Source organism: Littorina saxatilis, linkage group LG3 (genome assembly GCF_037325665.1).
Source record: "Littorina saxatilis isolate snail1 linkage group LG3, US_GU_Lsax_2.0, whole genome shotgun sequence".
NCBI lineage: Eukaryota > Metazoa > Mollusca > Gastropoda > Littorinimorpha > Littorinidae > Littorina > Littorina saxatilis.
Genome location: NC_090247.1, coordinates 53,187,148 through 53,242,819, shown reverse-complemented (window position 1 = coordinate 53,242,819; position 55,672 = coordinate 53,187,148). Strand labels below are relative to the sequence as shown.

Below are 55,672 nucleotides of genomic sequence, written 5' to 3'. Positions count from 1 at the left end.
AGAGAGAGAGAGAGAGAGAGAGAGAGAGAGACTAAGACAGAAACTAAGACAGAGATTAAGACAGAGATTGAATGAGAGAGACAGAAAGAAACAAACCCGAGAGACCAAAAAGAAAATAGAGGGTCAGGGCCAGATAAAGACACATAGATTTACGGAAGGCATGTTGCTTTGTAAACACTGAAAGTTGCACACATAATCCGGGCCAAGACTGATATGCCAATACTCAACTTGACTCAAACTTGAAATCGTAGGACGAATTCCATTTTAATGATAACATTGAAACCTTGATCCAAAGGTTGCAAGTAGCAATGCCAATGTTATATTAAAAAAGATTACAGTGACTGGTCTACTCTACAATGTACGGACGAACTTTGCAGCGAAATCGGCTGAACGCCCTCACTTCTATAGAACTTATAAATTATGTTATGAACGGAGGCGTTCCCATCCTGCAGCACTGGACAAGAACTTTAATTGGAAATACATGTGATGATAGTGGCTTTTTTTTTAATAACTAAACGGGTGCAAAATTCAGAAACCAGCAGCAAGCGCCTGTGGATTGAATTCGTAAAGAACCGTTGAGGAGTTGTGTCCCTTGTAGCGAACTGAAACTGACACTGTTCCTTATATTTTTTGTCAGGAAAACAAAACAAGCCCGATTCCGCGAACCGAAAGCACTGCGACAACTCCTTCTGTTCAGTTCTTAGATTACATCAACAGAAGTAATATTCCCTGCTTTATAGTGAAGACGACAGTTTACTGGAGACCTTTCGTGTGATATGTCAAAATCGATGCACATCATGAAGCTGAAACTCTAACCGACCGACACCACATTTTGTGTGAAGGGGTTGTGAAAACCAAACGCTGTTGTATATAATCAGCTTCAAGGGCAAAACTCTTGTAAAGCAAGTGACAACAAGCGCTTTGAACTTCGGATAAGGCGCTATATAAATAAAGAGAATAATCTTGAAAATCTTGTGTAAGCAACGTATTTTACAGTGGCAGTTTTGTACTGCTGATCGTAAGCGTCGAGATCGGGTTAGAACAGGGACTGACAAGCCAGAACGAAGACGGCCCCGCTAGACGTTGGACAGACTTACTCAACTTCCTTACTAAAGAGGTATGTGTCAGAGGGGGAAGGGGTGCATGTGATTGTTTGGATGGGGATGAGTGTGTGGGAGAATGGGAGGTAAGTGTGTGTGTGTGTGTGTGTTTGGTGAAGAGAGAGTGTGTGTGTGTGTGTGTGTGTGTGTGTGTGTGTGTGTGTGTGTGTGTGTGTGTAATTGTGTGTGCGTGTGTGTGTGTAAGAAAGAGAGAGAAGGAGAGAGAGTGTGTGTGTGTGTATGTGTGTGTGCATGAGTTTGTGTGTATGTTTGTGTGTGTATGAGTGTGTATGTGTGTTTGTTTGTAAAGGTGTGTGTGTCCGTCTGTCTATGAGCGTATGAGTGCAGTGTTTTCGGTGTGTATGAGATTTGTGTGAGTCACTCGGTGTGTGTGTGTGTGTGTGTGTGTGTGTGTGACGGTATGTGTGTGTGTGGTGTGTGAGCCTGCCTGTGTGTGTGTGCGTGCGTATGTAAATGTGTGTGTGTGTCTGTTTGTAAGAGAGAGAGAGAGGGAGAGAGAGAGTGTGTGTGTGTGTGTGTGCATGAGTTTGTGTGTATATTTGTGTGTGTATGAGTGTGTATGTGTGTTTGTTTGTAAAGGTGTGTATGTCCGTCTGTCTATGAGTGTGTGTTTTGTGTGTATGAGGTTTGTGTGAGTCTGTGTGTGTGTGTGTGTGGGTGTGTGTGCATGTGTGTGTGTGTGTGTGAGCCTGTGTGTGTGTGTGTGTGTGCGTGCATGCGTGCATGCGTGCGTATGTAAATGTGTGTGTGTGTGCGTGTGTGTATGTGTGTTTGTTTGTAAAGGTGTGTATGTCCGTCTGTCTATATGTGCGTATGGGTGTGTGTTTTGTGTGTATGAAGTTTGTGTGAGAGAGTGAGTGAGTGCGTGTGAGTGAGTGTGTGTGTGTTCGTGTGTGACTTGGGGTGTACCCCCGTTTCCACAGGTTTGGTTGCCTAAATCACCATAAGGCAACCATCCACACGTGGATGGCAACCTAAACTCTGGATGGCAACCTAATTGTGTGGATGGTCGCTTCATTTAACACCGTTAAATTGACTTTTTTGACGGAAAGAATGTCATAACAATGTTCAAAATGACATTCTTTCCGTCCTCTATAGGCGACGAAATAGGTCAAATTTTGTGCATTTTTTAGTGCAAAATTCTTCGATGCCTGAGCGAGTACTGCACCCAGTGCTGTTGTAGTGCAAGTGCACTAGAAAGGCACTACACCCAGTGCCGCCTCTTAGGTAACCATCCACACTTTAGGTATGTGTGTGTGTATGTGTGTGTGTGTGTGTGTGTGTTTGGTGAAGAGGGTGTGTGTGTGAATGAGTGTGTGTGTGTGTGTGATGTGTGTGTGATTGTGTGTGATTGTGTGTGTGTGTCTGTGTGTGTGTGTGCATGTGCATGTGTGTGTGTGTGTGTGTGTATATGTGTGTGTGTGTGTGTGTGTGTGTGTGTGTGTGTGTGTGTGTGTGTGTGTGTGTGTGTGTCACAATGCGTGTCACATCGTGTGTCACAGTGTGTGTGAAAGAAAGAGAGGCAGAGACACAGAGAGAGAGGGGGGGAGGGAGAGGCGTTGCCGCGTGATCAGACGCCAGATTCTTCGCACCATTTTGCGAGAAAAAATAATTGTCATGAATTATGTTGTTTTTTTCTCCAGAAATGGCGCCATACACATTCAAAGCGACCACTTGCCAACTGAAACTACGCGCCGGTATCGCCGTTCCGTTTACAACTGTTGTCGAGAACACCCTAGGAGCAGAGTACGACCCGAACATAGGCGTGCTGATCATCCCTAGGTCAGGCACATTCGCTCTGAGTGTCAAATTTAGTACCCTTTATGATTGCTATTACGGTGCATATTACAGCCCTGTCACGGATTGTGAGATCATGGTGGACGGCGTGGAGACCCCGCTTGTCCTGAACGAGAAGAAAACCTGCGCCCGTGTCGTTCTCAAGCTGAACGAAGGCAAACGCGTATGGGTGGAGTATAGTGCTGAAGAAACCCACAATCTCAACCTCTCAACTCCTGGGCCATTTTCTGTCTGTCTGCTGCACGAACCTTAAATCAGTGGGCATTGCCTGACGGACTGTGTTCAGGCCATAGACCATTTATCCTGGGCCGCCAACTAGTTCTCTCTCCGCTCTTTCTCTCTATTACGAGGTAGCGCCTCTCGCATTTAGGAACCTACGCTTACATGGCCTTTCAGAAATCAGGGGGACGTAATATCCGGTGTCGATTGTAAACATGGACGAAGTTGCCGAGGTAAGTTCTGAAAATGCCAAAATAAACTCAGCAAAAAGTGCATATCATGTTTTTCGATGAGTTTTGTTAAGGTTAGTTTGGAGTTTTGGAAAATCCAGTTCATTGTCACCTCCCATTGTCAGAAATAACTGGAGGGTGCTTTCTTTTCACTGTCTTCGAATCGCTGGCCTTTCAAACCGGACGCGACGCGGCCCTGAAAGTCGAGAGTCGTAACCTCGAAGGGTCACGTGACGAGTTGGCGGTCCAGGCTATTTGGTCTATGGTTCAGGCACAGTCCTTGCCACGAAAATAGTTTGAGCCAGTCACCATCATAGTCACATGTGGTCTGGCTTTAACATGGGACACGTACATCTTCACACTAAATGGACACATTCTAGAATTCATAACACCGATGGCATCTTGTACAGAGTGTGGATTCTTTACAAATTCGTTTCACAAAATGACACAAGTGTCGGTTGATATAGTTATTCATTAAAACTACCCGCTCTGCACAGAGAGGACTGAGGCTGTTGATTGCTTGGTCTGTTGGTCATATCAAAGTCTGGTCAGATCTGGGATGATGAGTCGACTTGTTTACACGGGAAGTAGGGGAAGGGCCCCTAATATGGACCACTTTTTGTTTATTGCTGATAACTAGCTTGTTTTCTTGCGAAGAAGTTTCATTTTGTGGTTGGTAGTCCTTCTCTCTTAGTTTAACAGTTAGGCCTAATTAGAGTGAAATAGCTTTGATAGACCTTCAGCAAAACTTAAATACAGAAAAAAATCACAAATGGTCCATATTAGGAGCCTGGGTGCCCAATATGGACCAGTGAAGCGGCCTTCACGAATCACTGTATAAAGCTCCCTATACTTCAATATATCATGATACAACTTCGTGTGCAAGTCAGACTAATTCAAATATGCTTTAGATTTAGCTTTTTCGGGTTGATGAGAGCATTATTTGAAGCACACCAGGAAACTGAAGAAGCTTATCAAAAACAGAGTGAAAATAAGTGAAATTATCAACTTCCAAAAAAAAGAGACTATTTGTTATATTTTTTTGAAATCTCGAGGGCTAGTTATAGGTTATTTTCAGCAAGCTTCTTAATGAATTATTTAAAATTGCCTTTAGTTTTTATTTTCTTCGATTTGTTGAAGGTGGACCATATGGGACTCACACATACTTTGAGGTTTTGCTATTATTTTTTGTTTGCAGTAGAAACTCGGGGTACGCACTGTTAAAATGTAACAAATACTGTCATAGCTGTCATATATAGCCATTTTTGTGTTATGAAAGCTTTGGCTGTGGACAGAAACGAGTCTGTTTTAGGCGGCAAATTTAGAGTGAACGCTGCCAAAAGTGAAAAAAAGCGAAAAAGCCCAACGGTTTTGAGGTTTGTGTTTCTGCAACTGTTTTGACATGTGCAACTTATCCAGAGAGGGTGAATAAAGCGAATGAAATTGTTTTGAGCGCTCTAGCGCCGTTAGTTTGTCAGAACAGGAGGTGGTCCATATTCGGAGGCGGTCCATATTAGGAGCCTTTCCCCCACTGTGCCTTGAAGTGAACGCTACCCATAAGGGGAAACAATTTCCATCACAAGAGAAGCTTGGAGTACATACCTTCGTTTGAACGTAACCTGCCTGATAAACCATCGTAGACTTATCTTGGAAATATTTGCACTTGCCTTTCTTTGTTTCTTTCTTTTGAGTCTTGTGTGCCTTCCACATGCAGTAAGAGTAGCCTATTCTTTAATAAAAACGTTTTGTCATGTATCCCAAGTTAAAAAATAAAATATGTTATCTCTGAATAAAGATGTCTTGTTTGTGTGTTTGTGTGTGTGTGTGTGTGTGTTTGTGTGTGTGTGTGTCAGTGTGTGTGTGCGTGTGTGTGTGTGTGTGTGTGTGTGTATTGTGTGTGCGTGTGTGAGTGTGTGTGAGTGCGTGTGTGTGTGTGTGTGTGTGTGTGTGTGTGTGAAAGAGAGAGCACGTGTGTATGTGTGTACAAGTTTGTGTGTGTGTGTGTGTGTGTGTGTGTGTTTGTGTGTGCGTCTGTGTGTGAGAGAGAGAGAGAGAGAGAGAGAGAGAGAGAGAGAGAGAGGGGGGGGGGGAAACTATACGCTTTTGTGTGAACATTGAGTATCAATACAAATAGTCCGGGCCAAATTTGATACATCAATACTCAACTAATCTTGAAATCGAAGCACGCCTTCTAGTTCTAATTCCAATTTCCAATGAAAACTTGATAACGTATAAGACAGTCTATTACAACACTTAAAGGCTCACTCTGCCTTTAAAACAGTTCTGCTCACTATCTCCGAGTTTTGACGCTTTGACACACCCAAACAATTATTGAGAGTTTGATTTTTTTGATGATTTTTTTTGTTATGACAATAATTAAGAAAATAATAAATTTTAGGTATGTATCCAAGTGATGAGATGGCTTTAAACCACGCGAAAGCCTCACTGAAGCCTGGTCAGATCTGGGGTTGGGATCGTGTCGAATCGTTTAGACAGGAAGGACTGGGCCTTTAAGTAATACACAATATTACATTACAGTCACACCCGGAAACCACAGGCACTCGTCACGAGCGGGTCGGGATCAAAGTGGGCGGGGCCTGTGCGCTCTCAAGACTACTAGTATTATAAACCATAAGAAAAGACCCCGAAAAGACGACCGTCCATCACAAGTGACAGCCAAGACATAGGCCCCGCCCACCTCGTGACGAGTGCCTGTGACAGAAACTAACACAGCGAAACTCAACACACTGAGCGAGTTTTAGCGTCAACTAAGGTGACTCGAGTCGAACCGGAGGTCGCAAAAACTCGGTCCGGTACGACTGGAGTGACGTCACCGGTTAACCAACTTTCAACCTTGCTTCCTGCGTAGGGTCTCTCCAGTTCCAAGATGGCTGCCAAGGCGAGGTGAGAAACTTCTGCAAATATTTTTTGACAAAGTTACGGATTGTGAGAAGACATTTGTTGTAAATCACTTAGCCTTTCAAAAATTAAGGATACTGGGTTGGATACTGTCTTGGTTTTAATGCATTTTATTTTAGCAGTGATGTTTATTTTGGGAAGAAATGAGGTCAACAGGAGTTTGGGTGCGATTTCGGCTCAAATGTACTTTAGCGCCCTGAACTTTTACCCGGCTGTTTTGCGCTCGATTTTCACGCTCACTTCTTCATTGACGTTCGAATCGATAGTTCGATGTTTTGGCATTACATTCACATCAACAATAAAACAGTACTGCTTGTTCATCATCGTCGTCCACCAACTCTCCACAACAGTAAATCCGTAACGCGCTTGTCGCCATCTTGTTGCAAGGGACGCGACTGGACACAACCCAACAGCGTTTCCGCGAAGAAAAAAACCAGACATGCGCAGTGACCCTACCGTAGCTCAACCCTGTTCCTCGCGAAAACTCGCTCAGTGTCACTTCTAAGAACAGTATGGAATTCTTCTCGTTCTACGGCACTCGGCAAGATAAAAGAATGTAAATGGTAAGCACTATAGGTAGAGACAAACAATAACAAACAAAATAGTAAGAAACAGCAGACATAGATGTATGTATGTCTCTGGGAACAGGCAAAATGCAGCAAGCGCCCAGCTATTGGTGTTATAGTTTAGTCCCTCTCTAGGGCGAGGGCCAGATGCAAAAAAGCATATCTATGCTTATTCTTGTCACCCTCGAAAAATAAAGATTTGTCATTGTCATTGCGAGTCATCCACAAAACTAGCGAAAGAGAGTTGTGTCCCTTGTCGTGAACTGAAAGTAGGCTGACACCCTTTATTTCTTGGGAAGTAAAAGTCGGCTCCCTTCCGTGAACCGGCCGCACTGCGACTTCGCTTTCGCTTCCACTAAAAGTTCACAATAACCAACGGAACGTTTGTTGCTCCTAATCAGCGAAGACGGTCATTAACTTCTTGTCACAGTGGTGGTATGTACATGTGCTCGATTTATCATGATTATAAGCTGATTCAATTATCACTAGACAAGCGACCTGCCTGCATCATAGGCCTGCAGTCGTATGGCCACAGGCGACAGACAGTGTACGCAACGGCGAAGTGTTAAAACGCTCAGGTTTTTTTACATTTACGGCGTAAGCTATATCTTGTTTTCTGTCTGCATGAACCGACAGCAGGTGTGATCGCGACAATCAACCGTTACAGGAGTAGACATACAGAGTAACCGACGCTTTCAAAATGGCGACGAGTAAAACAGCCGGGTCAGCCACGATGAGCGAGAAAGCAGACGACTTTCGTCACTCCTGTGGACTTTGCATGGAGCCGTACAACAAGGGGCGCATCCCGAAACTGTTGCCGTGCTTTCACTCTTTCTGCGTGTCTTGCTTGACTGCAGTGGTTGCAAACGCTGCTAAAACCCAAGATAGCATCCAAGAGGAAAAGACCAAAACTGCAGGACCTGAGCCTGTGGAAAATAGCTTGCAAGAAGGAGAGGCGAATAAAGATAATCTGGTCCCAGCAGAAAACGAAGATGCCACGAACAAGGACTCAGTGGAGAAAAAAGAAAAAGAAGACGTGGAGGGAGGTCTTGGTGGGAAACAGGATGTAGGTGATGGGGAAAACGGCGTCGTTGGTAACCATGCTGACGTGTTTCTGTGCCCTAGCTGTCGCGCACCTGTCACTGTACCTGCGGGAGGAGTCGCTGCTTTACAGGTGGGTCAAGTTGTGCTTATTTCTTTACTTTTGTTTTTGTTATTATTCCAAATTTGCAGATGAACACAGCAAAGTCAGTTTGTTTGCTTTTGTGTTTGATTTTTTACGATATCGCAGGCCTATCTCCCGATCTAGTTTGCCGTCACACTGATCGAATCAATCCAAACATATTGTTATTATCTCTTTCCTCTCAGTATGTACGTCACTCTCACGGAGCTATGTCGGAAGAAAGCCGAAAGTTATCCCAATGTTACTCAATGCTAAAGTTGTTGTGGTTGTGGTTGTTTATGACAACTCAGGTTAAACTAATATTTCGGACCAGAGGGGAAAGCAGACGACCTGCATGTTCTTCCTCAGTCTTCGCTTCAACGACCAACAAATAATATACAATCAGACATGATGGACGAAACTATTGATGTGTTCTTATCTGTTATCTGTGTTATCTGTTGAGAAAAAAATGTGGTAGGTAGTAAGGTAACTTAACTGAAGAGGCAAGGCAACAACTGGACAGAAGCGGAAAGAACAGCCCAGAGCAGAGTGTGATGGAGAAAATAATGTCGTCAATGACCTATGCTCCGCTGGGGGCAAAAGGCCTAAGTAAGTTACTAAGTAAGTAAGGTAACTTGGAACTTAAAGCCCCACTCAACCTCGTGAAAACTGGAAAAAAATCTGGTCAGGCGTTTACGTAGGATAAGACCATCCCTCCACTTGGTTACATAACATAAATGAACAGCTTGGGTGCTCTTTGTGCACAGTGGTATTTTTTAAGAATTAATTTCTTAAAAGGTACTTGATCATGCCTTTTTAGGAAATTAATTCATACAAAAATCCAACTCACAAAAGTAAGAACATACCGGACGTTGATTTTGGGTATGTGTCCAAGTGAAGGGATGGTCTTATGACATGTTAAAGCCTGACCAGATCTGAGACAGTAAGTATGACGGCTTACTGGTGCCAAAACCACATAATTGTAATTTTCACGTGAACATTACAATTGTGTTGTGAAAGTTACTAATTTTCACGGGATAATTACAATTACGTTGTGAAAATTACTCACTTTCTCGCCAGATAATGCTTAATTTGCAGTTTTGGCACAAGTAATCCGTCTGGAAGTGAGCCAGAACTGAAAATTTGTCATTTTCATTACACAATTACTAATCATCATGTGCCTCGTGAACTGTGGAGGTAAAATGCGCATGCGCGAATGTTACATTGGCCACAGTAAAACTCTCGATTCGAAACTTTTCTGGTCCATAGTTCTTTATCCGAAGGAAATTAACAATAAGAGCTGAGCGCATTTGTAGACAACATTGACAATACAGCCGTCTGTCCGATAACTTGCGAAGGTGTGAGAGTTTTGATCGAACAGAGCCGTCTGCTAACGTTGGACCTTTAGCACACGTCCGGCCGGCGCCATTTTTCCTTTCTCGATTCGAACATTTACTAAGACACTAAAGAGCAGATTTATGAGTGTGGTCGTGGAAACAGATATGAGGTACAGCTGTCTGCCCGATAACTTGTCGCATAAGGAATTCTATTGAAATATATATATATGTGAAAGTGTGAGACCACAGCCGATCAAAAGTCCGTCTCCTAAAAACATCTTCGATTCTAAAATTTTCGGGTCGATTATTCTTTTCTAAGATACCAAAAACAATGTATAGGAAAGCGCTATTGCAGAAAACTGTGATATGCATCTTCATGTCAGATAACTTGCTCGCTCCCATGGGGTCGCCTTCACGCGGCAGGAGCGTTTAAACAGAGCTACCCCACCCCTTTACTTCTCTTCTTTTGTCTTATTTCTGCCTTACCAGTCCTTTCACCTATATTTCCTTCCCAGAAAACTCTCCCTACTATTCCCTGCAGTTTTCCAATTCTTTTCTTGTTGTCTTATTTCTACCTGACTGGATCCATCACCTTTATTTCACTTACCAAAGTCTTCTTTTCCACATCCTTATTTCTCTGCACCCCGCATGTCGTAATTAGAGGCGACTAACGGATTCTGTTTCTCCTTTTACCCTTGTTAAGTGGTTCTTGTATAGAATATAGTCAATGTTTGTAAAGATTTTAGTCAAGCAGTATGTAAGAAATGTTTAGTCCTTTGTACTGGAAACTTGCATTCTCCCAGTAAGGTCATATATTGTACTACGTTGCAAGCCCCTGGAGCAATTTTTTGATTAGTGCTTTTGTGAACAAGAAACACTTAACAAGTGGCTCTATCCCATCTCCCCCCTTTCCCCTATCCCATCTCCCCCCTTTCCCTCGTCGCGATATAACCTTCGTGGTTGAAAACGACGTTAAACACCAAATAAAGAAAGATAACTTGCTCGATAAGACCTTCTATTAAAAGATATTTCAGAAATAATGTGAGAGCGATGTTTGTCTGACATTAAAGGCACAGTACGCCTCCCGTAAACCATCACAGATACTGTCAGGCTTTTACACACAGTACAAACACCCTTCCATTTGAACGCTCACCGAACTGGAACATCCTAGGTGCCATACGTAAAGAGAGAGCAATTTTCAAAGAATTATTTTTGCGGATTGTCTGCCAGACAATCAGACGGTGCTTTTTTGCGCTTCTGACCTAACTTTTAAAATCTAAATAATAAATTGACAGCTTGTTACACAAACATTCTTAAATCATAAAAGAATTCTTTTTTCATCAAGACAAGATTAGAACAATACGAAGTTTTGAAAGTTTAAAAAAAGATAGGCCGGAAGCAGGGTCACGCAAGGTCGTGGTTCTCGTAGCAGACGACGCTGCCTAGCGCCAGTTCCTCTGAACCGTTAACCGCTACCTGGCCACCGCTCTAGTTCGCAGCCGTTTCAATGTTGCATTTTAGATTCAACGGTACACAATAACGTGCTATTGCAGATATTAAGCATACAGCGATTCGCATTGAAATCACAAACTGGCGGCTAAATTGTGAAAAGCAGGAAACTGGATTACACGGGTTCACGATGGCTCAGGGGTAAGATAAACCACGCAAAAATAAATTCTTTGAAAATTGCTGCACCCAGGATGTTCTCAAGAGGTGAATGTTTAAATGAAAGGGTGTTTGTACTGTGTGTAAACGCCCCATGATCGGGAGGTCGTGGGTTCGAACCCCGGCCGGGTCATACCTAAGACTTTAAATTTGGCAATCTAGTGGCTGCTCCGCCTGGCGTCTGGCATTATGGGGTTAGTTCTAGGACTGGTTGGTCCGGTGTCAGAATAATGTGACTGGGTGAGACATGAAGCCTGTGCTGCGACTTCTGTCTTGTGTGTGGCGCACGTTATATGTCAAAGCAGCACCGCCCTGATATGGCCCTTCGTGGTCGGCTGGGCGTTAAGCAAACAAACAAACAAACAAACAAACTGTGTGTAAAAGCCTGACAGTATCTGTGATGGTTTACCGGAGGCTTACTGTGCCTTTAATTGTAGCCTGTCAGTGCGGATTCGTAGAGTCCGACAACAGTGGCTGAAAATGAGGTCAAAGTGAACATGGTAACTCTAGGTTTTGGCGCTAGTAAGCCGTCATAGGTAAGGCGAACTGTTTTCATGAGCATATTTTTTAGTATATAAAATTATAAAGTCTGTAGACAGTTCGTTCTTCCTCTGTATTAGTGTATGTGTCTGTGTTTGTTCTCGTGTTTTTGTTTTTGTTTTATTTACCTCTGTCACTCACGGTACATCAGCCCGTGTCACTTGTTTGTAAAATCTCGCCTGTTTTCAGACCAATTTCTACTTGGATCTTGACCTTAACCTGGCCGAGGACCTTGGTCCAGCATCAGTTACAGCCTGGTGCGAGATGTGCGAAGAGGGACAGCAGAGCGAGGCCACGCATTTCTGCAACAACTGCCAGCAGCGCATGTGTCGCTCTTGCCGACGTCTCCACGACCGTCTTTTACGAGAACATTGTGTCGAGCCAATTGTAGCCGGCCTTGCTACCAAATCAGCGAAGCCTGCAGAGGGAAAGAAATTCTGCCAGTACCATCCCGACCAGCTTCTCTGCTTCCACTGCCAGAAGTGTGACGTCAGCATCTGCCTACACTGCAAGCTGACGTCACACGAGGGTCACTCGACAGAGGACATGGCGACGGCGGCCATCCGAGCTAAAGAAGAACTGACCGGTGTGCTGACCAAGGCCAGAAAGCAGGTAAAAGTTGTCTAGCGATCTTGAAAGTAGTTGTTGTTGTTCTCTTCATTATTCTCCCTCAACTCCTCACTACTTGATGGTCTTCCTCTGTCTTCTTCGTTCTGTTCTTGTCCATTGGGTCGTTTGCTTATTTCTATCTTGGAATCGTAGGTGATGTTGTTTCATTGAAGGGAGAGGAAGGTTTATTCGTGTAGATACAATCAGTCTTGAGCAAAATTTCAGGTCCGCCTATTTTGTCTCCTTTCTTTTAAAGCTTCGTGTGGTTGACGCTTCCCTCAGTCGTCTGGAACGCGACACGCTTGACCTGACACACCAGAAGCAGGACGTGACGCGGCAACTCAAGGCAAACTATGACGTTATCATAGCCTGGGCCACGCGTGCGTCAGATGAGGCTCGGGAAACCCTAGAGGCGAAGGAGCAAACCGCTCTGACGGAAATCCACTCGGAGCAAGCGTCAGCGATCAACGTCAAGGAAACCATATCGGGACTGGTGTCACGTGCTATGGCTTCACGCAAGGCGAGTCTGGGACCAGACCTTGTGCTGCTGAAGAACGAGCTTCAGGCGGCGCTGCTCAGCGACGACGCGTTTGACCATTACGAGAAGCTGGGAAGCAGGAAGCTGCCCCGCACTTTCTTCGAATGCAGAGCTGACCCGTCTGCCCTTGACCTTGACCTGGTGCGAGTCTACCTGGGAGAGCTGCTGGAGGAGGGGGAGGCAGGGACACAGGACAGCGCTTTGTCTTTCCGAGACCTGGCTGCACTTGTTCCCAAGCTGGAAGCCAAGATAATGGCTCTGGAAGCCGAGATGAAGGCTCTGGAAGCCGAGATGAAGGCTCTGGAAGCCGAGATGAAGGCTCTAAATGGTAAGTACAATGTTTCAGCATATAGACCCTAAGGATGTATAATAGTATGTTATTTCGTAATTTGTATCAGGATCGATGTCTGTACCGATCTACTGACGGCGCAATCTCTCTTTCTCTCTCTCTCTCTCTCTCTCTCTCTCTCTCTCTCTCTCTCTCTCTCTCTCTCTCTCTCTCTCTCTCTCTCTCTCTCTCTCTCTCTCTCTCTCTCTCTCTCTCTCTCCCATACACACACACACACACACACACACACACACACACACACACACACACACACACACACACACACACACACACACACGAACACGAACACGCACATACGTGTGTACTCGTATAAAATAACTCGGTTTGCTATGAGGTTGTGTGTTTTATTTAATTTTATTATGGTATTATAATCTAAAGGCTATTTGTTTTTGAGTCACTTGAGAAAAAGTGACTCTATGTAATCGGTCAGTGTTAGTCTGTCCGGCCGGCCGTCCGTAGACACCACCTTAACGTTGGACTTTTCTCGGAAACTATCAAAGCGATCGGGCTCATATTTTGTTTAGTCGTGACCTCCAATGACCTCTACACTTTAACGATGGTTTCGTTGACCTTTGACCTTTTTCAAGGTCACAGGTCAGCGTCAAAGGAAAAATTAGACATTTTATATCTTTGACAAAGTTCATCGGATGTGATTGAAACTTTGTAGGATTATTCTTTACATCAAAGTGTTTACATCTGTAGCCTTTTACGAACGTTATCAGAAAAACAAGGGAGATAACTAGCCTTTTCTGTTCGGCAACACACAACTTAACGTTGGGCTTTTCTCGGAAACTATAAAAGTGACCGGGCTCAAATTTTATGTGAACGTGACTCATTGTGTTGTGAATAGCAATTTCTTCCTGTCCATCTGATGCCTCATATAATATTCAGAACTGCGAAAGTGACTCGATCGAGCGTTTGCTCTTCTTGTCTTATGTTCACCGAACACTTAAAGAATCAAGTGTCTTTTGAATAGCTCAATAGATTCATAAACATACACGGTAATAGAACAGGTATACTGTTAAATGCACATGTAGACTTTCTTTTGAGAAGCATGGAAATAAATGTACATCGAATTCTTTTGTCTGCAGACAAAGGCCAGGATCAAAACGTCCTTCCAAATCCATACTTCTATAACGGTCTCACTTACGAATAAGGCCCAATGTGATCATAAGATTGTTTTCAACCAAGTCAAGTTCAACCAAGGAAATGGCTACAACTCTGCGGACGGAGTCTTCACTGCACCAGTCCCGGGCATGCATACATGTTCATGACGACAGTTAGACCCAGCAACGGCGATGGCTATCCCGTGAATGCTCACATTTTTGTGAACTGCTATGCCTGTGCATACATTGTCAGTAGTTACTCGTACACTGCCCACTGTGTCGCTGAGCTGAAGAACGGAGAGCAGGTTTGGGTCAGTGCAGGCAGGATCTAATTTCGCGTGCCAAGCCACCTATACCATGTTTTCTGTTGCACTTGTGTCCAAATAACTCTTTTCTGTAAGCAGAGAATCAAACCCTCACAGAATGAATGCGTTGCTCAGGTAACTGTCACAACACACTTGTTCACACAGTTTTCCTCTGTCTTTTCTGTGTATTTTTGGTTTTACTGAACAGTTTGCATTCGGTTAAGTGTGCCTCCCCCTCAACAAATCCCCCCTCCCCCCCCCCCTCCCATCCTCGAACTCCAGCCCCAGCATCACCCCCCCCCCCCCCCACCCACCCATCCCCGCCCTTTTCCCCTTTTGGGGATATGTTTTCACAGCGTACAGAAAGTTTTTTAGCGGCAGAATTGTCATCAAAATACTGGTACAATGTTCGATTTGTCGTTTGCTACGGATCTGGTTCTGGAGCTTGACACGAACGGACTGAAGAGGGGTCACCATTCGAAACGTGCTCATCCCTCTTTCCTCGTCAAAACTCAGTCATTGCACATCAGGATTTGTTTCTTGCTTCAGGGTTTTATTGGAAAGCTTTGGGGGATTTGGTTAAAGCGTGGGTTGAATGAGTGAGTTGGGTGACTTGTTAATTATGGGATGTTTTCCGGCATATGCGTTGAGGTAATTTTGTGTCATGCCAATGGCAATGGTTGAGAAGTTCCATAATCATTCTTCGTAATCTGGACGGTTTAAGAAAACTTGTTGAGTGAGTGTGATACCTGATTGTCCGTACAATGATAATGTTGCTAATGTTCATATGTATGTGAGCATTTTGGGATAATGTGCTTAAAAGAGATATGTTGGACCTATACAACTAAACAAATGTTATCTTTGTATAATTTCTTTGAAGATAATGTTAGACCTGTATATAAACAAAAAAGTGCTATCTTTGTATACTTTTTTGTAAGATTGTCGATGGCATACTGTGCACACAAATTCGTGTGCAAACATAGGTACAGTATAGACTGGTTGTAAGAAACCCGTGGGGACCCAAACTTTAGGTTTCTTATATCCGGTGTTTTCTGTAACCGGTTTGACCGGATATAAGAAAATATTGCAAGGTCGACTTTCTTATAACCAGTCAATCGTTTTTTCTATGTAAAATTGATGTTTTCACACTATTTTCGCCTTTACTTGTTTTTGTATGTTTAAATTGTATTACACACAAACACAGAGAGAGAGAGACAGAGAGAGAGAGAGAGAGAGAGAGAACAACAAAACCCAAGGAAATTTTATCTTTAAAGCTTTTATTTCCAAAAGCAGTAAAACAAATAATGATGGTTATCCAGCTAACGGACGAATATACAGGCATTGATTCAAATAAAGAGAGAATGTCATATGTTTGACAATTTGCTACATCTCAGACGAAATAACGTGCAAATGTAATGATAATTCTTTCAGAGGGTTCGAAGTATAATCACCATTTGTGATGTACCTCGTCAGACTTTTGAAATTGTTGAAAGCTCAGAGGGTTTTTCTCCATATATGAGCCAGCGAAAATATTTTGATTGTCTTTCATAATTTGTGGTTTGGGTAGTCTCCTATAAGTAAGACTATCTCTGTCTATCTATCTGTCTGTCTGTCTGTCTCTCTCTCTCATCCCCGCCCCACTCACCCCTCCTCGTTCGACTCACATTGAGCTATGAAATGAATAGTCATCTGTTTGGAGTCAAAAGAAATCAGAACATTCTGTTCTAAGTACATGTATACTAGAAAATATATGAAAAATATATTCACCCATCTCGATATTCAATGGAGATTCAAGCAGAGTTGTCTTTTGGCCCACTAGGCCTACTGATTGGCATCTTTTGCCTCGCTTCTGTGCAAGCACTCACACTAAATTAGAAAGGCCACATACATACATGTAAGTTGTACGCTTGCATGACCTCATGCATGGCAGTGACTACCCAAAATAACTTCCGTTTACAGAGTTCAATACAAGGCATACTTAAGCAATTTGTCACCACTTCTACTTGACAATCGAAGACTATTCATCCAAATATATAACAACATTTATTTGTCCTGAAATAAAACTATTAGAAAATAATGAATATGTCAACGTAACCAAGCTTGTTTTAATCATACACTGTATCCCGACTCTTTACTGGACAACTCAAATGTAATTGCAGCAGACTTTTCCTTTCGGGGGAGGGGCGGGGGCAGGGCTAGGGGTGATATAAAACACAGTTTTAAACACAATAGCGCTAAGTCAAGATTGACGAACATATCAACGGATTCTTAATTGCTTCAGTTGACTTTTTTTTAATGAATTTTATGAAGTGGTTTTATGTAACTGATAGTATCAAACGCAACAGCATCATGCGTGCAGCAGTCGGCATCGGAAGACAGCTCAGCTATCTTCTTTCCTCCTATCTATCAATATTTGTGTCCGCTTATCCAAAAGTATAATTATTTTAGCGGTACAGCCAAATGTAAGAGACACTGGTAATTTCCAAATCGAGAAAGAGTACAACACATTCAGGTCAGTACTAAAAGAGTGCAAGGTCGAAGAGCAGCCCCTGTACTTGATCTCAGTGCTTCTTTCGTACTGCAGCTATTTCAGGGCGTCTTGAGTCACTCAGTCGAAAGCAGGGTAACCTTCTTCCAAACAAAATACACCATGTAGTTGTTGTCTTGTGTAATCAAATTCCACTTAGCTGAGACTTTTTTTTAGTCAAAATTGTGAAAATTTCTGATTGAAAAGGACACTTTTTATGGGAGTCTTTTGCAAGAATGCTAAGTGTTCTTGATTTTGGATAAGAAATTAAAGATGAATCAGTTTTAAATAAAGATAACTTTTTAATGCATTGTGTGTGTCGCTCATGGTTACCCGCTCGTGTGTGTGTGTGTGTGTGTGTGTGTGTGTATGTGTGTGCGTGTGTGTGTGTGTGTGTTTATCTCTCTCTCTCTCTCTCTCTCTCTCTCTCTCTCTCTCTCTCTCTCTCTCTCTCTCTTTCTTTCTCTCTCTCTCTTTCTGTAAGTGTGTGTGTGTGTGTGTGTCTCTCTCTCTCTCTCTCTCTCTCTCTCTCTCTCTCTCTCTCTCTCTCTCTCTCTCTCTCTCTCTGTGTGTGTGTGTGTGTGTGTGTGTGTGTGTGTGTTTGTGTGTGTGTGTCTCTCTCTCTGTGTGTGTGTGTGTGTGTGAGTCACGGCAAATTACTCAAAAGAGATTTCATCACAATGATTATATGTTAAAAGTAAACACGATGTTTCGATGACACATGCCGAAAGGTGACATTTCTTAGTATGTATTAGAACAGGATGTAACGAATAACAATGGAGCATTTCCTGCAGGACAGTTCAATCCACCAGAGCACACTGTCACTGTCAGGCATAGTATCTACAAGTTAATATCCCCCGTATCCTCCTTTTAACCGCTCGCTTCCCTTTATATAATGAATTCCCCATAGAGCAGAATTCTGGCCTGCTGACACACCAGTGAGTGAGGGACAGGCTTTACTATAACGGCGTACTAGTGCCAAAACCTAGGGTTACCATTTTCACGTGAAAAATGTCTCAAGCGGTGAGTGTTTAAATGAAAGGGTGTTTGTACTGTGTGTAAAAGCCTGACAGTATCTGTGATGGTTTACGGGAGGCTTACTGTGCCTTTAACAGTGTTAATTACTAATTTTCATTTTTGCCTCGTTTTCGGTCACAGTAGTCGGACTATAAGAGTCCGCACTGAGAGGCTTCAACGTCCGGCAAACATCACTCTCACACTATTTCTGAAATATCTTTTAATAGAAGGCCTTATCGAGCAAGTTATCCGACGAGAAGATGCATGTCACAGTTTTCTGCAATAGCGCTTTACTTAAACGTTGTTTTGGGTATCTTAGAAAAGAATAATCGACCCTGAAAACTTTCGAATTGAAGCTGTTCGTAGCAGACGGACTTTTGATCGGCTGTGGTCTCACACTTTCACAGATATCTTCAATATAATTCCTTATTCGACAAATTGTCGGGCAGACAGCCGTACCTCATATTTGTTTTCACTAACACACTCATAAATTTGCTTTGTAGTGAAGGACAATCGATACGAAAATGTTCGAACCGAGAGAGGAAAAATGGCGGCCGGCCGGACATGTGTTAAAGGTCCAACCACTAGCAGACGAATCTCTTCGGTCGAGACTCACACACTTTCACAAATATCTTTCGATCGAATTCGTTATTCAACAAGTTGTCGGACAGACAGTTGTATGTCACGGTTATCTACACATGCGCTCAGCTCTTATTGTTAATTTGCATCGGATTAAAGAACTATGGACCAGAAAAGTTTCGAATCGAAGGATGTTTCGCTCTGGCCGGTGTAACAGTCGCGCATGCGCATTGAGCCCCCACAGTCACGAGGCACATGAAAATTAGTAATTAACGCGTGAAAATGAGACATTAACACTTGAAAATTAGTTATTAACACGTGAAAATTAGTAATTAACACGTGAAAATTGTTCACGTCATAATTGTAATGTGTGTGTGTGTGTTTGTGTGTTTCTGTGTGTGTGTGTGTTTGTGTGTGTGTGTTTGTGTGTGTGTGTGTTCGTGTGTGGGTGTGTGCGTGCGTGTGTGTGGGCCCTGTGTGCGTGCGTGTGTGTGTGTATGTGTGTGTGTGCGTGTGTCTGTGTGTCGGTGTTTATGTAAGTTGGAGAGAGAGATATATAAAAGAACAGAGATAGCGAGAGAAGCAGAGAGAGAGAGAGAGAGAGAGAGAGAGAGAGAGAGAGAGAGAGAGAGAGACTAAGACAGATTAAGACAGAGATTGAATGAGAGAGTCAGAAAGAAACAAACCTGAGAGACCTAAAAGAAATAGATATTCAGGGCCAGATAAAGACACATAGATTTACGGAGGGCATGTTGCTTTGTAAACACGGAAAGTAGCACACATAATCCGGGCCAAGACTGATATGCCAATACTCAACTCAAACTTGAAATCGTAGGACGAATTCCATTTTAATGATAACATTGAAACCTTGATCCAAAGGTTGCACGTAGCAATGCCAATGTTATATTAAAAAAGATTACAGTGACTGGTCTACTCTACAATGTACGGACGAACTTTGCAGCGAAATCGGCTGAACGCACCTATGTTAGGAACGGAGGCGTTCGCGTCCTGCAGCACTGGGCAATAGACAAGAACTTTAATTGGAAATAGTGTGATGATAGTGGCTTTTTTTAATAACAAAACGGGTGCAACATTCAGAAACAAGCAGCAAGCGCCTGTGGATTAACTCCGTAAAACCGCACTGATATGGCCCTTCGTGGTCGGCTGGGCGTTAAGCAAACAAACAAACAAACAAACTCCGTAAAAGAAACCGTGGAGGCGTTGTACGTATCCCTAGTCGCGAACTGAAACTGACACTGTTCCTTTGTCAGGAAAACGAAACAAGATTGGTTCCATGAACCGACAGCACTGCGACAACTCCTTCTGTTTAGTTCATATTAGATCACAGCAACAAGAGTAATATTCCCTGCTTTAGTGAAGACGACAGTTTACCGACACCACATTTTGTGTGAAGGGGTTGTGAAAAGCAAACGCTGTTGTACATAAACAGGTTCAAGGGCAAAACTCTTTCAAAGCAAGTGACAACACTGGCGGTGTAAGCAACGTATTTTACAGTGGTTTTGTACTGCTGATCGTAAGCGTCAAGATCGGACAAGCCAGAACGAAGACGGCCCGGCTAGACTGACGTTGGACAGACTACTCAACTTCCTTACTAAAGAGGTATGTGTCGGAGGGGGAAGGGGTGCGTGTGATTGTTTGGATGGGGATGAGTGTGTGGGAGAATGGGAGGTTAGTGTGTGGAGAGAGAGAGAGAGAGAGAGTGTGTGTGTGTGTGTGTGTGTGTGTGTGTGTGTGTATGTGTGTGTGTGTGTTTGGTGAAGAGGGTGTATGTGTGTGTGTGTGTGTGTGTGTGTGTAGTGTTTGGTGAAGAGGGTGTATGTATGTGTGTGTGTGTGAGTGTGTGTGTGTGTATGTGTGTGTGTGTGGTTAAGAGGGTGTATATGTGTGTGTGTGTGTGTGTCACAATGCGTGTCACATCGTGTGTCACAGTGTGTGAAAGAGAGAGAGAGAGAGAGAGAGAGAGAGAGAGAGAGAGAGAGAGAAAAATACTTTTACACTTTGAGAGAGAGAGAGCCAGAGAGCGAAGGGGAGAGAGGCGATTGATAAACTTTGATGCTGTGTCAGTGATCTGCCGTCCAGATTATTCACTCCATTTTGCCAGAGAAAAAAAATGGTCATGACTAATGGTTTGTTTCAGAAATGCCACCATACACATTCAAAGCGACCATTGACCACCAGACGATGAATGCCGATAACCACGTTCAGTTTAAAAATGTTGTCGACAACACCCTAAGAGCACAGTACGACCCAGACACAGGCACGCTGGTCATCCCTTCGACAGGCACTTACGCTCTGAGTGTCAAATGTGATAAAGGTTACGAAATTGACAGCGGTGTCGCGGATTGTGAGATCGTGGTGGACGGCGTGGAGACCCCGCTTGTCTTGAACGAGAAGAAAACACGCGCCCGTGTCGTTCTGCAGCTGGACTGCGACAAACGCGTGTGGGTGGAGTATTTTGGTGAATACAATTCTCTCCAATCTCTTGGGGTATTTTCTGTCTGTCTGCTGCACGAATCTACCAACTGAATCAATGGGCCTTGCTTGGCGGACTGTATTTAAAGACACATGCAGTCGTTACCATGGAAACATTTTGACCCATGCATCTTTCCAAACTGACACATACCAGAATTCAACACACCAATGGCATCTTGTACAGAGTGTGCATTTTTTTACAAAATCGTTTCACAAAATAACACAGGTGTCGGTTAATATAGTTATTTATTAAAACTACCCGCTCTTAATAGAGAGGACTGAGGCTGTTGATTGCTTGGTTTGTTGGTCATATCAAAGCCTGGTCAGATCTGAGAGAATGATAATAATAATACGAGAATTTATAACGCGCACATATCTCACCACCAGGCGACTCAATTTGTTTACACTGGAAGTACCGTAAATTAAAATACCTAGCAAACGCCCATCTCCCACTTTTGGCCAAAAGTTGTGCAGAGGGGTCACTAATTTGCAAACGCCCACCCCGTTTTTTTGTTTTGTGTGTGTGTTGTTTTTAATAGAAAAAGGTACCTGATTCTATTGTAATAGTGGGGTTTTTTTTCATTTACAAAATATGTACAGTCCCAAAAGAAACCAACAGTGATTTGAAATGTGAGCCAGCCTCAACATCTGACATGGCTGTATACATTTTTTGTTTCTTGTGAAAATGTGATGAGACGTTATCTTGCAAAGGGGTGTATACCTAGCAAACGCCCACCCCCTTCTTTTACCCGAAATCTGTGCAGAGGGGGGCGGGGTGGGTGGGCGTTTGCTAGGGATTTTACGGTACTGTTCCTTTAATAAGAGAACGCTACCTTTTAGAGAAAACCATTTCCATCAAAATAGAAGCTTTGAGTATATACCTTCATTTGAACATAAATTATCGTAGACTTATCTTGGAAATATTTGCATTTATCTTTCTTTCTTTCTTTTGAGTCTTGTGTGCCTTCCACATGCAGTAAGAGTATTCTTCAACAAAAACGTTTTGTTATACATCCCAAGTTAAAAATTAAATATGTTATCTCTGAATAAAGATGTCTTGCTTGTGTGTGCGCACGCGTGTGAGTGTATGTGTGGGTGTGTGCGTTTGTGTGTGTGTGTGTGTGTGCGTTTGTGTCTGTGTGTGGGTGTGTGCGTTTGTGTGTGTGTGTGTGCGCGCGCGCGCGTGTGTGTGTGTTTGTGTGTGTGTGAAAGAGAGAAAAAGAGAGAGCGCGTGTGTATGTTTGTATACTTGTGTGTGTGCGTGTGTGTGTGTGTGTGTGTGTGTGTGTGTTAGTGTGTGTGAGTGTGTGCGTGTGTGAGAGAGAGACAGAGATAGAGAAACAGACATGCAGACAAATACAGAGAGTGACGCACAGACAGACACACAGACAGACACACAGACAGACACACAGACAGACACACAGACAGACACACAGACAGACACACAGACAGACACTGAAAGATCAGAGACAGAGAGAACGCCTTTGTGTGAACGTTGAGTATCAGAACTCATAATCCGGGCCAAAACTGATACATCAATACCCAACTAATCTTGAAATCGAAGCACGCATTCCAGTTCCAATTCCAATTTCCAATGAAAACTTGATAACGTATAAGACAATATATTACAACACTTAAAGACACACTCTGTCGCTAAAAGTAAAAACAGTTCTGCTCACTATCTCCGAGTTTTTACGCGGGATAAGACTTTTTGAGACCACCCAAAAACATATTGAGAATTTTTGGACGGACTTTTTTGTATAACAATAATTAAGAAAATAATAAATGTTAGGTATGTATCCAAGTGAAGAGATGGCCTTATACCACGTGAAATCCTGGTCAGATCTGGGGTTGTGATCGTGTCGAATCGTTTAGACAGGAAGGACTGGGCCTTTAAGTAATACACAATAATTATTACATTACAGTCACACACGGAAACTAACACAGCAAAACTAAACACATTGTCACTTGTAAGAACATTATAATGTTATGATTAGAATTCTTCTCGTTCTACGGCACTCGGCAAGATACAAGAACAATAATGGGAAGCATATTTATAGATACAGACACAGAAATACAAACAGAATAGTTAGGAACAGGCAAAATGCAGCAAGCACCTGTTGGTGTTATCAGTAAAACTAGCACGACGGAGTTGTGTCCCTTGTCACGAACTGAAAGTAGGCTAGCTTATGACGGCTTACCAGTGCCAAAACCTAGGGTTACCATTTTCACGTGAAAATTACTAATTAACAGTGTTAATTATCAATTTTCATGTTGGCCTCGTTTTCAGTCTAAGAGTCCGCACTGAGAGGCTACAACGTCCAGCAAACATCGCTCTCACACTAATTCTGAAACATCTTTCAATAGAAGGCCTTATCAAGCAAGTTATACGACATGAAGATGCATGTCACAGTTTTCTGCAATAGCGCTTTCCTTAACGTTGTTTTGGGTATCTTAAAAAAAACTTTCGAATCGAAACTGTTTATAGCAGACGGACTTTTGATCGGCTGTGGTCTCACACTTTCACATATATTATATCTTTCAATATAATTCCTTATTGGACAAGTTGTCGGGCAGGCAGCTGAACCTCATATTTGTTTCCACTACCACACTCATAAATCTGCTCTGTAGTGTATTAGTGAAGGAAAATCGATCCGAAAACGTTCGAATCGAAAGAGGAAAAATGGCGGCCGGTCGGACGTCTGCTAAAGGTCCGACCATTAGCAGACGTCTCTCTTCGGTCAAGACTCTCACACTTTCACAAATATCTTTCGATAGAATTCGTTATTCAAAAAGTTATCGGACAGACGACTGTATGTCACGGTTGTTTACACATGCGCTCAGGTCTTATTGTTAGTTTGCATCGGATTAAAGAACTATGGACCAGAAAAGGTTCGAATCGAGATATGTTTTGCTGTGGCCGGTGTAACAGTCGCGCATGCGCATTGAACCTCTACAGTCAGGAGGCACATGAAAATTAGTCATTAACACGTGAAAATTACTAATTTACAGTTTTGGCACTAGTAAGCGGTCAAGAAGCGAGCCAAAACTGAAAAATTAGTAATTATAACACGCTAAAATTAGTCATTTTCACATTATTTTAATTTTCTCGTGAAAATTAGTAATTTTTACCACATAATTGTAACTTTCACGTGTTAATTACTAATTTTCAGTGTTGGCACTAGTAAGCCGTCATACTAGCTGACAACGTTTCTCTCTCGGGAAGTCAAAGTCGACTCTCTTCCGCGTGAACCGGCCGCACTGCGACAACGCTTTCTTTTCCAATAAACGTTCACGGCACAATAACCGACGGAACGTTTGCTGCTCTTAATGATCAGTGAAGACGACTATTTTATGGAGAAACTTCTTGTGGTGGTATGCAAATGTACTCGATTTACCATAAGCTGATTCAATGATCACTAGACAAATACGCGTCTTAGCTTTATTTCACGGGGGATAACCGGTCAAAGGCCGAACAGAAGCCGAAGGCCGCTCATGACACGTGTGAAGGCAAGTTTTGTCTGTTTTCTAGGTATTGTTTGATTTATGTCGGGATTTAAGGTAAGCTACTGATTCAGCGATGACTAAATTTGTTTCTCGATGCATAAAAAGTCAGGGAGCGATTGATATTTGCCCGTAAATAGCCTTCAAAGCTGAAAATGTCCGCGATCGAGCACCGGAAATGGCTGTTCGATGGGTACACAAGTAGAAATGTGCTTTATTTCACCAAATCAGCTCGTATTTGGTGTGGATACGGGATTCTAGAGGACGAAGGAGTCATAAGAGGTGCAAAGAAGTGCTATTTGGGAGTAGAATAAATCTTCCGAGACAGTAGACAAGAGAAGGTCATATTTGAGAGAAGCGCGTAGGCCGATTGTCTTTCCGACAAGCGAATGATACAGCAGATTAATCATTCGTTTTGACCAGAAACCTAGTCTCTAGTTTTTATGAATGAGTTTTTTAATTAAAACAATCACGAGAACTCTCTCGCTTAGCCTAATGGCTGTTCGATGGGTTTCGCAAGTAGAAATGTGCTTTATTTCACCAAATCAGCTCGTATTTGACATCGGTTTGGTATATATATATATTTTCTAATCCTACCGCAAACTGGATAGCAGACGCGGCACGACTGTTGCACCACACTTTGAAGTAATCCCACACTTTGAAGTAAATTACTTCAAAGTGTGGGGATGAAGTAAACCCATTTTTTACTTCAAAGTGTGGGGGGATCTTCCCACACTTAGAAGTAAACTCAGTTTTTACTTCAAATTGTGGGGGGATCTTCCCACACTTTGAAGTAACTTACTTCAAAGCGTGGGACTTTTGCATCGCCTGTTTGAGCCTGATGATTTTGTCCAAAAAAATGGCAAAGTCTTTTGGATGAGTGAACAGAAAAAGTGAGCGAGCCAAGAAACATAATGATGTTTGTTATCAGGCTTTAAGCAATGTCCCATTGTTGAGTGTGACGAAAACTCGTGATGACGATTTTAAAACATGTTGGGTCACGCATGGTCCAATCTTACATGGTCCAACCTTACATGGTCCGACCTTACATGGTCCAATCTTACATGGTCCAACCTTACATGGTCCAATCTTACATGGTCCAACCTTACATGGTCCAACCTTACATTGTCCAATCTTACATGGTCCAATCTTACATGGTCCAACCTTGCATGGTCCAACCTTACATGGTCCAACCTTACATGGTCCAATCTTACATGGTCCAATATAACATGGTCCAACCTTACATGGTCCAACCTTACATGGTCCAACCTTACATGGTCCAATCTTACATGGTCCAACCTTACATGGTCCAACCTTACATGGTCCAATCTTACATGGTCCAATCTTACATGGTCCAACCTTACATGGTCCAGCCTTACATGGTCCAATCTTACATGGTCCAACCCTACATGGTCCAATCTTACATGGTCCAACCTTACATGGTTCAACCTTACATGGTCCAATCTTACATGGTCCAATCTTACATGGTCCAATCTTACATGGTCCAACCTTACATGGTCCAGCCTTACATGGTCCAATCTTACATGGTCCAACCCTACATGGTCCAATCTTACATGGTCCAATCTTACATGGTCCAATATTAGATGGTCCAACCTTACATGGTCCAACCTTACATGGTCCAACCTTACATGATCCAATCTTACATGGTCCAATCTTACATGGTCCAATCTTACATGGTCCAATAATATATATATGGACCATGTAAGATTGGACCATGTAAGGTTGGACCATGTAAGGTTGCACCATGTAAGGTTGGACCATGTAAGGTTGGACCATGTAAGGTTGGACCATGTAAGATTGGACCATGCGTGACCCAACATGTTTTAAAATCGTCACCACGAGTTTTCGTCACACTCAACAATGGGACATTGCTTAAAGCCTGATAACAAACATCACTATGTTTCTTGGCTCGCTCACTTTTTCTGTTCACTCATCCAAAAGACTTTGCCATTTTTTTTGACAAAATCATCAGGCTCAAACAGGCGATGCAAAAGTCCCACGCTTTGAAGTAAGTTACTTCAAAGTGTGGGAAGATCCCCCCACAATTTGAAGTAAAAACTGAGTTTACTTCTAAGTGTGGGAAGATCCCCCCACACTTTGAAGTAAAAAATGGGTTTACTTCAAAGTGTGGGGCACATCCCCACACTTTGAAGTAATTTACTTCAAAGTGTGGGATTACTTCAAAGTGTGGTGCAACAGTCGTGCCGCGTCTGCTATCCAGTTCGCGGTAGGATTAGAAAATATATATATATATACCAAACCGATGTCAAATACGAGCTGATTTGGTGAAATAAAGCACATTTCTACTTGCGAAACCCATCGAACAGCCATTAGGCTAAGCGAGAGAGTTCTCGTGATTGTTTTAATTAAAAAACTCATTCATAAAAACTAGAGACTAGGTTTCTGGTCAAAACGAATGATTAATCTGCTGTATCATTCGCTTGTCGGAAAGACAATCGGCCTACGTGCTTCCCTCAAATATGACCTTCTCTTGTCTACTGTCTCGGAAGATTTATTCTACTCCCAAATAGCACTTCTTTGCACCTCTTATGACTCCTTCGTCCTCTAGAATCCCGTATCCACACCAAATACGAGCTGATTTGGTGAAATAAAGCACATTTCTACTTGCAAAACCCATCGAACAGCCATTTCCGGTGCTCGATCGCGGACATTTTCAGCTTTGAAGGCTATTTACGGGCAAATATCAATCGCTCCCTGACTTTTTATGCATCGAGAAACAAATTTAGTCATCGCTGAATCAGTAGCTTACCTTAAATCCCGACATAAATCAAACATTACCTAGAAAACAGACAAAACTTGCCTTCACACGTGTCATGAGCGGCCTTCGGCTTCTGTTCGGCCTTTGACAGGTTATCCCCCGTGTATTTTGTTTTCTGTCAACATGAACCGACAACAGGCGTGATCACGACAGTCGACATTGTATTATAGTTTAACCGACGTTTTTAAAATGGCGACGAGTGAAACAGGGTCAGCCACGATGAGCGGGAAAGCAGACGACTTTCGTCACTCCTGTGGGCTGTGCATGGAGCCTTACAACAAGGGTCGCATCCCTAAACTGTTGCCGTGCTTTCACTCTTTCTGCGTGTCTTGTCTGACGGCCGTTGTAGCAAACGTTGCTAAACCTGACGATAGCGTCCAGGAAAAGACCAAAACTGCCGGAACAGAGCCTGTGGAAAGCAGCTTGCAAGGAGGAGAGGCAAATGAAGATAATCTGGTCCCAGCAGAAAATGAAGATGCCGCGAACAAGGACGTGCTGGAAAAAGAAAAAGAAGACGTGGAGGGGGATCGTGACGGGAAACAGGATGTTGCAGGTGATGGAGAAAACGGCGTCGTTGGTAACCATGGTGACGTGTTTCTGTGCCCTAGCTGTCGCGCACCTGTCACTGTACCTGCGGGAGGAGTCGCTGCTTTACAGGTAGGTCACGTTTTGTTTTGTCTGTTTCGTTTTTATTGGAAATTTGCAGAGGTACACAGTTAGTCATTACTCTTTTGTTTGATTCAGGCATGGGAATTCCGAGAAAAGGTACACATTTCAGAGAGAAAAAATCCTCTTCGAAGAAAAATAAATCAAGGAATAAAAATCGAAAAAGAAAATATGCCTAGTATGACCAATGTCCACCATAAAACCGTCCCTTCATTCAGTGAGATTCCGCCCGCGTGAGTAACTTTTGCAAACAGCTCGAAAGAGCCCACGCAGTGGCGAACGCAAAGCGGGCGAATGTAATGTTGAACGAAGTTCAGTAGGGTAGTGCTGCTCGCGCGTCTTACTATTGTTGCAATTTTATACGACCATTTCTGGGAATGAAGGTGTCATTTGTGATCGATTTGTTAGAACAGATGTACCTGTTTACATGTGGTTGAAAGAGTAAGTGTGTTCAAATATTAATTCAGTTAAAGGATTAAAATGATCGTTGGTTACTGGCAATACAAAACATGTGGTCAGGTTTTTTTTGCTGTGTAAAATTCATGAAACATACTCCCAGAATGCGCCAGAGATTTCAAAAACATTCCGGATCCCTCTAGTTTTCAGAGTTGTTTCTTTAATTCAATTCCCATGCCTGTTCATTGTTTACGATATCGCATATATGCATATGGCAGGTTTCACGGTAATCAGACTCTTTGATGTGTGTAAACTTTGCCTTGAAATTACTTGCTTACTGTGTTGATTTTCATCATTTTTTCTGCTTGGCATGAGTAAGTATGGTATTTGCAATACAAAAAAATAAATAAAAGCTAAAATGTTTGTGTTTGAGCAATTATTTGAGCGAGTTTTTCGAAGCGAACGTGTGAATCCTGACAGACACCATTTCCTTGTCACATGACCCCATCTCAAAGTGTGATTCAAGCAGACACGAAATATCACACAAAACATATGATAATGGGGTTATTAATTCAATTAATACACAAGGTTAGTCTCTGATTAGATAAAATAGGGAAAAAATATCAAATGGGAGCATAAAACCGTTTCTGGAAAAATTTTCAATCGCCACCGAAAGTGTCTGTCAGTAAAAAAACCACGTGCTTTGTTTGCAAAGCAAAGCCTAATTTTACACATCGCGTGCTTTTGTCTGTTATTCTTGCTTGTGAACATCATTTTATTGATGTTCTTCACTGGAAAGCAGGTGTATCATCAACAGTATCACAAAATCGCAAAGAATGAACATTTTTGTTGTGATCCGACCGGTGTCTGTAGACGGAATCACACGTTCGGCAAACTTCGTTTTTAACGGAAATAACCGAGCCTTTCATCGGAAACGACGTTTCAACCGCTTCATATCGTCTGCAGGAAGAAAAAGAGGAATGCGATACCCAGTAAGTAAAACATTTAATCGTTTTTAGTGCCTTTTGATCAAGTTTTGTTGCGTCTGTCAGCAACGTTCGGCAACCCAACGTTCGGCACAGCGACGCGCGCATACGGATTTGCAGCATTTGCATTCGGAAAGTGAGGGATTTGTGAGTTCGTTTGCATAATTTCAATCGCTAGTAGGTTTTCCCTTCGTCTCCCATTGTTGTGTTTGCATGTTATTGGCATTTCATTGTGTAAATTGAAAGTTTGTGAGTAACAGTAGTACAATCTGTCGAACGTTGGCGACGCTGACAGACGCAAATATCGAACGTTGCCTTCAATGACAGAAGGGCTTGGCGATCATACTTTCGATTCGTGGGAACACAATATGGAGACAGCAATGTGCGCTCGTTACCACAACGGTCATGAACCGGTGTAACACGAAATTTTTACTCCACGAAAAATTGACTCCGGAGTAAACTTCCAGTAAAAATCTTGTACGAAAAAAGAACTCCACAAGGAACTAAATTTTTACTCCCCAAATATTTACTCCCAGTAAACATCTCGTACGAGAAACTTAGGGTCTACTCCTTCGTTTATAATTCGCGCAATATCCCATTTACGTGCAATCCCGTTTTGCCGCCGTCCCATTTTGGCGCAATTTCACAAGCCAAGCGTCATCTTACTATCGCATCCCATTTTGGCGCAATCCCGTTTCGCCGCTATCCCATTTTTTTATTTTTTATTTTTTATTTTTACATTTAGTCAAGTTTTGACTAAAATAATGTTTTAACGTAGAAGGGGAATCGAGACGAGGGTCGTGGTGTATGTGTGTGTGTCTGTCTGTGCGTGTGTATGTGTGTGTGTGTAGAGCGATTCAGACCAAACTACTGGACCGATCTTTATGACATTTGACATGAGAGTTCCTGGGAATGATATCCCCGGATATTTTTTTTATTTTTTTCGATAAATACCTTTGATGACGTCATATCCGGCTTTTTGTAAAAGTTGAGGCGGCAGTGTCAAACCCTCATTTTTCAATCAAATTGATTGAAATTTTGGCCAAGCAATCTCTGACGAAGGTCGGACTTCGGTATTGCATTTCAATTTGGTGGCTTAAAAATTAATTGATAACTTTGGTCATTGAAAACCTGAAAATTGTAAAAAAAAAAAATTTGTTTTTAAAACGATACAAATTTACATTCATCTTATTTTTCATCATTTTCTGATTCCAAAAACATATAAATATGTTATATTCGGATTAAAAACAAGCTCTGAAAATTAAAAATATAAAAATTATTATTAAAACAAAATTTCCGAAATCGATTTAAAAACAATTTCATCTTATTCCTTGTGGGTTCCTGATTCCAAAAACATATAGATGTGATATGTTTGGATTAAAAACACGCTCAGAAAGTTAAAAAGAATAGAGGTAGAAAAGCGTGCTATCGATCCTTCTCAGCGCAACTACTACCCCGCTCTTCTTGTCAATGTCACTGCCTTTGCATCGAGCGGTGAACTGACGATGCTACGAGTATACGCTGTTGCTGTAAAAATGCAGTGAGTTCAGTTTCATTCTGTTAGTTCGACAGCTTGACTAAATGTTGTACATGAACAAAGTATGCAAACCAGATGATCCAGCGACGTCCTTCCCAATTTATGTCCAATGGACGTCTACCCACAACACGCCACTGGATGCCGCGTGGTCAGCCAACCATGTGGTGCCAGTCGTGAAAACCAGGTTCTTTGTCCCACAAAGAGACATTCAAGTTATAGACTTTGTGACCGCTGACTTTGTCAGCATGGATGGAAAGGTGGAGAGATACAGGGCGGTGATCATCCCCAAGTCAACCCATTTCCCCGATGGGCCAGATCGAGAGGAGATCTGTGTGAAGTGTTTGCGCGCAAAAGACAATGAGAGATACTATGTCTTTCCTAATGTTGATGACATTTCATGCTTGCCAATGGCTCAGATAAAAAAAATCCCACCAACCAACCATGAACAACAGGGGGGATTACTTTTTTTGACATGTGATCAAGTCTCATTTGAGCGTTCACAGTGTTACCTGAGAATAGCACACCCCCTTGAATTGGGAACAAAGAAAAAGCGTTGTATATATGCATTTTTGAATGCTTTTCTAAAGTCATAAGTTCATTATTTGTGATTTTTTTTTTATGGATTGTTTTGCTGAATACATGCAGTTAAGAAATTGACCCCGTTTTCAAATTTAGGGGGTAGGGTTGCCCTATAGCCCACGTATGTCTGTGTGACTGTGTCAAATATCAATCTACTCTGCGTACAAAATGTATATATGTTTGTTTTTCGATTTTAGAATGATTTCTTAAGCTGGCTATAACTTCTGAGGTCTACAGGAAACGATAAAGATAAAAAATGTACAAAATATAAGTAGCGTCCTTTATCTTACCATTGTTCTGATCAATGCTGTCCCTTTATTTGCAAGTTAACCATTTTTCTTAATGTGTTCAAGGAGTATGTTAAAAATTATTATCAATGGTTGCTTTAAACTGCACCTTTGGGCAGTTATTATGCACTAAAGTTGTAAAACCATGTTTTGGGGGTTTTAGGATATAGCGTCTTGGAACGCCAATCATCTTGGAAATACGAATGTTCATATAATTTTTTTTACTGTTTTGGATAGATAAAAAGTTGAACTCTTGGTGCAAACTGTTTTTTGGTCCCTGTTTGACTATTTATTATTTTGGAATATTGTGTGTGAGGGGGAAACTGCAATCCTCAATATCATGAAACGTGCCATATCAGGAATAACCCGAAAGGCTTTTCTCCCGATCTTGCCCATGAGTGACGAAACTATTGTGTTGTTATCTGTTAAATCTGGGTTATCTGTTGAGAGAGAGAAAAATGGGGAAGGTATTTATATAACTTAGAGCTGAAAGACCCACCCCGCCTCGTGAAAACTCACCTCACCGTCTCAGGTCTGGCCAGGCGTATACATAGGATAAGACCATCCCTCCACTTGGTCACATACCAAGAATGAACAGCCTGGGTTCTCTTTGTGCACAGTGGTAGTTTTTTAAAGAATTAATTCTTTGTCTGAAAATAATTCATCAAACAATTCCAACTCACAATAGCATGCAGTCCGGACGTTGATTTTTGGTATGTGACCCAGTGGAGGGATTGTCTTATCCCTTTTTATAGCCTAAAAAGATCTTAAACGGTAAGGCCCAATTTGTTAAAGAGGCGGAATAGGCCTTTTAGTATTATAAGTCTGTGAACGTTTTTCCTCTGTGTGTGTGTCTGTGTTTTTCCTTGTGTATTTTTGGTTTTGGAGTTTGGCCTCTGTCGCAGTACATTTGCAGTGTATCAGCAACCCCGTGTTTAGAGTCACTGGTTTGTAAAACCTCACCTGTTTTCAGACCAACTTCTACCTGGATCTTGACCTTAACCTGGCCAAGGATCTTGGTTCAAAAGCAGTTACAGTCTGGTGCGAGATGTGCGAAGAGGGACAGCAAAGCGAGGCCACGCATTTCTGCAACAACTGTCAGCGGCGTATGTGTCGCTCGTGTCGACGACTCCATGACCTAGTTACCGGGACACGTGAACATCGTGTCGAGCCGATAACGGGTGGATCCGCTGCCAAATCAGTAAAGCCTACGGAGGGAAAGAAATCCTGCCAGTACCATCCCGACCAGCTTCTGTGCTTCCACTGCCAGAAGTGTGACGTCAGCATCTGTCTGCACTGCAAGCTGACGTCACATGAGGGTCACTGGACGGAGGACATGGCGACGGCGGCCATCCGAGCCAAAGAAGAACTGACCGGCGTGCTGACCAAGGCCAATAAGCAGGTAAGATGAAATCTGTGCAGATGGTTTTTGTTGTTGGTGGTTGTTGTTGGTGGTTGTTGTTGGTGGTTGTTGTTGGTGGTTGTTGTTGGTGGTTGTTGTTGGTGGTTGTTGTTGGTGGTTGTTGTTGTTGTTGGTGGTTGTTGTTGTTGTTGGTGGTGGTTGGTGGTGGTGGTGGTGGTTGGTGGTGGTTGTTGGTGGTGGTGGTTGGTGGTGGTGGTGGTTGGTGGTGGTGGGTGGTGGTGGTGGTGGTGGTTGTTGGTGGTGGTTGTTGGTGGTGGTTGGTGGTGGTGGTGGTTGGTGGTGGTGGGTGGTGGTGGGTGGTGGTGGTGGTTGGTGGTGGTTGTTGGTGGTGGTTGTTGGTGGTGGTTGTTGGTGGTGGTTGGTGGTGGTTGTTGTTGTTGGTGGTTGTTGTTGGTGGTTGTTGTTAGTGGTTGTTGTTGTTGTTGTTGATGGTGGTTGGTGGTTGGTGGTTGGTGGTTGGTGGTTGGTGTTGTTGTTTGTTGTTGTTGTTGGTTGTTGTTGGTTGTTGTTCTTGTTGTTTGTTGTTGTTGTTTTTCTTCTATTTCGCCCTCAACTCCTCTCTACCTTATGTTCTTTCTCTGTCTTCTTCTTTACAATCTTCATCGTTCTTTTCTTGTCCGTTGGGTCATTTGCTTATTTCTGCCTTGGCATCGTATGTGATGTTGTTTCATTGATGGGAGAGGGAAGTTGTCATGTTAAATACGTTGATTTGTGTACACTTTTTATACAATCAGTCTTGAGCAAACTTTCAGGTCCGCCTATTTTGTCTCATATATTTTACAGCTTCGGGTGGTTGACGCTTCCCTCAGTCGTCTGGAACGCGACACGCTTGACCTGACACGCCAGAAGCAGGAAGTGACGCGGCAACTCAATGCAAACTATGACGTCATCATAGCATGGGTCACGCGCGCGTCGGATGAAGCCCGGGAAACCTTGGAGGCGAAGGAGCAAACCGCTCTGAACGAAATCCAATTGGAGCAAGCGTCAGCGCACAACATCAAGGAAACCTTATCGGGAGTGGTGTCACGTGCTATGGCGTCGCGTAATGCTAGTCTAGGACCAGACCTGGTGCTGCTGAAGAACGAGCTTCAGGTGGCGCTACTCAGCGACGACACGTTTCATCACTACGAGAAGCTGGGAAGCAGGAAGCAGCCCCGCATTTTCTTCGAATGCAGAGCTGACCCGTCTGCCCTTGACCTTGACCTGGTGCAAGTCTACCTGGGAGGACTGCTGTAGGAGGGGGATGCCGGGACACAGGACAGCGCTTTGTCTTTCCGAGACCTGGGTGCACTTGTTCCCGAGCTGGAAGCCGAGATGAAGGCTCTCAGTGGTAAGTACAACGTTTCAGCAAATATAGACCTAAGGATTTATTATGTGTTATTTTGTAATTTTGATAGGGATCGATGTATGTACCTATCTACTGACGGCGCAATCTCTCTCTCTCTCTCTCTCTCTCTCTCTCTCTCTCTCTCTCTCTCTCTCTCTCTCTCTCTCTCTCTCTCTCTCTCTCTCACACACACACACACACACGCACACACACACACACACACACACACACACACACACACACACACACACACACACACACACACACTGCATGTCCTTGCTTTGTACAAGCGTGCAGGTATGTTCGTGCCCTCTTAGTTTAAGTACTTCTCTTTTAAAGAAACAAAACAAGAGCCTATGACGTAGATCGTTGGCGGAGAATGTGATGTTTGTTTAGGTTCGATGATGCCCCTCTAAATACGGTTCGTTTCATCAGCGTATATGCAACACAAAGCCGGAGTACTCTTGAAGCAGTCTGTATTTGGCATACGCCGAGCAGTTAGATTGCATTGTGAACGTGACAGTGGAATATTTTTTTAAACACAAAAACACATAGTCTAATAGCTTCTTCTTCTTCTTCAGCGTTCGACGGTTGTGTCCTTATAATCGTAGGCCTGCTGAATGAACTCGCAGGTTCTGCGCAGATCTTCCACAGTTCCCCAAAGTTTTGTCTTTCTTTCTTTATGTATTTGGTGTTTAACGTCGTTTTCAACCGTTCAAGGTTATATCGCGACGGGGAAGGGGGGGGGGGGGATGGGATAGAGCCACGTGTTAATTGTTTCTTGTTCACAAAAGCACTAATCAAAAAATTGCTCCAGGGGCTTGCAACGTAGTACAATATATTACCTTACTGGGAGAATGCAAGTTCCCAGTACAAAGGACTTAACATTTCTTACATACTGCTTGACTAAAATCTTTACAAACATTGACTATATTCTATACAAGAAACACTTAACAAGGGTAAAAGGAGAAACAGAATCCGTTAGTCGCCTCTTACGACATGCTGGGGAGCATCGGGTAAATTCTTCCCCCTAACCCGCGGGGGGTCCAAAGTTTTGTGTCGGGGGTTGTCCTCTCTGGCCAGGTAGTCTCATAGCACAGTTCGACCTAGAAACGCACATGCGCAGTTTCTTGAAAGAGAAGTGAACAAATAAAAGATGTCTATATACGTTAAGTACTTCTATTTGCAGACAAAGGCCAGGTCGAAAACGTGTCCTTCCATGCCTTGATGACGAAGACTCCTACATACAACAGTGGACATAAGATTGTTTTCGATCAAGTCAAGTTCACCCAAGGGAATGGCTACAACCCTGCCGACGGTGTCTTCACTGCAACTGTACCAGGCACATACATGTTCATGACAACAGTAAGAACGACTACGGCGATGGTAACGTCGTGAATGCTCACATTTTTGTGAACGGCAATGCCTGTGCATACATTGCCAGTAGTTACTCGTACACTGCCCACTGTGTGGCTGAGCAAAAGAAAGGAGACCAGGTTTGGGTGCAGGCAGGATGTAACTTAACGTGTCAAGCCACCTACACCATGTTTTCTGGTGCACTTGTGTCCAAATAACTCTTTTCTAAACAAAACAAAAGTGAATCAAACAATCACAGAATGATTTCATTGTTTGCGCCATTTGAGTCGTAAATGAACACAGATTATCCTTTTGTTTTCCGCTTCAGTCATTGTCAGTATACACGCATTCCTCCAGTTATCCTCTGCCCTTTCTGTGTGCTTCATTTTAGGCTCACGTAAGTGTAGCCTATGCGATGCTAAACTTTGTCTGTCTGTGCGTGTGTATGTGTGTGTGTATGTGATAGAAACTTTAACATTTGACTAAACACAGAAATACTAATTTTACCTGGTTATTATCCAAGCAACAGCTTCAAAATATTGAAGCAATGATCAACATTTCGTCGGCACGTATGTAGTTAAAGTGTGTATCCAAAGAAAACGGGTGGTGGGGGGTTTGGGGGGGGGGTAAAAACAGGTGACGGGTTTGTGTCGTGTGTGGTATGTGGACCAGGTCAGGGGTCAAGTTTAGGTCAGATCGCGTGAAGGATTGTTGTATAGATACAGTTATCACCGAGCTGCAGTTCGCCGATTCGGATAAGACGTTTTCACATTGTTCGGTTTCGTAGCTCCAGAAAAATAGATAAAGAAGACACCAAAGGAGATTTCCTACTGGAGGTTAATCTGCTCAGCGTGTTTCCAGTGTCTGCGCGAGGAAGCGAGCGCAGTGTCGTAAGTAGGCTACAGACAGACAGATCTAGATCTAGTGTCTCGCACTCTTGCACCGTGTCACTTATGCTTACTGTGTGTGTGTGTGTGTATGTGTGACGGAGTGATTGAGTTTGTGCTACTGTTTGTCGATTTCTTATGTGAGCCTTGAAGGCTTTTATTTGTTTGTTTGCTTAACGCCCAGCCGACCACGAAGGGCCATATCAGGGCGGTGCTGCTTTGACATATAACGTGCGCCACACACAAGACAGAAGTCGCAGCACAGGCTTCATGTCTCACCCAGTCACATTATTCTGACACCGGACCAACCAGTCCTAGCACTAACCCCATAATGCCAGACGCCAGGCGGAGCAGCCACTAGATTGCCAATTTTAAAGTCTTAGGTATGACCCGGCCGGGGTTCGAACCCACGACCTCCCGATCACGGGGCGGACGCCTTACCACTAGGCCAACCGTGCCTGTCCTTGAAGGCTTCGCCTCTTGTTACTGAATAGATTCTATTTCGGCTTAGTGTCCACCGAACACTCCCCCTTTCTCTATCTCCAGCCCAAGCCCCAAACTCCCGCCCCTTTTCCGTTTGGGGGAAATGTCTGCACAGCGTACAGATACATTTTTAACGGCAAAATGTTATCACAGCACTGGCACTATGTTTTGTTTGTCGTTTACTACGGATCTGGTACCGGATCTTGACACGAACGGAGTGAAAGGGGTTACCTTTCGAAACGGTTCCTTCCTCCGAAAGGGGCGTATGGCTGCCTAAATGGCGGGGTAAAAACGGTCATACACGTACAAATCCTCTCGTGCAAAAACACAAGTGAACGTGGGAGTTTCAGCCCATGAACGCAGAAGAAGAAAAAGAAGAAACGGTTCCATCCCCGTTTCCTCATTGAAAGTCATTCCACATCACGATGTTAATGTTTGTTTGTTGGTTTGTTTTTTCAAATTTGTATTGGAAAGCTTTTGGAGATTTTGTTAAGCGTGGGTTAAATGAGAAGGTGAGTGGGGTATTAACTTGTTATGCGATGTTTTCCGGTATTTGCGTTTAGATCATTTTGTGTCATGACAATGGCAATGGTTGAGAAGTTCCATACTCATCTTTCGTTATCTAGACGGTTTATGAATGAGTGTAATACCTGATTGTCCGTACAATAATACGTTGTTAAAGTTCATATGTATGTGTACATTCCGAGAGAATGTGCTTCAAATAGATAAGTTGGACGTGTCTATGAACAAAAAAAAAGCTATCTTTGTATGCTTGCTATGACGATTATGTTAGACCTGTACAGAAACTAAACGTGCTATCTTTGTATATTTTCTTTGAAGACTATGTTGGACCTGTATAATTATAAACTAAAGACGTGTTATCTTTATCAAGATTGTTGACTCTGTGCACAACCCTTCTTTTAGAGAGATAATGTTGGACTTGTTTGTAAACTAAAAAGTTCTCTTTGTTTACTTTCTATCAAGATTGTCGAAGACGTACTTTGCACACAAATTCGTGTAAAACTATAGATGTTTCCAATCGCTGATACAGCTTCGTTTATTGTGATTTCGTTCTTATATTTTGTTATATTCTTTATTATAATTGTTACATTTCACAAGTCTGTTTCAAAACTTCATTTCAGTACCTGTTCTTTTCTTCGACGCAAGTACAGATGATGATACAAATCAGCTCGCTTTTTTGTTTGATTTGATTAACCCAAAGTAAGCATGGGCTGTCAGAGGAAATTACTTAATACTTCTTGTCAAAAAAACCCACCTGTTCACTAGGAAGTAAAATGATCAGGACCTATTAATCAACGGTTTACGAGCTGCGTATCAACAAGCAACTCCTTTTATTAAACCCCGTCGACCTACTTAACAATTTACATTACGTGTATCAATTATATATTTAAACAAAAACATTTATTTCCTGATTCTAATTAATCGATTGAACTGCGGTTCTAGCACTTGTCATGTTATTGTTTATCAGAGACTGTGCCATGTAGCCAAGACAAATCGGACACACCAACATTAATGCACTAAATCTTAAAACCAAATATAATTACATTTAGTTGTCCTGAAATAAATCTATCATCGACTCCAGAATGTAAACACTTAAACAACCCGCTTTTAGGTCCAGGAACATCACGTATTTACTGAGCTACATCCCCTCCTCGTGTGGTTGTCACCACTTCCAATCTATCATCATTACAAACACAAAATATATCTTTTCACATATCATTCAGTAGCAATGCCTGTGATGAATACCAACAAAGAGAGCAAAACTAGAAACGTACGATACAAATCAATCAAAGCAAACAGCATGCAAAGAGTTTTCAAATGTATTTAAAATAGATTGTGCAATTCATAAACACAAAACAACAAGTCGCGTAAGGCGAAAATACAACATTTAGTCAAGTAGCTGTCGAACTCACAGAATGAAACTGAACGCAATGCCATTTTTCAGCAAGACCGTATACTCGTAGCATCGTCAGTCCACCGCTCATGGCAAAGGCAGTGAAATTGACAAGAAGAGCGGGGTAGTAGTTGCGCTAAGAAGGACTAGCACGCTTTTCTGTACCTCTCTTTGTTTTAACTTTCTGAGCGTGTTTTTAATCCAAACATATCATATCTATATGTTTTTGGAATCAGGAACCGACAAGGAATAAGATGAAAGTGTTTTTAAATTGATTTTGACAATTTAATTTTGATAATAATTTTGATATATTTAATTTTCAGAGCTTGTTTTTAATCCAAATATAACATATTTATATGTTTTTGGAATCAGAAAATGATGGAAAATAAGATGAACGTAAATTTGGATCGTTTTATAAATTTTTATTTTTTTTTACAATTTTCAGATATTTAATGACCAAAGTCATTAATTAATTTTTAAGCCACCAAGCTGAAATGCAATACCGAAGTCCGGGCTACGTCGAAGATTACTTGACCAAAATTTCAACCAATTTGGTTGAAAAATGAGGGCGTGACAGTGCCGCCTCAACTTTCACAAAAAACCGGATATGACGTCATCAAAGACATTTATCAAAAAAATGAAAAAAACGTATGGGGATTTCATACCCAGGAACTCTCATGTCAAATTTCATAAAGATCGGTCCAGTAGTTTAGTCTGAATCGCTCTACACACACACAGACAGACAGACACACACACACACACACACACACACACACACACACATACACCACGACCCTCGTCTCGATTCCCCCCTCTACGTTAAAATATTTAGTCAAAACTTGACTAAATATAAAAATAGAAAATGAAGAAACTTGCCAAAGACTGAAAAGGGTAGGCACAGACTTCCCGGATCTTGAATGACCCAGTTGACAAACATCATGTAACAATTCATCTAACCATGTTTGCGGTGTTTTAAAGATTGAAACACTTAGAAATGTTCCTCTTCATATTCCTCCTGATAAAGAATGTTGTGGAATGGAGGGAGAAAACATGTAATCGCCGCTTCAAGCAATCTGCATTTACAGAATAGCGCCAGAAAACGTTGTGGTAGTGGAAAGACACGAGAAGCTGGTCCTGTCCTTTGTACCAATCCACACACGTTTGCCTTTGTCTACTCTAACGACAGCGTGCGCAGTAGACGAACGGCAGGCGTTGAAATTTGCAAGCTCTGCGTTTTCCAAAACTAACTTCAGATTGACATTCTTTGTCTTGGGAAAAGAGTCGACCGTTACGATGAAGATGTAAGTTCCAGTTTCAGGGGCAGTGAATATGCCGGTCGTCGGATCGTAACCACCTCCCTCGTTGGAAACAGCGCTGTTGAAGACCAGTGTCTGGTCAGCCGCAGAAAATTCCTCCCCTGCGGTCATGCGGGCATGGAAGGATATCTTCGTCCTTTCATCTTTGCCTGCGGGCAAAATGACACTGTATCTTTACTACTCTTACTCTCTCTCTCTCTCTCTCTCTCTCTCTCTCTCTCTCTCTCTCTCTCTCTCTCTCTCTCTCTCTCTCTCTCTCTCTCTCTCTCTCTCTCTCTCTCTCTCTCTCGATAAGAATCGTACTAATTCTTAAAACATTATCCATGTTTTGTTCCCGAAAATAATTGTACACATTTATTTACCTTATCAGCTTAACCAAACCTGCTTACAGCACTTATAAAACGCAAACAAGGTGAACAGGCCAGAAAGGCTAATCCAGCACTGTGATGGTTAAAACGTTTCCGGACCCTTGAAAGTAAATTCGAGACGGATAGTGGTTAGAAACTTGCCTTGAAAGTGTTCGTTAATTACATAATGAAAGTCCAAAAATGTGTGATGAATGAATCAGATGGTTTACACACACACACACACACACACACACACACTCTCTCTCTCTCTCTCTCTCTCTCTCTCTCTCTCTCTCTCTCTCTCTCTCTCTCACACACACACACACACACACACACACACACACACACACACACACACACACACACACACACAGATAACTGAAGGAGAACAAACTCAGAAAAAGCTATACTTTTAAACTTACCAGACAGTTCAGCTTGCAGTGTAGTGACAGAATCATTCAGCTCTTTAAATGACGAGGACTGCTTCTCTGTCAATGTATCCAAGGCAGCTTCTAGTTGCAAGACTTTGCTGGTAAGCTCTTTTTGAGACAGGGGTGGCGTTTTGGACTCTTCACTCTCCTCTTCTTCCGCAAGGACCCCCGTGTACGTCCGCAGCGTGCCAAGATCCACAGCGTCAGCGTCAGCCTGGCACGTGAAAAACGTCAGGTTATCCTTCCTGTCTTCCAGCTCGTTGTATCTATCGAGGACGTTTTTGTCGAGCAGCGCCGCTTGCAGCTCGTTCTTCATCAACACCGTGTCGGGTCCGAGAGCAGATTGGCGGGACGCGCGGGAGACTGCTCCTGAAAGCGTGTCCATGGCAACGCGAGCGGCCGTCTTCTCCGAGCTTATGTCGTGTAGTGAGGTTCGCGCTTTGGCAGTCAGCGATTCCAGGAACTCGTCACGTGCTCGTGTGGCCCAGGCGACGATGACGTCATAGCGGGTGTTGGCCTGTTGTGTCAGTTCTTCCTTCTGACGGCTAAGCTCCCCTTCGTCTCTCTCCAGGCGACCAACAGCGGCTTCCACTGACCGCAACTGAAAGACGGCACAATAGTGATATGGAAAAAACTTGTCGTAGAATAGATAATAGGGGAGAGTAGAGAAAGAATGAAAGACAAAAAGGATCTAAGTTAACAAACTGAAGATGAAGGAAAAAGGGAGGGGGGATGTATGGTAGTTTGGAGACCTTAAATTGGGGTCTAATTGTTGTTTTTGTTGTTGTTGTTATGTTTGTCGTTTGTGTGTGTGTGTGTGTATGTGTGTGTGTGTGTGTGTGTGTGTGTGTGTGTGTGTGTGTGTGTGTGTGTGTGTGTTTGTTTGTTTGTTTTTGTTGTTGTTCGTTTGTTGTTGTTGTTTTTGTTGTTTTTGTTTTGTTCTGGTCCTCTGTAACAAATGATTATCCGTTAAAACGAATTAGATTCAGTTGCGAATGTAATGGGAAAATTAAGGAATAGGGGGCATTTGATATCATTCTTTCTTTGTCTTCTTTCTTTATTTGGTGTTTAACGTCGTTTTCAACCACGAAGGGTTATATCGCGACGGGGAAAGGGGGAAGATGGGATAGAGCCCCTTGTCAATTGTTTCTTGTTCACAAAAGCACTAATCAAAAATGTGCTCCAGGGGCTTGCAACGTAGTACAATATATTACCTTACTGGGAGAATGCAAGTTTTCAGTACAAAGGACTTAACATTTCTTACATACTGCTTGACTAAAATCTTTACAAAAATTGACTATATTCTATACAAGAAACACTTAACAATGGTAAAAGGAGAAACAGAATCCGTTAGTCGCCTCTTACGACATGCTGGGGAGCATCGGGTAAATTCTTCCCCCTAACCCGCGGGGGGGATTTGATATCATTCTTTTTACTGATTTTGTATTAGTTTTAAGTAATAACGGATAATTCTTGGTAGCAAAAGCGCACTAGTTGTCATTTTTATTTGAAGCTTACCTGCTTGTTAGCTTCAGAGAGTACTGCTGTTATCTCTTCTTTCGTTCGGACAGCTGCAGTTGCCACGTCTTCCGTCGCGTGACCCTCGTGTGACGTCAGCTTGCAGTGCAGACAGATGCTGACGTCACACTTCTGGCAGTGGAAGCAGAGCTCTTGGCCAGGATGCGTAGAGCAGCGTTTGATAGGCGCTGGGGTCATCCAGGTCATCTCATGAATATCCAACGCTCGCACGTGATGCTCGCGAGGGTCCGTGAACTTGTCGTGCAGACGACGGCAGGTGCGACACATCCGCTGACGACATTTGTCGCAGGTGAAGGAAGCTTCCTGTGAGGCTGCCTCCTCACACATGTCGCACTGGGGTGGCGGGTGTGTGATGTCGTCCGTGTCTTCATGCTTCAGGTAAAAGTTGTTCTGGCGAGAAATACAAAACAGGTATTGGATACGGAGTCCTACCGCTGTCGGTTTTTTTGTGGAACAGTATCCGCGTCTAGCGGTCACCTCCGGCATTTTAGGGATATTGGGAGAAAATAACAGAATTTGATAGAATCGTCAACCGGTCAGTTCAAAACAAAACTAAAACTGACCAGTTTCGATCGCTGAAGAAATGTGTTCGTATGTAAATGAATCTATTGATATGTCATTAGAGAGAAAATTCTTGTGTGAAATGTTTTGTTCTAATTGTGTTATATACAATACCGGTTTATGAAATACCGATCGCGATCACCCTTGCGACTGATCTCATTATTTTTTCTGAAAACAAAGCAAAACTTTAAGGCCGCGAAGGTTTGGGCCAGGCCGTAAATGTAATAGGGAGCCGGCGTAACACCCCCTTCTGCCCACCTCTTCAAGACTTTCTTCCTCCCCTTAGCACCCTCTTCCTACGCCCTGATCGATCTGGTGCAACCTGAGCCCACAAATGACCCAACTACTTTCCAAAACCGTCACTTAGAAGACAAAGGCCGGCTCCTAGGGAGGTCCGGGGGCATGACCCCCCGGGAAAATGTTGATACAAATCAAGGAAAATGGAGCAATCTGGTGCAATCTGAGCCATCAATTTTTCTTTTAAATATTCTCAATTTCATTTTTTTATTTTTTCAGGCTAAGGGGGCTCGGACCGGAACACCCCCCCCCCCCCTGTATCCGCCCCTGCACACACACACCCACACACACACACACACACACAAATACACTTTCTCTCTCTCAACTTTGTTTTGACAACATTTGCTTTTTATAATGATTGTTTTCGGTGATTTGCCCAAAAGTTCCAAGTAGTCTTCTTCTTCTTCTTCTGCGTTCGACGGTTGTGTCTAGGGTCGTAGTTCCGCTGCTGTCGTGAACTGGAACGTCGCTTTCAGGTCTTCTGACGTTCCCCAGAGCTTGGTCTCCAGTGTAGCTCCTTCTGGCCAGATCTGGTTCCGCGGTAGAGTGAACTTTGTGCATGTATTCAATACATGTTCTACTGTCTGGTCCAAGTAGTCAAAAATATCATCTTCTATATAATAGGTAAAAATGGATAACGCTTGTCGTTAATTGGCCCGGAAATCGACCACGCGAAGTGTGCTTCGCGAAGCTGGGCGCACGGAGCTTCGGCACTGAGTTTTCGGTAAAAAGACTTCGCGAAGTCGACTTCGGGCTCAATTAATAGCATTATTGATGAAGTTTACCTGTAAAGCGGCGACTCCTCCACGTGGAATGGTGACAGGGGCACGGCACGTGGGACACAGAAACACGTCACCATGGATACCACTGAACTCACGACCTTCCTTTTCACCTTCACCTCCCAGATCTGCGTTATTTTTGTCGCTTTTATCTCCTCCATTTTTCTCGCTCATTTCTGTTCCTTCTCCCATTCCTTCTTTTGTCTCTCCTTCCATTTCTGTTGAACGATCGCCGGCTTCTTCGACTCCACTACCTTCGCTCTTCTCTGGCGGGTTGTCTCGAGTAGCTTTGGTGACGGGTTTTGCCAACGAAGTCAGGCAAGAAAGGCAAAAAGTGTGGAAGCAGGGTAGAATCTTAGGACTTCTGCCTTTATAAGGCTCCATACACAGTCCGCACGTATGGCGAAAGTCAGTTTCTCTTCTACTTTTCTTGCTCTCTGCGTAGCTCGTCGCCATTTTGTTTGAGTGAAGGCGGGTATTCGCAACACGTTTTAACGAAGGGGGAAGGGAGCAAAGTAACTGGGAGCCAGTCCCAATTTGACGTTGCTACACTGCGCTGTTGTCTCTTGACAGTCGTCTTGCACTGCGACATATGCCCATCTTTGTTTTGAATTGTTTTCGTCCTTACTCGGCTACAGTCGCAACGGGGCCACGGTAGGCAGGCTGTTCCGTTTTGCTGCAGTCACCCTGAGTGTGTCACACGACTGGGCGAAAGACGAATACTCTTTTCAATCCCGCCAAGGTGGCCCGTTTTTGTCGTCTGCTTCACTGACTCGAACAGACGACAGCGGGCGGTTCACGCAGACAGATTATTTACACTGTTCTTTTTTTCTCACAGTTGCATGAGGCCTACTCACTCTGCATAATCTTACAGTACACGTAAACGGTGAAGTGCACAACTTAGCTCATTTCTGAGAAAGTGGGTCGATCTACTTTCTGTTCGGCGCAGCAAGGGACACAACTCCGCTATTGCCTTACAAAGGCATCGTTCCAAAATGCTTCTGTGATAAATACACTCGACTAACTAGAAGTGTACCTGTGTTACACACAGGCGCATGATACATATGTTGAAAAAGGATTTCAATTTTCTGTGCATGAGATCAATAACGTGGATGGAAAGTTGTTGTTGTTGTGTGTGGTTTTTTTATCACGATTGAGTTAGACCATCTTGTAAGGCTATAACTAGTTATAAAAGTATCGAGAGAGGAATCAAGCGTTTTTAACATTTAGTCAAGGTTTTACTGAATATTTCCCGGAAGACTGATTGGAAATCGAGACTAGGATCGTGGTGTGTGTGTGTGTGTGTGTGTGTGTGTGTGTGTGTGTTTTGTTAAGTCACAATAGAAGACGGGCGCTATGGCGCAGTAGAAACTCATATGCCGGCCTCCCATGAGGTAGGTTCAGTGTTCGAATCCCGGCCGCGCCTGGCCGTGGGTTAAAAGGGTTGAGATTTGTTCGATCTCTAAGGTCAACTTATGTGCAGACCTGCTAAGTGCTGTATCGGTATCCCCCCTTCGTGTGAATACACAAACTCAAGACCAAGTGGGCCTATGTCTAGGCCCTACTTTTAAATCGCTTCAGTAAAATATAAAGTGCACTCCGCAGGGCCGGACTACCGGGGGGGTTTTGGGGGTTGCGCAACCCCCCCCCCCCCCCCCTAGCCTAAACATGTACCTCACTTATTTAAAACATTTTTTATTATTGCTTATTTTATGCCGTTTCATGCAAGGAGCGACCATTTTCCTATCTCAGAATATGACCTACCCATCAGCTTCAGGGCCCTGACCCCCATAAGGGGCTCTGCCCCTTGACCCCGCCAGGGGGAACATCCCCCTGGACCACCACTGGCAAACCCCCCCTCCTCTTAGCCTAGTCCGGCCCTGCTCCGCGCAGAAAGTAATGAAGTTGTTGATGTTTGCTATGTGCCCAAGTGGAAGGATGTTCTCGTCTGTTGTAAAAGCCTGGGTATATCTCAGGTTTAAAATAATGTGATCGAAGTGGTAGTTTAAAAAGGTTGGTTTTTTTTAAGCTATCCTACACATTTTTAAATACGTTTGAATAAACTTGAAAAAGAGATCTAGATCATTTTACGTATCCCGTCTCTCCAGCGGAACATGTTGTTGAATTCTGCTTGTCTAAGATAGTATTAACCCATGCAATAGCTGTCATACTGCGAAGCTAATTTCATCTAGGTATATGATACATGGCCAAAGTTAAACACCAAAACGTCAACATTACCCACGTCTAATAGTCTCACAACTCACGCTATCGGCAGGCTAAAATTTCGCAAAATTCCAAAAATGCTACCCCGACAAAAAAGCCTGGAAAGAAGAGATACAAACTGCACCCGATTACCCTTTCCCACCCAGAGGTAGCTAACACCCAGACGGACAGATTCCTGGAGGGAGGAACTATATTTTATCGCGGAGGGACACATCGCGGATAGCGTGGCGCGTGTGAGATTGCTTGCGAGGGGTGGGCGATAATATTAAGAGGATGATGGATGTGTATTGTTGATAAAGACAAAACCTCACCCTCTGCGCCACTTCGACCCTTGTTACTAAGAGTTACGGCCTGCGTTGCTGGTGCAAGAACCTGTGGATCTTTTGGAATCTGCAGGATCTGGGGAAAAAATGACATTTCGGCATTTGTCTTTTTTTCTTTTTTTTCTTTTTTTTTTTGCTACGGTCAAACACGTTCGAGTAAACTATTTATTTCTGTTTATAATGCATCACAGTGAATGCCCCTTGACGGACTTCTAAGGGTCAAATTCGCAAGAAAAGTTTTCCACAATGGGGTCTTTAAGTCGATATAGTATTTGTTCAAGTATGTAACCTTGAACTCATACATGTTTCTTGGAACTGAGGACCAAACAGCTTCGGAACTCAGTCCGTATCAATGCCGCTTGCTTTTCTGCCTATCTGGATGAGATTCCTTTGAGCTGGAAGCCAGTTTTCACAATACATGTTGCACTCCGTCAAGTCAGTTTTAATATGCTATACGTGTAGATATGCACATGTACAGGTGTCGTGCCTTTTTGACTGTTTGCAAGATATTATGCCGGTGGACGCTTATATCACCAATTCTTTCAGATGACCGCACGAATTATCTGAGTAGTATTACTTGTCACTGGGCAGTATTTGAACGTATCTGGCTTCTCTTATCCGCTGTACTTACAGAGCTTTCCAGTAATTCTACGTAGGTTAGGAACTTGAACTGTAAGGGTCTGATATGTATGCTATCAACGATATTCAACTGCTGCGCTCTGCTATTTTCTGGTGTTCATCATAAGCTTGTTTTCCAGTACCATCCCGGTACCGTTAACGTGTCCAGCCCCTTGACCGGAAGTTACCGCGAGGGGGCGCTGTGGAGATGAACACAACAACTCTCTCGTTTTGTGTTGATCACGAGTGCTAACGCCTGGGTTTATGTAACATAATTATATACCCCCCCCCCCCCCCCCCCCTCTGAAGCACTCAAGTAATCATTGCTGAAAGTAGTAGGCCTACAATCGACTCTAATTTTCAGAATATGCATTCCACCCGTTTGTTGCAAGTAAAAGCTTTGCTTTTAAAACCCAGCTTCAATCGACGTTCACGTGCAGACTTCTTTCCTTGATTGGCGCCGCCCTAAAAGCGGGTCACGAGACTATTTGATACAGTGCACGTGCTCCTTACCTATCACCTCCCCTATTATTCTTCCGCATTAGAGAGCTCCGCCAGGGGCCGTAACTGGAGGCGCTTGTTAGCCGCGGAGGTAGGAAGCGTTTTCTGCTCGTCCTACAAGGCAAAGGGCGATAAGAAGGAAGATAAGCGCATTTTCATCACTCATAAGCCATAAGTAGCTGATAGTCGCCCTGCAGGGGAGACAATGGGTGGAGAGATGCCATGATGGGAGAAGGGAGGTAAATCCAGACGAGGGTGGATCGGTTCAGCGAAGAACTCGACGGAAGCCGAGGTCCTTGAGGGCAAGATCGTTCGTCACAATTCGCTTGTGCAAACGGCGTCTTGAAGAACACTGTCTTCTTCTTCTACTTCTTCTTCTTGCTTGGCATACATCCGGGTTCGCTACTTTCAAACTGTAAAAACTTCGAACTGAACTTGATGATTAAAGAATTCTTTGGTGTTTTAACAATGTTTGTGTGACAAGCCGTCCATTCATGCAAACGGCGTCTAGAAGAACACTCTTCTTCTTCATCTTCGTCGTCGTCGTTGTCGTCGTCGTCGTAGTCGTCGTCGTTGTTGCTGCGACTCCCCCGCACACTCATGCAAAAGCACAAGTGGGCTTTTTTTTGATTCGACCCCCCCCCCCCCCCCCCAACGTAATGCTGACTTTTGGAAGTTCTTTTAACTTCCTATTTCATTTCTAAGCTTTATCACTAAATAATGTAGGGTTTTCTCAGTACTTTCAAAGAAGCTTTTGACGTTGAGACAAAAAAAGTTCTGCGTAAAACAAGAGAACCAGCTCCAAGCACAGTCCAACCCCATTTGTGGAGTTGGCCCAATTAAGTCGAAACACATTAACTTTTATATCTTAATTGCGAGTGATATCCAAATCAGCCATGAATTTTCCAAACGACCACTTAGTGAGAAGTACACTTGTCATCGCCCACACAGAAATGGTACGCGGTTTTTAATTGGCCGGTACTTCATCACGTGACCCTCGCCGACCCTTGCACGCGCGGTCACCAGGGGCAGACAACTGAGACGCTGAAGAAATCTTGGAGATAGTGTCACACACGATTTCTCATCGCCAGGGTGACGAGGGCTGTATAGATGAGGATATGACTGTGTCAAAGTGCTTGCAGGGTAAACAAAAAAAATATCGCAAAATGATTATTGCATAACCTAGTTAAAGTCGTCAAAAGTTATGACTGTTTAGTTCAGTCCTATCGCGTTACTGTAGCAATTACTGTATCTCTTGTCTAAGCTCGCCAATTTAATGGCATGCAATGCGTCAGATGCAATTATGATCCTGTCTGACTTTTTGCTCTTGCAGAGTTTCGTAGTACCTGCACAAATGATGTTAAAATGGCAATATTCTTAAAATTGGTGGCAAAATTGCTTAAATTCCCTCTCTGCTGTGGACCCGCTGAAAAAAATTAGATGTGGGGGTATGTTCTTTAGTATGTGCATGGTATTTTAAAATTATATCTAGCTGCCAGCTATAGCTCATTGCTGCCAAAAGCATCCAGTGATACATAGCAACCAAAATTGTTGAAGATGCATGTTCTTAAAGTTTTTGTCTCAAGTCTTCAGTTGAAGAGTGTGTCAACACTGAGCTGTGGGCGTGTATCGCTTTCTTAACAGTCTGTGTATTGAGCTGCTGCTCGTTTCTTTGACACAATATTAAGTACTATTCACATCAAATTTATGCCAGAAATTAAGCTCAGTTGTAACCCTGTAACATTTAATGCCTTGGGCATTGTTTTTTCAACCAATTTAGATGAAATTATACCCTTACATAATGAACATAAATTGGTCGAAATTGAGAGTTTGTTTTGGTCCTAGTCAAGAAGAAATGTAACCCCTTTTGGAAAAAATTACAGTTATTAAGAGTCTGGCATTGTCCTGTTTATGAATTTACCAGACCTTGATGAGAAGTTTTTGTTTGATTTAAATAAGGTTTTTCTTTCTTTCCTTTGGAATAACAAGAAGGACAGAATAAAGAGAGTAACAATGTATCAGTCCAATGTAAACTTGGCCAAAAAATTATTGCAACAAATTTTGCACGCTAAGAAAAACATTAAAACGCTAATAATAGGTGGTGATTGGAATCTAGTATTAAATCCAGCCTTAGATTATCAAAACTATAAGCGTAATAACAATGTTAAAGCGCAGGAACAAGTTATTGAAATGGCTGGAGAGTTAGAACTAGTTGATGTCTGGCGAGAAGTGAATCCTGAGACACTTAGATATACATGGAGACGGAGTAATCCAATACAACAAAGTAGACTTGACTTCTTTCTTGTATCAGAAAACATCTTATCTGAAGTAACAGAAGCAGACATTTTACCAAGTTATAGAAGCGATCACTCGCTAGTAACGATTCAACTAGAATTTCAGAAAGAAGCTAGGCATCGTAATTTTTGGAAGTTCAATTCATCCCTTTTAAAAGACAAAAAGTATGTTGAAGCAGTCCATAATACTATCAATCAAATCAAAGAACAATATGCTGCATTAGTTTATGATAGAAGCAACATCAAAAGTATTAATATAGAGGAAATACAACTAATGGTATCGGACCAACTTTTCCTTGATACACTGTTAATTGAAATTAGAAAAATGACAATGGATTTTAGTGCAAAAAAGAAAAAAGCAGACATACAAGAGGAAAAACAATTAGAGGAAGACATTCAACAGTTAGAAAATATATTGAATAAATCTGATGATGACATTCTGAAAATACAAGAGAAAAAGGAACTTTTGGTAAATTTCAGGAAAAATAAAATACAAGGAATATTGCTACTGCACGATGGGCAGCAGAAGGTGAAAAAATAACAAAATACTTCTGCAACTTAGAAAAAAGACATTATGTCAGTAAACAAATGTTTAAACTAATATCAAATACAGGACAAAGTTTGACAAAAACCAATGATATGCTAGAAGAGAAGTTCAAAATATCGATCTGGATAACTATGCACAATCACTGCCTAAACTCTCAGCAGATGAAGCTGCAAATCTAGAGGGTGTAATAATATTACAAGAAGCATCAATTGCACTAAAGAACATGACAAATGGAAAAAGTCCTGGGACTGACGGCATGACTGTTGAGTTTTTCAAATATTTTTGGAAACAACTAGGCAGTTTTGTGGTTAGATCTTTAAATGAAGGTTTTGAAAAAAAGGAAATGTCTATAACGCAAAAAGAGGGGATTATTGTGTGTATTCCTAAGGGAGATAAATCCAGAGACTATTTGAAAAATTGGCGGCCTATTTCTTTACTGAATGTTACTTACAAAATCGGGTCTTCCTGTATAGCTAATCGCATAAAGAAAATATTACCAAAAATGATCAATGAAGACCAAACGGGATTTATTGCTGGTCGATACATAGGTGATAATCTAAGGCTTTTGTACGATATCATTGATTATTTAAAAGAAAGCGATTTACCAGGGCTGTTAGTCTCAATTGACTTTGAGAAAGCCTTCGATAGTGTTAACTGGCAATACATGCACGGTGTTTTAAAATGTTTTGGATTTGGAGAGGATATACAACGATGGATACAAGCATTTTACACTAATATTAAGTCTTCAGTAATAGTTAATGGGAAAGCTTCTAGATGTTTCTCAGTAGAGCGCGGCTGTCGCCAGGGTGATCCCATCTCACCTTACCTTTTTATTTTGTGTGCTGAACTTCTCGCTTGTAGAATTCGGGATAATGATAACATTAAAGGCTTACTCATCTCGGGAACAGAACATAAAGTGAGTCAGTTTGCAGACGATACCTCATTGGTGTTAAAGGGTGATGAAGAATCCTATGAAGAACTCTTTTCTGAACTAAATTTCTTTGAAAATATATCTGGATTAAAACTTAACTACGAGAAAACTTGCAACGTTTGGCTTGGACGAATGAGAAACTCAAATTTAAAATACTTAGAAAACCTAAACATGACTTGGAATCCAACACAGTTTGAAATCCTTGGGCTCTGGTTCACTAATGACTTAAGACAAATGGCAGAACTCAACATAACAGATAAATTCAATGAGGCAAAAAAACTATTTAATATTTGGTCAAAGCGGTCAATTACTCCCCTTGGTCGTGTGGCTATACTCAAATCATTGATTTTGTCAAAACTCATATATTTGTGGATTTTGCTACCTAATCCACCAGACCATATTATCCAACAACTACAAAAACGATGTTTTGAATTCGTGTGGAACAAAAAAAATGACAAAGTGAAAAGAACAGTAGCTGTGCAAACAGTTCAAAATGGTGGCATTAACGTCCCCCACATTGGGAATTACATAAAATCACTGAAAATTATCTGGATGAAAAAACTCTTGTCACAAACCGAGAATCCAAAATGGAAACAGATATTACAAATCTTATGTCCTGAGGTTGGGTTGTTAACTAATTATGGTCCAGCATTATTGCTTAGAAACAAAACTGTGAATCCGTTTTGGAAAGATGTTTTTAATGCTACATTGGAATTTTTTGACAAGGTAAAAATTGATAATTCAGATGAATTTTTGATGGAACCAATTTTTTTCAATAATAAGTTTAAGATTGGTAACTCATTTTTTCACTTTGTTGATTGGTCATACAATGGAGTGTATTTTGTAAAATATATTTTACATGATAATGGGGAATTTATAACACTTCAAGAGCTACAGGAAAAGCTTGATGTCCATGTTCCAATTTTAGATTTTTATGGCTGTATTAGCTCTGTGAAAAGTGCGCTGCGTAAACGACATCTTACTATTGTTGATCTTAATGGTGCTTTAACAACGAAAGCGTACTCGTTAATAACAAAAGCTGACAGAGGAGCAAAATCATTTTACAACATTTTAATGGGTGACCCACTTATTCCAAATGCATGTAAAAACTGGGAAAGGATCCTGGCAACAGACATTGTTTGGCCTAAAGTGTTTGCCAAAACAAGGAAAATTACAGAGATAAAACTAAAGTGGTTTCAGATGAAAATAAACTATAGAGTTCTTGTAACAAACTCAATCCTTAGGGACATGGGTGTGCTTGCTAGTAACGTTTGCAGTTTTTGCAAAACGGAAAGAGACACTGTTTTTCATTACTTATGGCAATGTGAGCACACTCGCGCCTTCTGGGCTGATTTTGAAAACTCTTTAAAAGATAACTGTCAAAATTGTTCCAGGCTATCGCTTAACCCTATACTTGTATTATTTGGTTGTGATGACAAAATTAAAACTGACGACGGTTTTGATCATATCTTATTGATTGCCAAATTTCACGTATATAAATGTAGAATTTTAAACATAAAACCAAGATTGGATACATTTTTGCATGATCTTTCGTACGCTTATAAAGTAGATAAATATACGCATTTTATGTCCATGTCATCTGCCAAACATACCACAAAATGGATCTCTTACATGTCTTTAATTAATGTCTGATGTGCATTGTTTCATTATCATAATTGCATGTGCTGAATAAAAATCTATGAAGAAAAAAAAAACATTAAAACGCAATTCATTTTAGTTGAACTTTATATGCTGGAAAAGGAAAGTATGTCAGCTGTTCATATCATGGCCGATTGATAGTACTTTGTATAGGCATCCCGTGACAGCCTGTCAAACAAGGTAACCACTAAAATCGACCTGACAAAAACCATATAGCCCCGTTTTTTTAAATCTGCAAAACATCAGAATATGCACTAACCAAACACTTCTGACTACCATTGGGATGGCCATTCTGATTCAATTTCCTTTTGTTTTATACATCTTTCTTCTCTAAGCTTTATGTAGCTTAAAGGCGGTAGGTGTCAACCGTTTCAGAGGCCAAAAAAGGCACGTTTTGCGGCCATTTTTGAGGGGGTCCTCCACTGAAAAAGCCATATATGCTCAAGTTCTCAATGAATTGCTTTGGAAATTTCAGAAGTTATGAACAAAATCTGTGTTGATTTTTGCGAATGTACTAAGCGTGTCGTATTGCGTAACTTTTCCAAAAGAACTAAACAAATATTCATAATAATTTCGGGTTTTAGGTTAACAAATCGTGACTTTGCATGCTAAGCAAAGAATGGTTGAGGCAATAGGTGCCAAAGTTTCAGGTAGTTTCAGGCAGATCCGAGTGCTGGTTTGCATTTGCTGGAGATGGGAACGCGCATGAAAAATTATCGATCACCGTCAGTGGTACTGTGTATACGAGCCGTGGAGATTTACAGTCCTGGGCCTGTGCTTACTTGGCTTTGGTTATTTTTACCCGGAGCACTGTGCTCGGTGTGATGCGCTTTTGTGACCCTCAGTCTGTGTGAATTCATTTGTATGTGTGTGAAGTTAATTTGTATTCCACGACTGTAAACCTTGTGGCTCTTTTATGTGATGTCCATGTATATATATATTGTAAAACCCCATACAAAAATTCAAACGAAAAAATGACACACAAGGAAAAAAAAGAAGTATGAGTCACCAACATTTTTCATCCCAATAGTTTTAACAAACATCTCTGTGGGTCGCTGCCAATGTTGTCGGCAGAATGAGCATCACTTAACAACAGCTCTCCTCTCAGCAGATTAAAAGTGCATCGCCTAAACTGCCAGTGTATTGAGTTGTTGCTAAAATCGAGTCGTTGACAAAATGAATTACCACTCAACAACAACCATTCTTATCTCAACGGCTTATAAGTTTATCTCAGTCTTTTGGGTTGGCGCTTATGTCGTTGGCAGAATGAGCATCACTCAACAACAGCTCTCCTCTCAGCAGATAAAAAGTGCATCGTCTAAACAGTCTGTTTATTGAGTTGTTGCGAACGCCGTTGTCAGAATGAACACTAACTTACAACAGTTCTCAACTCAACAGCTTAAAAGTTTATCTCTGTCTGTTGAGTTGCTGCTAATGTCGTTGGCAGAATGAACACCAATCAACAACAGCTATCATCCCGAGTGTATCGCCTTTAAACAGGGGCAAGAACGTCTAGCACGCAGACACCAGACTCCATCGCAAAACCTTGAGAGCGAACGATAACTCCATGGACCTCATCACGTCATAAAGCAATCGCAAGCACGCGCACGGCGTCAGAATCCTCTTCTAAATTATTATTTACTCGCAGTCTATTTATATGTCGATCCTCGCCCCGCAATAGTGTAGTATCTTCTGATATCTCCCTCGGCTGGAAACTGTGGCATACCGGTCTGAAACCGACCCGGGTTGTCGTTCAGCGCGTAGTAAGTTAACGAAAAGGATCGGCTTTAAAATGTCGAAAACCTCCAGCCGTAAAATGAAGACAGTGGGGCAGTTTATACCGGTGTGAGATCCCAGGCTATCAAGTCCTCAGCGGCTTACTCGAGGTACAAGAGTGTCGAGGGCGTAGAGATTTGGAGGTAAATTGGTCGTAAGTCACGCGCCCTATTCGCGCGCAAGGCTTTCCGGAGCCAGGAGTGATGGGGAGCCGCCATTAACACCAGAGGGAGCTACTCTCGCGTCATGTTTGTCAGCGGCATCAAAGGGAGGCGATGCTCATGAAGATGTTGGATTATAATGAC

The 55,672-nt window shown here is 42.4% G+C and overlaps 3 protein-coding genes across 3 annotated transcripts; 2 read left to right on the top strand and 1 right to left on the bottom strand.

Moving 5' to 3' along the window:
- Positions 1-7,175: 7,175 nt before the first annotated feature.
- LOC138960961 (E3 ubiquitin-protein ligase TRIM71-like) lies at positions 7,176-14,650 on the top strand. Its single transcript, XM_070332588.1, has 4 exons — positions 7,176-8,026; positions 11,746-12,168; positions 12,422-13,031; positions 14,144-14,650. The coding sequence occupies exons 1-4, from the start codon at positions 7,553-7,555 to the stop codon at positions 14,206-14,208; spliced, it is 1,572 nt and encodes a 523-aa protein (XP_070188689.1). The 5' UTR covers positions 7,176-7,552; the 3' UTR covers positions 14,209-14,650.
- A 12,843-nt stretch (positions 14,651-27,493) lies between these two features.
- LOC138962632 (E3 ubiquitin-protein ligase TRIM56-like) lies at positions 27,494-38,479 on the top strand. Its single transcript, XM_070334530.1, has 4 exons — positions 27,494-28,040; positions 32,808-33,236; positions 34,041-34,587; positions 35,774-38,479. The coding sequence occupies exons 1-3, from the start codon at positions 27,573-27,575 to the stop codon at positions 34,491-34,493; spliced, it is 1,350 nt and encodes a 449-aa protein (XP_070190631.1). The 5' UTR covers positions 27,494-27,572; the 3' UTR covers positions 34,494-34,587; positions 35,774-38,479.
- Positions 35,044-45,400, bottom strand: LOC138962631 (E3 ubiquitin-protein ligase TRIM9-like). The gene is made up of 4 exons (XM_070334529.1): positions 44,502-45,400; positions 42,838-43,248; positions 41,311-41,920; positions 35,044-40,690 (listed from the first exon to the last, which is right to left on the bottom strand). Exons 1-4 carry the CDS (start codon positions 44,949-44,951, stop codon positions 40,305-40,307), a joined length of 1,857 nt encoding a protein of 618 aa, XP_070190630.1. The 5' UTR covers positions 44,952-45,400; the 3' UTR covers positions 35,044-40,304.
- Positions 45,401-55,672: the final 10,272 nt, after the last annotated feature.

Coding starts and splice junctions, on each gene's coding strand:
- LOC138960961 (XM_070332588.1), top strand. CDS start 7,553: ATGGCGACGAGTAAAACAGCCGGGTCAGCCACGATGAGCGAGAAAGCA. Junction 12,169..12,421: donor TGACCAAGGCCAGAAAGCAG/GTAAAAGTTGTC, acceptor TTTCTTTTAAAG/CTTCGTGTGGTTGACGCTTC. Junction 13,032..14,143: donor CGAGATGAAGGCTCTAAATG/GTAAGTACAATG, acceptor TTTTGTCTGCAG/ACAAAGGCCAGGATCAAAAC.
- LOC138962632 (XM_070334530.1), top strand. CDS start 27,573: ATGGCGACGAGTGAAACAGGGTCAGCCACGATGAGCGGGAAAGCAGAC. Junction 28,041..32,807: donor GAGGAGTCGCTGCTTTACAG/GTAGGTCACGTT, acceptor ACCTGTTTTCAG/ACCAACTTCTACCTGGATCT. Junction 33,237..34,040: donor TGACCAAGGCCAATAAGCAG/GTAAGATGAAAT, acceptor TATATTTTACAG/CTTCGGGTGGTTGACGCTTC.
- LOC138962631 (XM_070334529.1), bottom strand. CDS start 44,951: ATGGCGACGAGCTACGCAGAGAGCAAGAAAAGTAGAAGAGAAACTGAC. Junction 43,249..44,501: donor GAGGAGTCGCCGCTTTACAG/GTAAACTTCATC, acceptor ATTTCTCGCCAG/AACAACTTTTACCTGAAGCA. Junction 41,921..42,837: donor TCTCTGAAGCTAACAAGCAG/GTAAGCTTCAAA, acceptor GCCGTCTTTCAG/TTGCGGTCAGTGGAAGCCGC.